This window comes from Carcharodon carcharias, chromosome 27, assembly GCF_017639515.1.
Source record: "Carcharodon carcharias isolate sCarCar2 chromosome 27, sCarCar2.pri, whole genome shotgun sequence".
Taxonomy (NCBI): Eukaryota; Metazoa; Chordata; class Chondrichthyes; order Lamniformes; family Lamnidae; genus Carcharodon; species Carcharodon carcharias.
The window spans coordinates 13,098,860-13,167,398 of NC_054493.1; the positions used below are offsets into that span (position 1 = coordinate 13,098,860).

At 50.0% G+C, this 68,539-nt stretch overlaps 2 protein-coding genes across 2 annotated transcripts; both read right to left on the reverse strand.

The window, feature by feature from the left end:
- Positions 1-11,747: 11,747 nt before the first annotated feature.
- Positions 11,748-14,020, reverse strand: LOC121270439 (zinc finger protein 239-like). The gene has a single exon (XM_041175773.1). The coding sequence runs from the start codon at positions 13,735-13,737 to the stop codon at positions 13,144-13,146; it is 594 nt and encodes a 197-aa protein (XP_041031707.1). The 5' UTR covers positions 13,738-14,020; the 3' UTR covers positions 11,748-13,143.
- Positions 14,021-21,040: 7,020 nt separating this feature from the next.
- On the reverse strand, positions 21,041-27,079 carry LOC121270400 (zinc finger protein 229-like). Its single transcript, XM_041175709.1, has 3 exons — positions 27,019-27,079; positions 26,437-26,551; positions 21,041-22,459 (listed from the first exon to the last, which is right to left on the reverse strand). The coding sequence occupies exon 3, from the start codon at positions 22,348-22,350 to the stop codon at positions 21,145-21,147; it is 1,206 nt and encodes a 401-aa protein (XP_041031643.1). The 5' UTR covers positions 22,351-22,459; positions 26,437-26,551; positions 27,019-27,079; the 3' UTR covers positions 21,041-21,144.
- Positions 27,080-68,539: the final 41,460 nt, after the last annotated feature.

Sequence of the window (68,539 nt, forward strand, 5' to 3'; positions counted from 1 at the left end):
ATGGGCAGACATGCGAGGTGGGGTTCCCTTCCTGGTGACATGCCCAGGTTAGCCAGACTACCGGTTGCCATTTGAGAGAGGAGGGCAGGCCTTGTTCAGCCGGCCGGGTGCATCCCTGGCCATCTCGGTGAGGGGACATTGGGTAATCAGGGCTTCAGGGTCCCAGTGACCAGGAGAGAAAATGATTGATTAATTGATTTTATTCTCAGTTTTCACACAAGAGCTGGAGAACTGGACCCAGCCAGAGGAGAGGGAGAGAGAAAACTGGGCATGGAGGACAGAAACTTAACTGGAACCTGCACAGGGAAGATGGGATGTGGGATGGGGTTTTACGGCTTTGAGGGAAAACATGTTACACAGAAACTTGAATTGTCTGTTCTGAATTTATATCCTGGACTGACATGATGACTTTTGTGAACTCTTTTTACAGGGTATTGTTAGGTGAGGATTGGCAAACAGGAAACTCAAACCAAACATCATTTCAAGATCTGAGTCTTTCGATTCATCAGGACTTGAATATCATCAGCCTTTTAATGTGAAAAGAGAAATGTTTGCCTGTTCTGTTTGTGGGAAAAGATTTCAAACATCAGTGAGACTGGAAAATCACCGAGACACACACATCCAAGTGAGAGTGTTCCAGTGCACTGACTGTGGAAAGAGCTTTAACCAGTTACACAGCCTGAAAAAACAGCACACCATTCACAGTGGGGAGAAACCATACACATCTTCTGTGTGAACAAGACTTCAACTGATCATCCAACCTGGAGAGACACAAGGACCCCAATGTCATGGAGAAACCGTGTAAATGTGGGGACTGTGGGAAGGGATTCAATTACCCATCTGACCTGGAAATTCATCAACGCATTCACACTGGGGAGAGGCCGTTCATGTGTTCCGAGTGTGGGAAAGGATTCACTCAGTTATCTAGCCTACGTACACACCAGAGAAATCACACTGGGGAGAGACCGTTCACTTGCTCTGAATGTGGGAAGGGATTCACTAGGTCACCCACCCTGCTGAAACACCAGCGGATTCACACTGGGGAGAGGCCATTCACCTGCTCCGAGTGTGGGAAGGGATTTACCAGTTCTTCCAACCTACTGATACACCAGCGAGTTCACACTGGGGAGAGGCCGTTCACCTGCCACAAGTGTGGGAAGGGATTTGTCGATTTATCCACCCTGCTGAAACACCAGCCAGTTCACTCTGATGAGAGACCTTTTAAATGCCCAGATTGCAAAAAGTGCTATAAAAGTTCCAGGGAACTGATGCGCCATCAACGTGTTCACACTGACGAGAGACCATTCAGATGCTGTCAATGTGGGACTGGGTTCAAGACATCATCTGATCTCACAATACATCAGCGGGTTCACACTGGGGAAAGGCCATTCATCTGCTGTGTGTGTGGGAAGGGATTCTCTCATTCATCCAACCTCCTGAGACACCAGCGAGTTCACTCTGATACGAGAACTTTTAAATGTTCTGACTGTGAGAGCAGCTTTAAAAACAGCAGTGATCTGCTGAGACACCAACGGACTCACACTGGAGAGAGGCCGTTCATCTGCTTTGTGTGTGGGAAGGATTCTCTCGGGCATTCACCCTGCTGCAACACCTGTGAGTTCACACAAGGGAGAAGCCATTCACCTGCTCCATGTGTGGGAAGGGAATCATTGATTCATCCCACCTGCTGAGACTTCAACAAGTCCACTAGTGACGACTGGGTTTGTGTTGTGTCCTTATTGCTGCTGTTAATCACATCCAGGACTGAACTTATGGGTTAATTCTGAGGTGTGGAAGAAATGTGGCCCAGCCGCTCTCTTCCATGGTTTAGAACTCCTAGACATGGAACAGAAGGCTCCTTTACAACTGGGTTTAGAGTCAGGATGAACAATGGTGAATGCTGGAAACGTGCTGTCAAATCAGAGATTGGTGTAAAACTGTGATCTGTTTCTGACTGAGAGTGAAACGGCCGGTTTAAGTTTCCAGTCTGAAAATGACTGTGGTAATTATGGTACAAGGATTTAAAATGGTTTGTGTGATATTCTTGGGTCTACCAATGTAAGGCAATAACAAGAAGAATTTGCATTTCTACATGAAACCTTTAACCTCTCTCACTTTCCATTAACTTCAATGTAATGGAAACTGACAGAACCTGTCAACATTTGAAAGATATTTACAAATGTTTCAAGGGTTTCTTACAAGTTGGAATCTTCCTCTGTTCTGTCCACTCGAGATGTTACATAACAGACTTTCTCCTGTGGATATCGAGCTGGAGTGTTGGGCTTTGATGTATTTCCTTGTTCATCTTGTTGACTCTAAATATTGAATCTTGTGGTTTCAGACACCAGATAATCAAGCTCACAACATCAGATTGTCTTTTCCTGACTTTATTAACAGCACTGCAATCATACAGAGTAATTCATTACATGGTTCCGGTCCTCAATGAAGTACTTATAAATGTCATCATTTTATATACTTCAGAGCCTGTAATATAGGAATGGTGGATTGGTGTGTAATTTTAATATAAGTTTAATTCAATATTCCTTCCTCTAATATCTCGTCCACCTCTTCCCTGTTACCTACTGCATTTGTTTGCCGATTTTTGTTATTACAGACTGTCACATATTCCCATGTTTTTAACTAGATTATATAGTCTCTATATTTAATGTTATGAGTTTTCTTGCTGTAGGTTACAATTCAGCCTTTGAGCTGTAAATGTATTTCTTGAATAAAACAGCGTTATATTGAAAAAATGTAGTTACCCGATCCAGAGAACACAGATAATACAGTGGATTCAGTGCTCTCTTCTCCCCAGCTCTGATCTAAACAGCTGCAGCTATACTGGAGATATTGAAAATTAACTTAAAACAAAAACAGAATTACCTGGAAAAACTCAGCAGGTCTGGCAGCATCGGTGGAGAAGAACAAAGTTGACGTTTCGAGTCCTCATGACCCTTCAACAGAACTAAGTAAAAATAGGAGAGGGGTGAAATATAAGCTGGTTTAAGGTGGGGGGGGTGGGGGTGGTTGTAGGGACAAGCAGTCCCTACAACCACCCCCCCCCCCCCCCCCCGCCACCCCCCACTCCTCCGACAGTTTCTCACGGGCTTCCACATGACCCATTCATATGTGCACTGCGCATGCTCTAGATCACAATGCCCGGCTGATTGATGGCAGCTCAGGACCAATAAGACGAGGGACTCGGCAGCAGCGGATGGTCCTCCAACCAGAGTGAATGACGGGCGGGGCTGAGCCCGGATCTCCCTCATTGGCCGAAACGCTGCATCATTTTGGAAGCTGATTTGTCTCAAACTCCAGGAGAAAACTGGACCTTTCTGTTTGTGGCTTTAAACAGATGAAACCCTGTGGGTGCAGAGCAAACATTTCAACATTTGTCAGTGAAATGGATTCATCCATGGCAGACAGCAGGGATTATTTCAGGAATTTACAGTTTAGTGATTGAGCAGTGCACAGTTCTGAACCTCTTGTCTGGGATCTTTCCTCTTAATTCACTGATTCCCAGTTGAAGGTGTTTCTGCAATAAATTAATTAACTTTGGATATCAATCCAACGTCAATGCCATCCTCGGAACGGGGAAAGTCTGTGGTTAAATAAATGAACCAACACTCATATCACTTGATGGGATTCTAAGATGCACAACATCATCTGCTCAGAAAGAGGAAGGTGCATTGCAGCTAATGAAAAGCAGCAATCACACTCACAGACACCATACACACACTCTCAATCCTATCAAAATATCTCCTGTTGCCTTATTGGTTCATGTCTTTTTGAAGAAAGTCCTGAGTGAGCTGTAAAAATCTCAAATGCTTGTCAAGCTTCCCCTGAAAGATATCTGTACTATATCTTTGTGGTAGTGAGTTCCACATTCTCACCACTCTCTGGGTGAAGATGTTTCTTCTGAATTCCCTGTAGGATTTCTTGGTGACTCATAGAGTCATAGAGGTCCACAGCACAGAAAAAGGCCCTTAGGCCCATCAAGTCTGTACTGGTCAAACAAATACCTAACTATTCTCATTCCATTTTCCAGCACTAGGCCCATAGTCCTGTATGCCATGGCATTGCAAGTACACGTCCAAATACTTCTTAAATGTTACAAGGGTTTCTGCCTCTGCCACCCTTTCAGGCAGTGAGTTCCAGATTCCCAACACCCTCTGGGTGAAAAAGTTCTTCCTCACATCCCCTCTAAACTTCCTGTCCCTTACCATAAACCTATGCCCCCTGATTATTGATCCCTGCACCAAGAGGAAAGGTTCCTTCCTGTCTACCCTATCGATGCCCCTCATAATTTTATACACCTCAATCATGTCCCCCCCAAATCTCTGCTCCAGGGAAAATAACCCCAGTCTATCCAATCTCTCCCCATAACTAATAACTCACCAGCCCAGGCAACATCCTAGTAAATCTCTGCACTCTCTTTCTAGTGCAGTCATATCCTTCCTATAATGCAGATTCCAGAATGACACTCAATACTCCAGCTGTGGTGTAACCAGCATTATATACAGTTCCAGCAGAACATCTCTGCTCTTATATTCTATGCCTCAGCTAATAAAGGCAAGTATTCCATATGCCTTCTTAACCACATTATCTACCTGTCCCGCTATCTTAAGGGACCCATGGACATGCACACCAAGGTCTCTGATCCTCAGTACTTTCCAGGGTCTTACCTGTATTCATCGCGCATTGTTTGTCCTGCCCAAGTGCATCACTTCATACTTACCTGGATTAAATTCCATTTGCCACTGATCAGCCCATCTGACCAGCCCATCTCTATCCTCCTGTAATCTAAGGCTATCTTCCTCACTATTTACCACCCCATCAATTTTCATGTCATTTGCGAGCTTACCCTCCTACATTCAAGTTTAAATTGTTTATATATACCACACACAGCAAGGGACCCAACACTAAACCCTGCGGGACCCCACTGGACAACAGGCATCCAGTCACAAAAACACCCCTCGACCATCTACCTCTGCTTCCTGCCTCACAACCAATTCTGGATCCAATTTGCCAAATTGCCATGGGCTCTTACCTTCGTTATCAGCCTCCCATGCGGGACCTTATCAAGAGCCTTGCTGAAGTCCAAGTAGACTACATCAAATGCATTGCTGTCATCTACACACGTGGTCACCTCTTCGAAAAATTCAATCAAATTGGTCAGACATGACCTCCCCTTATCAAAACCATGCTGACTGTCTTTGATTAATCCCTGCATCTCCAAGTGTAGATTAATTCTGTCCCTCAGAATAGTTTCCCTACCACTGAGGTTAGACTGACTGGCCTGTAGTTCCCTGGTTTATCCTTTCCTCCCTTCTTGAATAATGATACCACATTAGCTGTCCTCCCATCGTCTGGCACCTCTCCTGTGGCCAGAGAGGTATTGAAAATTATTGCCAGCGCCCCTGCTATCTCCTCCCTTGCCTCACTCAACAACCTGGGATACATTTCATCCAGGCCTGGAGATTTATCTACTTTTAAGTCTGCCAGACCACTTAGAACCTCCTCCCTTTCTATGCTAATTTCTTTAATTATATCACAGTCCTTCCGCCTGATTTCCATATCCATGCCGTCCCTCTCACTTGTGAACACTGACACAAAGTATTCATTTAGAGCCCTACCTACGTTTTCCAGCTCCATACACAAATTACCACTATGGTCCTTAATCTTTCTCTAGTTATCTTCTTGCTCTTTAATGTACTTGAAAAATAACTTTGGATTTTCCTTTATTTTAGCTGCCAATGTTCTTTTCATGCCACCTTTTTGCTCTCCCAATTTCCCTTCTAAGTTCCCCCCTACACATTCTGTACTCCTCTAGGGCTACCGCTGTTTTGAGCCCTCGCTATCTGCCATAAGCCTCCCTTTTTCTCTTTATCCAATCCTGTATATCCCTCGACATCCAGGGTTCCCTGGATTTGTTGGTCCCACCCTTTGTCATTACTTGAATATGTTGGCCCTGTACTCTCCCTATTTCCTTCTTGAATGAGTCCCACTGCTCTGATGCAGATTTACTTAAAAGTAGCTGTTCCCAGTCCACTCTGGCCAAATCATATCTGATCTTATTTAAATCGGCCTTCCTCCAATTTAGAACTCTGATTTCTGGCCCGTCCTTGTCCTTTTCCATAACAACCTTGAATCTAACGGAGTTATGATCACTATCTGAAAAATGTCCCCCCACTGATACCTCTACCACTTGCCTGGCATCATTTCCTAAAATTAAGTCCAGGACTGCCCCCTCTCTTGTAGGACCTTCTACGTACTGGCTTAAAAAGCTCTCCTGGATGCATTTTAAGAATTCCTAAACCTATCACACTATGACTAACCCAGTTAATGCTGGGGAAGTTGAAATCCCCCACTATTACTACCCTATTATTTTTATACTTCTCTGGAATTTGCCGACATATCTGCTCTTCTATTTCTCTCTAACTGTTTGGGGGCTGATAGTACACTCCCAGCAATGTGATTGCTCCTTTTTTGTTTTTCAGTTCTAACCATATGGCTTCATTTGAGGAGCCTTCTAAGATGTCATCCCTCCTTACTGCTGTAATTGATTTCTTGATCAATATTGCAATACCCCCTCCTCTTTTACCTCCTTCCCTGTCTCACCTGAAGTCCCTCTATCTTGGAATATTGAGCTGCCAATCCTGCCCCTCTCTCAATTATGTCTCTGTGACAGCAATGACATCATATCTCCAAGTGTTAATTTGTGCCCTCAACTCATCTGCCTTATTCATCAGACCCCTTGCATTAAAATAAATACCATCCAATCTTGCCAAACTCCCTTGTGCCTTAACTGGCCTATAATTTCTACTCCTTCCAGACTCACTTGCTCTCTCTTCTAATTTTGGCTCTGCATCGCCCCCTGCTGAACCTTCTCTCAGGATCACATCCCCCTGCCAAGTTAGTTTAAGCCTTCCCCAACAGCACTAGTAAACCTCCTCGCAAGGATGTTGGTCCCAATCCGGTTCAAGTGCAACCCATCGGCCTTTACCGCCCCAGAAATGGTCCCAATGTCCCAGAAATCTATAGCCCTCCCTCCTGCACCATCTCTCCAGCCACGCATTCATCTGGACTAACCTCCTACTTCAATACTCACTAGCCAGTGGCACTGGAAGTAACCCAGAGATTACTACCTTTGAGATCTTGTTTTTTAATTTGCTTCCTAGCTCCCTAAATTCTGCTTGCAGGACCTCTTTCTATCTTACATTGACTATCTTACATTGATGGTCTCTAGTCATTCTCTTCCCCACAAGTGGAAACATTCTCTCTGTATCTTCTCCATCAAACCCTTTCATAATTTTAAAGACCTCTATCAAAACCCCCTTGAGCTTTCATTTCTCAAGAGACCAAGTCTGTCAATCCTTTCCTGATATATAAACCTACACATTTCTAGTATCATGATGTGAATCTTCTTTGCTCCCTCTCTCAAGCCTCAATATCTTTTTTATAATATGGTGACTGGAACTGCATGCAGTGGTCAGGAAGATTTTTGATCCAGGAGTCAGACTACCCAAAAAAGCGGCTCAAACTCATACGTGATTTTCAGTTGGTTTATTAAAAAGCAACTGTTTAAAAATGATGCATAATGGACAGAAAAAAACATGATCGGTGACAGATGAGAATGGTTTACCAGTCCCTAGGGACAAACAGATGACACAGAATGATTGCTGGTCTCCGTAGCTGGTGGCTGTCGTCTTCTCTGAACAGTTCACTGATGTGAGCCAGAGTGTGGTTGTTGAAACCAGAATGTGGGGGTATTGAAGCCAGTGTGTGGCAGTTGAAGTCAGAGTGTGGGTGTTGATGCCAGAATGTGGGTGTTGAAGCCAGTGTGTGGGTGTCAAAGCCAGAATGTGGGGGTATTGAAACCAGAATGTGGGTGTTGAAGCCAGAGTGTGGGTGTTGAAGCCAGCGTGTGGGTGTTGAAACCAGAGCGTGGGTGTTGAAGCCAGTGTGTGGGTGTTGAAGCCAGTGTGTGGGTGTTGAAGCCAGTATATAGGTGTTGAAGCCAGATTGTGGGGGTATTGAAGCCATACTGTGGGTGTTGAAGCCAGTGTGTGGGGGTATTGAAGCCAGAGTGTGGGTGTTGAAGCCAGAGTGTGGGGGTATTGAAGCCGGAGTGTGGGTGTTGAAGCCAGAGTGTGGGTGTTGAGGCCAGTGTGTGGGTGTTGAAGCCAGAGTGTGGGAGTATTGAAGCCAGAGTGTGGGGGTATTGAAGCCAGAGTGTGGATCACCTTGAAACCTCTTACTTGTCCAAAAAGAGCCTGTTTGAACCTTTGCACAGACAAATGGTTTACGTATGGGTCATGAGATTGAATCAAATCAGAGGTAGAAATGTTCCATTTCAGGTCCTGTGCTAGAGACATGTCCTTGGCAGAGAGAACAGGTCTGTCCTGTGTTTGTCACCCAACAAGCTGCTATGGAATCTTTCTTCATAAGCAAGAGAAAGGGAGGGAGGGAGCTAGCTATTCCTATAATGTTTGATAATTTTTTTACAGATCGCCACACCTTGAGAAGAGAATATCCTTATTGATTCCTCACTGATTTCTGACTAACCCAGCCATTCCTAAACTATGAGCTTGTTTTCCCAATTTCTTGATTACTTACTGTAGATAACGTACTAAAGCTACTAGAATTATCAGAATCAGCAAACCAAACCGTTGAGCTGCCACCAAAAATAAACATTAAAACCTTTTCCGGTAAATGTGATAACTATCGACTTTGATTCATCCTCCCCACCTACAGTGGCATAATGATAGTCACTGGACTAATAATCCAGAAACCCAGGGTAATGCTCTGAGCACCGAGTATGAATCCCACCATGGCAGATGGTGAAATATATATTCAATCAAAAATCTGGCATTAAAAGTCTAATAATGATTGTTGTAAAAAAAAACATCTGGTTCACTAATGCTCTTTAGGAAAGGATTATCTGGTCCGACCTACATGTGTCTCCAGACCCACAGCAATGTGGTGACTCTGAAATGGCCGAGCAAGCCACTCAGTTCTCAACAGCAATTAGGGATGGGCAATAAATGCTGGCCGAACCAGCAATGCCCGCATCCCATGAAGAATTTTTTTAAAATTCTAAATTATTAAGAACAAAAGAAGTAGGAGTAGGAGTAGGCCATTCGGCTCCTCAAGCCTGTCCCGCCATTCAGTAAGATCACGGCTGATCTGCCCCAGGCTTCAATTCCTCTTTCATGCCAGCTCCTCATAGCTCTCAGCTCCACGATGTTTTAAAAATCTATCTACCTCACCTTTAAATACTTTCAGTGATCCAGCCTCCACAACTCTCTGACGTAGAGAATTCCAGACATTCACTATCCTCTCAGAGAAGAAATTCCTTCGCATCTCAGTTTTAAATGAGTGTCCCCTTATTTTGTAACTATGTCCCCTAGTTCAAGATTCCCCACTAGTGGAAATGTCTTCTCAACACCTATCCTGTCAAGCCCCCTCAGGATCTTGTACATTTCAATAAGATCACCCCTTAGTCTTATAAACTCTCATGAACAAAGGCCTAACCTGTTTCGCCATTCTGGATAAGTCAACCCTCATTCCAGTCAATCTCTTTTGAACCACTGCCAAGGCCAATATATCCTTTCTTAAATACAGGGACCAAAACTGTACACAGTACTCCAGGTGTGGCCTCGCCAACATCCTGTACAGTTGGAACAAGACTTCCCTATTTTTAAACTCCAACCCCCTAGCAATACAGGCCAAAATTCCATTCACCTTCTTAATTACTTGCTGCATCTACATGCTAACTTTTTGTGTTTCATGCACAAAAACACCCAGATCCCTCTGGCTGTGCTTTTTTGGAGTCTCTCTCCATTAAATAGTCTGCCTTTAGATTTTTCCTACCAAGTGCATGACCTCACACTTTCCTATATTAAACTCCATCTGCCAAGATTTTGCCCACTCACTCAACCTGTCCATATCCCCTTGCAGATTCCTTATGTCCTCATCACAATATGCCTTCCCACCTATCATCAGCAAATTTGGATACTATACACTCTGTCCCCTCCTCCAAGTCATTAATAAAGATTGTAAATAATTGAGGCCCTAGAGCTGAACCTTGTGGCACTCCATTAGTTAAGTCTTTCCAACCTGAAAAAGACCCATTAATCCCAATTTTCTGTCATCTGTGTGTTAACCAATCCTCAATCAATGCTAATACATTACCCCCAATACCGTAAGCTCTTATCTTGTGCAAGAACCTTTTACGTGGCACCTTACTGAATGCCTTCTGGAAATCCAAATACACCAAGTCTACCAGTTCCCCTTTCACAACTCTGCATGTTATATCCTTAAAGAACTTTAGCAAATTTGTCAAACATGATTTCCCTTTCACAAAACCATGTTGGCATGTCATAAATACATATGGTTCAAACAAAAGTTCATGCATGGACTTTAAAGATGCTCCAGCTTTCTGTTCACTGCCATCCACCTTGTGGATATTTTCTAAATCCATCTTCACTTTAATTTTACTCCCTCTGATAGATGCCAGTGTGTTTAATTCTATCCTGATTGTTTAAGATCAGTTTCTCCATGGACTTTGTGTCAATAACTTAATGATTTCAAATGTTGCCTCATACTGACTACATAAATCACTTCACGTTGTTCTGTTTGAACAGCTGAGCATGTCCGGGGTCAGGTCTTCGGTGCAGGTTCACCATGCATTTCCACACATTAATTACACCACAATAACATATCACAACTGCGCACTCACAGTGGTATCCCAGTATCATGCCCCATGGACCATTTGATACAAGTCACTTTTGGGCTTTCAGGTAATCTTACCAAAAGATTAGGGGGGAGGGTCTCTGTCTAAAGATCTTTACTTAACTCCCCCTGCAAGTTCCAATGCCTTACGAAATGACCAGACTACCAAATTCAAGTTTTTAAAAAAGTTCAGAGGGAAGAATACAAGTATCTCCAAGAGAAAGCTATCAATTTACGAATCTCATTTACATGTTCTGGACTTTCACCAGAATGGATATGGATACCAGATTGATCTATTCTATTGAACTACACCCAGGGTGAGTTATTCCAGTTCCCATTTGGTGTTGTGATTTACTTTATCTTTTATTCTAGCTGGGACATCCCATTAATTACCATTTTATCTCATTCGGGAGCCCTGGAGAAACTTTACTGTCCAATTCAATATTCACACAATCTGCTATTTGTAGAGCAGAGACACAGGTATTTGCAATCAGTTTGGAGGTAACACCCATATCTCTCCTGCTCAAGCACTTTGTCTTGAAAGATAACAAATGGGATGAAACCAAATCTTTAAAAGGCAAACTCTTTAGTTCAAACCGTCACCGTGTTGTCAGTGGAGAGGGTTAACTCCTCTGCTTGTTTTCAAAGGGGTTGGAGCAAACATTCTCAAATTGTGCACAATTATGTTGACTTTATGGAACTTTTTCTTTCAGGTCAAAGAAGAACCAAACACCATCTTAAACTTTGCAATTCCAATTGTTTTTTTTTTCAGCTTTGCCCAATGTTACTTTTCTTTTCATTCTCCTTCAGGCACCTTTCCAAATGACTGTAATAAAACTGAAGAAAAATAAAACAAACAAAATCAGCTTCAACCTCCTTAGACCACAAAAAGTTAAAGAGGATGGAGCTTCCCGCAGCTTGTGATGTCTGAAACATAACTTCAAGGCTAAAGCTGATATTTGGGGAATCCAATTTTTCGGTGCCTTTGACAATTCTACAAGTCAATTGTAATTCATACTTAAAGGTTTACTTTCACACCGTATTTATAACATTTCACTTGTCTCAGCACAGAAGCTGGCAGCATTTTCAATTAAATACCAGTTAAACTTTCTCTTGTAACTGACGTATGGTGATCATGTTCACTGTAGATCTGCCAGCACAGAAACCGCACTGTGCTTCTGGACACACTCAGTGTGCAAGTAGATAAAGTCTTTTAGCATCATCCCAGCGAAGGTGGTTCCTGTGACATTAAGGAGTGAGATGACCCTGTGGTTGTTGCAATCTCTTTCATCACAATTGTTTTTGCATAATATGCTGACTTTTGAATCATGCATGTCCTATGGAATTGAGGTCATGAAGGTGTGGCAGCAGACTTTACGTGCTTGAGCAGTTCAGCTGTAATTCCATCAATAGCAATCAATGGCCTTTTCCAGCTCAAGTAATGAAATTTCCTTGTCCAACTCGCCCATGACAAGAAGCTGCTGGAGAGAGTCAAACAGAGACTGGGAGGTGTCTGTCTCATGGCAGTACAGCTCACAATTGTGTTCAACCCAGCGGGACTTCTGTCAGTGAGTACTTCACTATCTGCCAATTTCAGGGAGTCAACTTGGGTGATGGTCGGACCAAGCGCCCTCTTGATCCCATCATACATAGCACGGAGATTCCAGACAGTTTGGATTTCTTAGTGTGGGCTGATCCAGTGTTTATTTACACTGCATCTCCCTGTCTTCTGCACAACCATCTTGGCTACTTTCAAGTTGTGCAGTGTTCTAGCTGTTGGGTTTATGTTGTGCATCAGGTAAGCTTTGCTTTTTGCTTCAATGACAAATGTCATCTCTACTGAGTGGGTCTCAAACCAGTCTTTGTTGTGGGTTCCACCTTTACCAAATGTTGCTGCTGCTGTGTCAGAAATGATTGAACTCAGCGACTTCCAAGCTTCATCAATATCAATGTTGATTGATGAAGCTTTTATTGATGTGCCTGTAAAATATTTTACTGTTTTGTTTCATGTTCCTTGATAATTTAATTTCAAAACGGAGGTGCCACTGTGAAGAATGTGGCAATCGGTAAGAATTGTCAGCGAGGATTAATCAGCACTTTCTAATTGGTGATGTTAATCAGTGGAACCTCTCAGACATTGAATTGTAGATTTTGCACCAAAGATCAATTTAGGATAGCGGCAAAAGTTCCTAATTTTACTGCAAACTAATTCCTGGTGAGAATTCTTCATTAAGCAGAAAGGTTGGAGATGGCAATTTTAAAATGAGACATTGTGACATCTCCAGAATATTAAACTGCAGTCAGTTATAGGGTTGTTAACATCAGCAGGAACCACCCAAATATTGTCAGATTATCAGACTGGATGTGATTAACAGCAGCAATTACAGCAGAATGCAATCACTGCAGTCACTTGTGAACCCGCTCGTGTCTCAGCAGGTGTTGTGACTGAGTGAATCCCGTCCCACACAATGAGCAGGTGAATGGTCTGTCGCCGTTGTGAACTCGCTGATGTGTCAGCAGTTGGGATGACCAACGGAATCCCTTCCCACACATGGAACAACTGAACGGCTTCTCCCCAGTGTGAGTGCTTTGGTGTTCATTGAGGTCGATTGACTGCCGGAAGCTCTTTCCACAGGAAATACAGCTGAATGGATTCTCCTTCGTGTGCATTCGGTGGTGTGACTGGAGGGCGAATACCTGAGTGAATCCCTTCCCACACACGAAGCAAGTGAATGGTCTCCCACCCGTGTGAATTCGCTGGTGTTCAGTGAGGATGGATGAAGACTTGAACTTCTCTCCACAGGTTGTGCAGCTGAATAGCTTCTTCTCAGTGTGAACTCGCTGGTGTGACCAAAGGCTGGATGACCGACTGAATCCCTTCCCACACACAGAACAGCTGAACGGCTTCTCCCCAGTGTGAATGCATCGATGGATTTCCAGCCGAGATGAAGAATTGAATCCTTTACCACAGTCCTCGCATTTCCATGGTTTCTCCATCATGCCAGGGTGTTTGTCCCCCTCCTGGTTGGACAATCAGTTGAAGCTCATCCATGCACAGAACACGTGTCTGGTTTCTCCCCACTGTGAACAGTGTAATTTTTTTTTCAGGCTGTGTAACTGGTTAAAGCTCTTTCCACAGTTTGTGAACTGGAACACTCTCACTCGGGTGTGTGTGTCTCGGTGCTTTTCCAGTCACACTGGTGTTTGAAATCTTTTCCCACAGACAGAACAGACAAATATTTCTTCTTCCACATTCAAAGGTGAACTGAGTGACTCTGTCAGATCATGTTGTGATGTTCAGTTTGAGCTGCCTGTCTGTAAATCCACCCGTTCTAATACCCTGGAAAAGGAGTTTACAAAACTCATCACTGTAAGTGCAGGTTAGAAATTCTGAACAGACAATTCTAGTTTCTATGGAACCTGTTTTCCTCACTTTTTCCTGCAAAGCTGTAAATCCTCATCCCACACACTCTTCCTCCTCCTCGTACTGGAATCCAAACCTCAAGAGTGAACAGCCATCCCTTAATTTATGTATTTAAGTCAACTATCCTAGGCCACATGGTGCTGGGCACTGTTTGTCCCCTAAATTGGACCCCTCTCATTGCACAGAACCCTGTCCCCCACTGTTTCTGTGTTCCAACAGCTCTGTCAGCACCCCACCCAACACCCTGCCACCGACTCAAAGGGACTCCCATGGCAAGGTGTCCTTTAATTTTTGTTGGTCAGCCTGGCAAATTCATCACACCATCTCCAACATTCCTTTCCCCAACTCCCAGTTTTCTCCTTCCCTCCATTCTGGCTAGGTTGAGTTCTCAAGCCTCTCTGTGGAGAGTGAGAATATAATCAATGAATTAATCATTTTCTCTCCTGGCCACTGGGACCCAGTAGCCCCGCCCACTCGCTGTTGCTTCACCAAGATGCCGGCACAGAAAGTAAGGATTCCAGTGCAGGTTGTTATTGGGGGTTTGGGGCCTCCAGCGGGTGTTTCTGAATCCTTCCCGCCCACCTCCCAGGGTTTCCTTCCTTCCCACAGATCAGATTCCTCATTGATTTGAGCCCAAAGTGTAACCTCTTATTTATTGTCCCCCCTCCCCCATCCTCTGATGTGAACCATCCTCCACTCGCTGACCCAGGATGGCGGCCGTTAACCTGGGCTTGTTCCCGGGAGGCAGAAGCCCCGCACTGGTGTTTATGAAGCCTCCCATCCCACTGTCTCCCTCCCTCATGACCCGCCCGGCAGTAATTTACCGGCTGAGAATTTCCACACAACCGCCTCAACTGTCCGCCATCACCCGCACTGCGCATGCTCTAGCTCATTGGACCTGGGGATTAATTGACGGCAGCTCTGGACCAATAGGAAGAGGGGGCGGGGTTCGAGGACCAAGAAGGAGCGGATGGCCCTCCAACCAATCGGAGCGAATGAGGGGAGGGGCTGAACTCGGATCTCCCTCATTGGCTGAAACTCTGCATCATTTTCAAAACTGATTGGTCTCAAACTCCAGGAGAAAACTGGACCTTTGTGGCTTTAACCAGATGAAACCCTGTGGGTGTAGAGCAACCATTTCAACATTTGTTAGTGAAATGGATTCATTCAGGACAGATAACAGGGTTGATTTGAAGGAACAACACAGTGGAATGAGAAAGGAAATTCAGTGTTGGGATTGGGGAGCTGGGACTTGTAACTGAAGTTTTGAGAACTGAAGTAATCTGGAGTAAGAAAGGAGAAAATGACAACAAACTGAATATGTAAATACATGGAGCACCATTACCGGATGTCTGGGCGAGTGCAGACCCAACAGCGCTCAAGAAGTTCAATACCACCCACTACAAGCAACCCACTTGATTGACAACCTATCCTCAAACATTCACTTCCTCCACCGCCGATGGACAGTAGCAGCAGTGTGTACCATCTACAAGATGCATGGCAGAAACTCACCAAGTCTCCTTAGACAGCACCTTCCAAACCCACGACCAGCACCATCCAGAAGGACATGGGCAGCAAACACATGGGAACACCTTGACCTGAAAGTTCCCCTCCAAGCCACTCACCATCCTGACTTGGAAATATATCACCATTCCTTCATTGTTGCTGGGGCAAAATCCTGGAACTCCCTCCCTAACAGCACTATGGACTGCAGAGGTTCAAGAAGGCAGCTCACCATCACCTTCTCAAGGGCAATTAAAGTTGGGAAATAAATGCTGCCCTGGCCAGTGAGGCCCGTAGCCAATGAATGAATTTAAGTATAATGTCCCTCATCCCGATTTTAATCGCTCCACCATTGGTGTCCATGCCTTCAGCTGCTTGGACACTCAACTCTGGAACTTACCTCCCTAAACCTCTCCATCTTTTCACTTCACTTTCCTCATTTAAGACACTCCTTAACTTCTTTAACTAAGCTTTTGGTCATCTTACCTAATATGTCCTTATGCTACTGTGAAACTCCTTGGGACATTTTATTATGTTAAAAGCTCAATATAAATATCAACCATTGCAGTTATTGTTGTATCTCAGTCAGACCCGATCACTGACTGAGTGAGTGAATCTGTATAAATGTAACTCAGATAGACACAGCTTATCAGAACAGACCTAGGGAGAAGGAAGCTCTGAACTAACCTCTGGACTTTCTGTTCTCCACAATTGGGAACAGCAAATATGAATTATGCAAATTTTCCTCACTCTAAATTAGCAAGCTTGGATAATGTTCCTGCCTGGTTTCACTTGGCATGCATATTAGCAGTTCATTCAGTCAACAACAGAAGTTAATGGGTTTTCGATGCAGATAAACATTGTTGCTCACCATCTCTAAGACGTCTCATAGTAAAGTGTGCTCATAAAGACAGATACAAATGATGCTGTAATTGAACCAGAGGAAATGACAGAGCTGGTAGAGAATCATTCCTTTAAATAACCGGTCTTCAGAATAGAGTATCAGGAAAAGCAACCGAGGGAGTCGTGGAAACCGAGGTGCAGTGCAGATCTGCTGGCTTCCTTCCTGTCTTCTACATGGACCCGATTTATGCACCAGAAAGCTTCTCACCTGGAACAAAGAGAGATCAAATATAATTAACGCATCATTCTCAAAACTGTTCCCAGTAAAGTTCTTGGATTTTGTTTAAAAGCTAACTGCGCTCAATTTCAAATGAGCACCATATGATTTGCATTACCTGGTGACTGGCATTCTTTTGTCTAACAGTCATCTTTGCAATTCGATGTTGCTATATATTTCAGAGAGTTTCAATACAAATGAGGACATCAATATCAGATAAAATCTTGATATTAAATAGAGAATATCGGAACAAATACTAAGCAAAGTTTGTTGAATTTCGCCCTCCGAAGGTGAGAAGGATGTTCCTAATGATTAAGCAGAAAGCAATGCTGCCTGAGACATTTGCTGGACGGACACTTCTACATTTTAAAATTCAAAACAAGCTGAGGCACCAGGGTGAAACCAACAGTTGTCTTCCTGCAACTCCCTGCCTTTCAGTCTAACCATTGGGATCCTCCAAACAATCTGGTAGCAGAGCACTACCCTGTTTGCTGCACAAATATTTATTCTGTGTAAGATTTTGTTCCAAAAACAAAAATATTTTAAACCAAATAAAGTAAACAAAGCATTGAACACGTGATCTTGGCAGGGCTCTGTTAAACTCAGACAATCATTTTCCTCTGTAATATAGTATCCTCGATTAACGGGTTGTAGAGCAAAAGTAATAAGATTGTATAAATCAACTCGGAAATAATGAGATGTTTGCCATATGAACGTGATATAATTATGCAATTGATCTCATATCGAATTTACAAAAGGGTTATTTTTTCTGATCAAAGTATATTCGGAACCCAAGTCTAAATATTCATGTCATTGGGTCAGGGAAACCCTGCGAATTAAGGCAAACTAGGCATAGATTCTGCAGAAACTCCTTTTTCAAAAGGGAATTAGGAAATTAAATGAATGGGAGAAAAAACACAGGTTTTTTGAAAGAGAGAAGGAAATTGCAGTTAATTTGTTTGCTCTTTTAAAAAGGAGACAGAGATCGGATGATGGAAGGGCCTCTTATGCTATTGTATGGATACATGGTGCTATGCCATTTTATGATTACATCTCTCTACAGCATTCCTGATAATAGCAGCTGACTTCCATTTCTCCAAAACGGAGACCTAGAGTGCTGCTGCGTAACAGCACAGTTTAACATTCCAGATATGCTCATTGCAGCCAAGGCCTTCACTTGTTTCTGTAGTGCAGTGGTTATCATATTTGCCCAGCATGTGTAAAATCTCAGGTTCAAAACTAGCAAGAAGCAATATCAAAGTTTGCTTATCTAAGTGTGAGTAAAAGTTGCATCATTCCTGGGACGTGCCTTGCTCTCTCTTTGTCTGTTTCTGTGTCTGAGAAGCTGTTTTCCCCTGGCTGGAGCATCTAGAACTGGGCTCACATTCTCCAGATGATGTGTCAGCCAATTAGGACTGAGGTGAGTCACTCAAAGGCTGGTGAATCTTTGAAATTTTCTGCCCCAGATGCCTGTGGATGCTCAGACACCAAGTATTCAAAAGTGAATTGGATAGATTCTTGTCCTGTACTTTTAAGTGACAGGGCGACCAGGGAAAGGTGGGGGAAGAGGCACAGACATGGCCAGATATTCCTTTTCTCTGTAACTATTCTCTGATTTTATACAGACATCATTGGAGTCTATGTGTAGACTGTAGTAGTGGCTGGCTGGTTACAGTGATGGGTTTAAAATTCATTGGGATTTCCCCACGTAGGTTAGAATCATACTGATTGTTCCTGGCTTTAACTGAGAGTCTGTAAATTAATTATTGGTTAAACGGATTAAAAACCTTCCAGATCTGATTCCAAATCCCGTGCTCATGCTAAATGACAAGAAAACTCATTGAATTTGCTCAGTGTCCTGAAGTCAGAAGAGGGAGGAAGGTGGATTTTGCTGTAATGGGTTGTAAGATGATCGAATGACTGTGAAGGCAGTCGGAGTGGGGATGAAAATGAACCAATTATAGAAAGTTACAGGACAGAAAGAGACCATTCAGCCCAGTGTGCTGCTTTGAAAGAGCTGCTGTGATTAGTTGTTCTTAAGTGATATTTGTTCCAGTTTGAACAGCACAAATTAAAATCCGTCCCATTTCCACCCACATTTAGCTCTGCACCATCATCTCTTTATGTCTCATGCCTTGCAACTGAACATATCCTTCCATTTTGCCCTTTCACTCCCTCCCTCTGCCTTGTTTTTCACCTGTTACATCTCTGAGTTTTCCAGCTCTGATGAAAGATCATCCAGCTGCAAGATTCACTCTGTTTCTCACTCCATGGATGCAGCCAGACCTGGATTCATTTCATATGGAATTTTGGTTAATGGTGACAGCCCACACAGCACCAAGAAAGTGCGTTGCCCTGGTCAATCGAACGCAGGCCATGGCAGTAAAAGGGCTGAATCCAAACACCAGGGAAGCTGGTAGGCAGCTTTCCAAATTAGATGATAATCATTTCTTTACCCATTGCTGCCCTTCAGGTCACTGACACTACAGACAGGTTTCTCACACAAAATGGTTTGTTTTGTTAACCTTTGGTCACCGGCCATTGAGCCCGGGCCATGAAGGTGAAGGCATTGACTCTGAACCACCTAGGGTCCACCATCACCGGCTCAGTGTCGCCTTGCCCATCATTCCTTGTGTCAGTTAATCCATCCTGCCTTGCTCTCCATCACAGACCTTCCCTTTTGCTCTCTGTACAGAGTGAATCCTAGCTTTACAATCAGACAATGCTGGCAATGCTCAGCAAATGATCAGGCAGCATCTGTGGAGAGAGAAACAGAGTTAATGTCTCTGATCAATGACCTTCCATCAGAACTAGTAAATGTAAGAGATGTAACAGGTTTTAAACAAATACAGGGACAGGGATAGGAGAGACAAGGAAAGAACAAAAAGGACAGTTGGTGTATGAGAAGGTTTGGACCCAGTTGGAGTATCTTGCATCCCAGAGATGGGCAGTGACCCGCTGATTGAAGATGCTGTCGCTGTTTTCTGTTGGCAGTGGGTGATTGGAAAGTGTGGGGAAAAATCCTGCTAGTACCAGAGCAGAGAAAATAATTGTTGGGCTTGATTCCATCTGAAATGTAGATTTGACCAACTGTTAGTAATGGAGGTCACGCTGCAAGAGCCTTTAATAATCTTACACAAATCAGCATCAATCAGCCGGAATGTGCGGGTTTGAGGGAAGCTTTCTGAACCATCAGGGCTGGAAATGGGAGCAAGTGGAAGATTCTGTCTAGTTTTAGACTGTAGAGGGGAAGAGCTAATGTCACATAGCTGTAAGATGTTACATTCAGTTAACATTTAACAACAAAGGTGAATTCTTGTTCACACTTAAGTATGTTCTGATAATGTTCCTATTTCTTATGATTGATAATCATCAATCTCTGTTGATAAACTTGGAGCAGACTAACACATCATTGTTCTGCTATACTCAGCGTTTTAATTGGATTTATCAGATGTTTGTATCACTCTGAGCTTGGGTTCTGGATTGTAATGTCTTCATTCTTCTCTGGTGATCTTCTCCAGAAAGGCTGGGATAGATAGAATCATTTGGTCTGGAAGATACAGTTACTGTGAGGATGGTAATAGAACAATTTTCTGTCAAAGCTCACTGACACCTAATCACTTACCAAGTGATTATGCAAAAATTTAATTCAAACAATCACAGTCACTGCCAGTGATTCTCTGGCTACAATGAGACAGATAAGAAAGGAATCAGGAGTGTGCAATCCCACCCAGCTGGACAACAGTGGAGAGGTATTGGAGGAGGGTGGTTTGGTCAATGGTGCCAAAGACTGCAAACTGGCTGAGAAGGACAATGGGAGATAGTTTAATCTCAGTCACATTCACGTAGGATACAATTTGTGACTTTTCTAAGAGCTGTTTCAATACTGTGGCAGGAGCAAAAGTTTAATTGGAGCGATTCGCACATGGAGTCCCAGGGTTTATCGGCATAGATTTGGGAGATGACAAGGATTTTGGAGAGGAAAGGGTGGTTAAGGATGGGTTGGGGGTTAGCACGGGCATTGGCATCAAGAATGGGTTAGTGGAAGGGAGGGCAGCAGCAGAGGCAGCTGATCGAATTGTCTCAATCTTAGTGACAAAGAAGCTCCGTGAGCTCCTCACACTTGTTGGGGATTAGGACGGAGGAGACAGCGGAGAGGGAGAGCCCTTCAAAAGGAACTAACTTGTGTTGGAGATATTAAAAAGACTTGACACTGTTTTTAACACAAAGGTCATTTATTTGAACTTTATTGACAATATTAGTCCCCATAACTGGGTTGCAGTTTATTATCACCAAAGAAGAGCCCAAAAAACATAGTTCAGTCCTGGATATGATTAACAGCAAAATCCAGCCATTGTCGTTACTTGTGAACTTGCTGGTGTCTCAGCAGTGTAGATAAATAAGCAAACCCCTTCCCACATTCAGAGCATGTAAATGGTCTCTCCCCAGTGTGAACTCGCTGGTGTGTCAGCAGGTTGGATGATTGCTTAAATCCCTTCCCACATTCAGAACAAGTGAACGGTCTCTCCCCAGTATGAACTCGCTCGTGTCTCAGAAGGTTGGATGGGTGAGTGAATCCCTTCCCACACTCAAGGCAGATGAATGGTCGCCCCCCAGTCTGAACCCGGTGGTGTGTTAACAGGATAGATAACGGAGTTAATCCCTTCCCACACTCAGGGGAGGTGAACAGCCATTCCCCAGTATGAACTCGCTGATGTACAATGAGTTGAGATGATTGCCTGAACCCAGTCCTGCAGTGAGAGCACCTGAATGGTTTCTCATCAGTGTGAGCACGTTGATGGGATATCAGGTCCTGGGAGCTTTTAAAACACTTCCCACAGTCTGGGCATTTAAAAGGTCTCTCGTCAGTGTGAACTCGCTGGTGTGTCAGCAGATGGGATTGCTGAGTGAATCCCTTCCCACACATGGAGCAGGTGAATGGCCTCTCATCACTGTGACCATGCTGGTGTCTCAGAAGGTTGGATGACTGAGTGAATCCCTTCCCACAAACAAAGCAGGTGAATGGCCTCTCCCCAGTGTGACTGTGCTTGTGTGCAGTGAGTTGAGACAACCACCTGAACCCAGTCCCACAGTGAGAGCACCTGAATGGTCTCTCGTCAGTGTGAACACGTCGATGGCGCCTCAGTTCCATGGAACCTTTATAGCACTTCCCGCAGTCCGGACATTTAAAAGGCCTCTCCTCAGTGTGAACTCGCTGGTGTGTCCGCAGGTTGGATGACTGAATGAATCCCTTCCCACACTTAGAGCAGGTGAATGGCCTTTCCCCAGAGTGAACTCGCTGGTGTATCAGCAGATAGGATGAACGAGTGAATCCCTTCCCACACTCGGAGCAGGTGAACGGTTTCTCCCCAGTGTGAGTGCGCCAATGACTTTCCAGGTCAGACGGGGATTTGAATCCCTTCCCACAATCCCCACATTTCCACGGTTTCATCCCGTTGTGATGGCATTTATGTTTTGACAGGTCAGATGATCGGTTGAAGCCTCGTCCACACACAGAACACGTGTACGGTTTCCCTCCACTGTGAATGGTGCTTTTTCCTTCCATGTTCAAAATTCAATGATATTTAGGTTGTGATAAATTGGGCAACTCTGTCAGATCCTGGTGTGATGTTTGGTTTGAGCTGCCCGACTGCAAATCCTCTCCTCCTAGTACCCTGCGAAATGTATTTAAAACAGAAAAAGGGAGTGAGAGAACACCCACAAAAACACAAAGGCAGGTTGTGAAATTGAGCTGAGTGAATGTGGTAATTTATGGGGCTGGCACCAGGAAAAAGTGACCATGAAAACTGCTGGATTATCAAAATATCCAACTGGTTCACGAATGTCCTTCAGAAACATAGAAACTAAGAGCACGAGTAGGCCATTCGGCCCTTCAAGCCTGCTCTGCCATTCAATATGATCATTTTCTGTTCCTCTATCTCAATGCCTCTATACCCCTTGATGTCCCTAATATCCAAAAAATGATCAATTTCTTTCTTGAATAAACTCAGTGACCCAGCCTCCACAGGCTTCTGTTACCTCATCAAAATCCTTAAGCAACTTAGTTAAACGTGACTTTATCTTAACAAATCCATGCTGGCTTTCTTTAATTAACCCACATTTGCTCAAGTGACTATTAAATTTGTCCTGAATGACCATTTCTGGAAGCTTCCCCAGCACCGAGATTAAACTGACTGGTCTGTAGTTGTTGGGCTTCTCTTTACACCTTTTCTGAACAAAGGTGTAACATTTGCAATTCTCCAGTCCCTGTGTCAGCAACTCTGAATCTCAGGAAGGCTGGAAAATTATGGCCAGCACTTCCACAATTTCCACTCTAATTTCCCTCAATATCCTTGGATGCATCTCATCCAGTTCCGGGGCTTTGTCAGCTTGATTAGACAGCCGATCCAATATCTCCTCCTTATCAATTTTAAACCCCACAAGAGTCTGAACTATCTCCGCTTTCACAATTACCCGTGCAGCATATTTTCCCTTGATAAAGGCAGGTGCAAAATATTCATTTAATACCTCATCCATGCATGCTGCCTCCATGTGTAAGTCATCTTTTTGGTCCCTAATTGCCCCTCTCCTCCTTGTAACACCCTTTTTCTGTTTATATGCCCATAGAAGACTTCTTGATTTATTTCCACGTTTGCTTTCAGTCTCTTTTCATGCGCTCTCTCTGCTTCTCATATTTGGTTTTCCAAAGCCCTCTGAATCTTCTCTATTCAGCTTGGTTCTTGGTTTTATTATCCAGCTGACATGTGTCATAAGCACACTTTTTTTCCTTTACCTCAATCTCTATCTCTTTTCTCATCGAGGGGGGTGTGGATTTGTTTACTCTACATTTCCCCTTCGTGGGAATATGTCTTTACTGTGTCAGAACTCTCTCTTCTTTAAAGGCAGTGCATTGCTCAATTACAGTTTCACCTGCCAACCTTTGATTCATAAGACTATAAGACGTAGGAGCAGAAGTCAGCCATTCACCCCATCGAATATGCTCCGCCATTCAATGAGATCATGGCTGATCTGAGAATCCTCAACTCCACTTTCCTGCCTTTTCTCCATAACCATTGATACCTATACTGATTAAAAATCTGTCTATCTCAGCCTTGAATATACTTAACAACCCAACCTCTACAGCCCTCTGCGATAAAGAGTTCCACAGATTCACTATCCTCTGAGAAAAGAAATTCCTCCTCATCTCTGTCTTAAATGGACAACCCTCTGAGATTATGCGCCCTGATCCTAGACTCTCTCACAAGGGGAAACAACCTCTCAGTATCTAACCTGTCAAGAGCCCTAAGAATTTTATATGTTTCAACAAGGTCATCTCTCATTCTTCGAAACTCCAATGAGTACAGGCACTACCTACTCAATCTCTCCTCATAAGAAAATCCCTCCATACCCGGGATCAACCGAGTGAATACTCTCTGGACTGCCTCCAATGCCAGCATATCTTTCCTTAGATAAAGGGACAAAGATTGGGAAACTTTTAAAGATCAACAAAGGGTTACCAAAAAAATAATAAAAAGAGCAAAGGTAAATTATCAAAGAAAACTAGCGCAAAATGTAAAAACTGATAGCAAAAGCTTCTGCAAGTACATAAAAAGATAGAGAGTAGCTAAAGTGAATGTTGGTCCCTTGGAGGGTGAGACTGGGAAGTTAATAGTGGGGAATGCAGAAATGGCAGAGACGCTTAATCAATATTTTGCCTCAGTTTTCACAGTAGAGGACACTAGTACCACCCCAATACTAATAGGCAGTGCAGAGGGTATAGAGAAGGAGGAACTTAGAACAATCACCATCACTAGAGAAGAAGAACTGAGCAAACTATTGGGATTAAAAGATAACAAGTCCCCAGGAGCTGATGGCCTACATCCCAGGGTCTTAAAGGAAGTGACAATGGAGATAGTGGATGCATTGGCTATAATATTCCAAAATTCCCTGGATGCTGTAAAGGTTTCAGTGGTTGGAAAAATGCTAATATAATGCCCTTATTCAAGAAAAGGGGGGAGGGGGGTGGGGGGAGGCAGAAAGTAGGAAGCTATAGACCAGTTAGTTTAACCTCTGTCTTTGGGAAATTGTTGGAATCCATTATTAAGGAAGTAGTAATGGGGTATTTGGAAAGTCAAAATGCAATCCATCAGAGTCAGCATGGTTTTATGAAGAGTAAATCATGTTTGACTAATTTTCTAGATTTCTTTGAAGATGTGACAAGCAAAGTGGATAATGGGGATCCTGTAGATGTAGTATATCTGGACTTCCAGAAGGCCTTTGATAATGTGCTGCACGAAAGATTAATACACAAGATAAGATCACACGGAGTTAGGGGTAATATATAACCTTGGATAGAGGATTGGGTAACCAACAGAAAGCAGAGAGTTGGGATAAATGAGTCTTTTTCTGGATGGCAAGCTGTAACAACACAGCCACAGGGTTCGGTCCTTGGGCCCCAACTATTTACATTCTATATTAATGACTTGGATTCAGGGGTAGAAGGTACAATAGCTAAATTTGCAAATGACACCAAAATAGGTGTGAAAGTAAGTTGCAATGAAGAAATAAGAAATTTACAAATGGATATGGACAGGTTAGGTGAATGGGCCAGAATTTGGCAGATGGAGTTTAACGTGGATAAGTGTGAGGTTATCGATTTTGGTCAGGAGAATAAAAAGGCGACTTATTATTTAAATGGGGAGAAACTTCAAAATGCTTCAGTGCAAGGGGATCTGGATGTCCTCGTGCATGAGTCACTGAAACCTAGTGTGCAGGTACAGCAGATAATAAGGAAGCCAAATGGATTTTTGGCATTTATTGCTAAGGGAATAGAGTATAAAAATAGGGAAGTGTTGTTGCAACTGTACAAGGCATTGGTGAGACCGCACCTGGAATACTGTGCACAGTTTTGGTTCCCTTACTTGAGGAAGGATGTAGTTGCATTGAAGGAGGTTCAGAAGAATTTAACTAGATTGATTCCAGAGATGCAGGGCTTGTCTTATGAGGAGAGATTGAGCAGTTTAGGCCTATACTCGCTAGAGTTTAGAAGGATGAGAGGAGATCTAGTTGAGGTGTATAAGATGCAAAAGGGGAGAGACAAAGTAGACGTGGAGCAGATGCTTCACCTTGTGGGGCATTCTAGAATGAGAAACCATAGTTTTAGGATAAGGGGAGGTAGATTTAAATCACAGATGAGGAGGAATTACATTTTTCAAAAGGTCGTGAATCTGTGGAATTCATTACCTCAGTGCAGTAGATGCCAGGACGCTGAATAAATTTAAGGAGGTGATAGACAGATGTTTAATTAGCAATGTGTTGAAAGGTTATGGGGAGAGGGCGGGAAATTGGAGTTGAGGCCAAAAAGAGATCAGCCATGATCGTATTGAATGGCAGGGCAGGCTCGCGGAGCTGAATTGCCTACTCCTGCTCCTAGTTCTTATAAAAACTGTTTACAATATTCCAGGTGTGATCTAACTAGTGCCTTGTATAGTTTTAGCAATACTTCCCTGTTTTTATACTCGAGACCCTTTGAAATTCCAACTTACCTTGGTCAGATCTATTCTTACCCCATTGAAGTTGGCTTTCCCCCAGTTAATTATTCTTACTCTTACTTGAAATCTTTGCACACAGGCAGAATAGATAAACTGTTTACCTTCCAATTAAAAGTCTGATGATATTCAGGTCCTGATGAATCACATGACTCTGTCAGATCTTGATGTGATGTTTGGTTTGAGTTTCCCGTCCATCAATCCTCTGCCTCGAATACCCTGGAAAAGAAATTTCCAAAATCCATGACTGTCAGTCCAGGACAGGCATTCAGAGGAGACAAACATTTCTCTTGGCTTGTGTTTGCTGCGTGTAAATTGTCCGCTTCTAAACCCCGGCAAAGGAGTTTCCAAAACCCATCCCTATCAGTGCAGGAGAGAAATTCACAACATTCCTCCTGCGGGAAAAGACCGAGGACAGCGCGTGCGCATTACTGCACATTGCCCCTAGAAAGATGGCGGCAGCGCATGCCCATTACTCATTATGCCTGCACAACTGCACATTGCCCCCTATACAAATGGCGGCCGTTTACTCGGGCCTCTCTGCAAAAGCAGAGCAGGCCCCACCTGCTGCCGCCTCGTTCAATTCGACCACAAGATCAGTAACTCCTTATTCACGATTTCAGGCTTGCACTGGGTGTTCATTAAGCTCCCCACCAACTGCGCCACTTCCATTCCTCCCCACTCACCGGCTCCCTACCCTCGCCTGTACTCCGCCATTTCTCAGTCTTTCTATCAGCTACGGACAGTGCTGCGCATGCTCCAGCTTGAGCTCACATTGCGAATGTTCTTACACTGCCTGGTACCACGCCTGCGCAAGGATCTCCTCTTGAGAGGATAAATGGGCAATAAATGCGGGCCGCGCCAGCACTGCCCACATCCCGTGAATGAATTAAAAAATAGGAGACATTCTTCCCCGCGGCGAATGCTGGCTAAACCGGCCGCCATTGAACCATGATTTTGTTCAAGAGAAACTTATGTTTTGTGAACTGATGCTGAATGGATCCACAGGACCAAGATATAAAATTATTAAGCCAATTAATACGGCAACCAAAGTGCACTGGCCTTCCGCCATAGTTCTGTCCCGGGTATAATTAACAACAGAACAAACCCCTATTGTTAGATGTGAACTCACTGGAGTCTCAGTCGGCAGTGTGAACAAGTGACTTTTCTTCCCATGCAAAGAACATTCAAACTCCGTGTTGTCAGTAGGAATGTAGCAATTTTGGACCAAAGCATTTAAATCTGGAGTGTTAACAGGAGGGCAAAGCAAGGAAATCCCTTGGCACAAATGCAATATCCGCATGGTCTCTCAGGTCTAACTGTGTTGTTGTGTCAGCGAATATGATAGCCGAGTGAATCATTTCCACTTCTTCTGAAGAAGTCATATGGACTCAAAACGTTAACCCTGTTTCTCTCTCCACAGATGCTGCCAGATATGCTGAGTTTCTCCAGCATTTCTTATTTTTATTTCAGATTTCCAGCATCTGCAGAATTTTAGTAGTGTCCAAGAATTCCCACATATTACAGGACATGAATTCCACATGACCGAGCTGCTCTGGCATGTCGTAACTTCACTTTCCTTATGTTAACTTTATTTTACATTGGTTTACTTATACTTATTCACGTTACTGGCCCTGACCTCTTATTCCTAGTGTTTCTTACTCAAATCCAAGTAGCTACTTCTTCAAAAGTAATAGGTTTCTCTAATTTACGGCTGTTTAAAGACATTGCCTAACAGCAATTTCATACCAACCAATGAACTTACTGTTTTCCTGTGATGTCACTGTTCAATTTTTTTTTCAAGCTCTGCTCCGAAAGTGAGGTTTACACCCAAGCATATTTCTGCTCAGCTGCTCCTGTTCCCAACTTAGAATAATTCCTTTGTAAACCACATCTCTTTCCCCATGCACAGAATTCCCATGTGGCCCTAATTCACTGCTCACTTGGTCTCCGTCTCACTCTGACACAGTCACCTGTCTCCTAGCACACTCCTTACTGACTTTGTGGTTTGAAAAGCCTGTCTCTTTTATAGACCCTGTGATGAATCACTAGCTAGTTTAGCTTCCTGCAACAGTAATCAACACCCTTTGAACCAAATACTTTCAGGTGATTGACAGATAGCTGCTACTGCAAGCATTTCCCTACTTAACAAGCTAACCTAACTTACTTATGTCAAGTCTTGATTCTTAATCTATAGTTAAACCTGAAAAGGACTTACCAGAACTTACTACGTGAGCTAAATTCACCACTCACTCTCCATTTCACTCCGGCACAGTTGCCTGTCTCTTTGCATGCACCTTACTGCCTAAATGCGTACATGACAAAACAGTTTGTGGTGCATGGCCTCAGGGTGAGATAAAGATATATTCATGAATTATTACACCACAGAATGAGGCCATTCAGAGCATTGGGTGAAACAAAGAAACAGAAGATGCGCCTGGAGGACCTGTCAATGGCAGAATGATGAACAAGTGCCATCTGAAAACAAAAAAGAAACAGTAAACGAGAAAAAAAAAAACAAATACAAAGGAAAACAAAATGGGGGCCACATTTGCAATGAAAATTGTTGAACTCAGTCTGAGTGTGAAGGTTGTAAAGAGTCAAAAGATGATGTGCTGTTCATCGAGTGTATCTTGAGCTGCTTTCGAACAATGTGGGAGGCCAGGGTCCAGGAGAACAGCGTTAAGATCCAGGTCACAGGTCATTTCAATTCTCCAATTTGGCATTGTAGTTGGTTCACTTCCCTGTGAAGTGAACATAAATGCTTAACATCAAACATTTCTATCCAAACAAACATCTACTCAATCACGACATCTCTTAACAAATTTCCACCCAACAAACACTCAACAATGACTCTGCACTTTGATACTCGCTGCCCAGCAGTTGGTTTCAGGCCTGTCTAACTTTCCTGAGCCTTAACCCCCTATTAAGTGGAATTCTGAAGAGGGTGAAATGACTCACACTCTGCTGAGTGTAATTCCTAGAATATAAATAAACTGTGGTTAAATGATAAGGAAGCTGTGGGTTTCCAGCTCTGTCAGTCCTCCTATTGTCTCAGACAGGATTACAATTGGAGACATGCAGCCAGCTGTCTGAACCCACCAGCCTAGGCTCGCCTGAATTGGTGAATAGGAATAAAGTGAACATCTATTTACATGGTCAGACCCTTAAAAAATGTACCTTAATTTTCTTGCCTGCGGGTTGTGCCAATAGATTCCCTGCAGCATGTGCTCAGGTTCACAAAACCAAACCCCAGGAAACCAACCCCACATGCACCACATACATACGAATAAAGCACAATCTGTAACAGGAACTATAGGAGACAACACCAGAGGTCTAGCTCTGGATTTGAAGCCAGGACTGCTCACATACTCTTTGAGAGAATCACTCAAAGTGAGAATCACATTCCTAAACCAACGAACTGGCAGAAGTAGGAAATCTCAACCAAAGCATAATTTAATTGCCATCCAACGTAGCTCAGGCATCTCCAGCAAAAGCTGAAATTGCTGAAAAAACTCAACACGTCAGACGGTATCTGTGCACAGGCAAACAAAGCTCATATTCAATTCCATGCCTTGCATCTTTGTTCCAGAACATCCAGGGAGGAAGCCATCATTGCTTTCAGCTCATCACCATTCATTGTCACACATTGGGTTGTCAATGGGTACTTAAAGTGCCAAGGGAATATCTGCCCAACATTGCCAGCTCTGCTGTTACAGTGCAGGGTCATTCTGTGTGTGAAGTAAACATAATAACAATTATATGACACAAATATTGTGCAGCGCTAAGGTGAATGACCTAGAATGCCAAACAGTGCAGTCTCATTGCACTTCAGAACCTTCTTTTCAGGTTGGAAAGACGTAGCTTGTGGAAAGACACAAGGATTAGTCCTAGGCCCTCAATTATTTACTATCTATATAAATGACTTGGAGGCAGGGCAGAGTGCAATGTATCCAAATTTGCTGAGGATGTAAAAGTAGGTGGGAGGGTATGTTGTGATGAGGGCATAAGGAATCTGCAAGGGGATATGGACAGGTTGAGTGAGTGGGCAAAAACTTGGCAGATGGAGTTTAATGTAGGAAAGTGTGAGGTCATGCACTTAGATAGGAAGAGTCAAAAGGCAGGCTATTATTTAAATGAAGAGAGAATCCAAAAAAGTGCAGCACACAGGGATCTAGGTGTTCTTGTGCATGAAACACAAAAAGTTACCATGCAGATGCAGCAAGTAATTAAGAAGGCAAATGGAATTTTGGCCTGTATTACTAGGGGGTTGGAGTTTAAAAATAGAGAAGTCTTGTTACAGGCTGTTGCTGAGGCCACACCTAGACTACTGTGTACAGTTTTGGCCCCCATATTTAAGAAAGGATATACTGGCATTGGAGGCAGTTCAAAAGAGATTCACGAGACTGATTCCTGGGATGAAGGGGTTGACATATCAAGAACGGCTAAACAGGTTAGGCCTTTATTCATTAGAGTTGAGAAGAATGAAGGGTGATCTTATTGAAACGTACAAGATTCTGAGGGGGTTTGACAGGGTAGATGTTGATAAGATGTTTCCACTAGTGGGAGAATCTCGAAAAAGGGAACATAGTTACAGAATAAGGGGACACTCATTTAAAACTGAAATGTGAAGGAATTTCTTCTCTCAGAGGGAAGTAAATGTCTGGAATTTTCCACCCCTGAGAGTTGTGGAGGTTCGATCACTGAAAGTATTTAGATTTTTGAAATATTGGGGAGTTGAGGGCTATGAGGAGCTGGCACGAAAAAGGATTTGAGGCCTGGGGCAGATCATCCATTATCTTATTGAATGGTGAGGCAGGCTTGATGGGCCGAATGGCCTACTCCTGCTCCTATTTCTTATGTTCTTATATTCCTTGTGGAAGTACAATTTGGCTGAAAAGCATCGCCATGTGGCAGAGAAATTGATCTAACATTTGAATCACAAAATGTCATACCTGATTAGGAGGCAATTCTCTTCCAGAGAGTCAGCATGGACACACTGGGCCAAATTACCTGCTTCTGTAGCCATCTATGATTTTATATGAACAATAGGGATGTGTGACTATGGGATCAGTGTGGCCGAGTACTTAAGGCCGTAGACTTTAAAATCATTGGGGTTTCACCACTAGATTTTCATCCTGAAGGGAGCACTTCTCAATATTCCTCCTGGTTTTTACCAAGTGCCGACAGAATTAATTATCAGTTAAATGGAATAAAAAATCATCCAAACACTCCAGCGTTTTACTGAGTGAATCACAGAATCACAGTGCAAAAGAGACCCTTCGGTCCATTGCGTCTGCACTGACATGTGAGAAACACCTGACCTATCTACCTAATCCCATTTACCAGCCCATAGCCTTGAATGTTATGACGTGCCAAGTGTTTATCCAGGTACTTTTTAAAGGATGTGAGGCAACCCGCCTCCACCACCCTCCCAGGCAGCACATTCCAGACCATCACCATCCTCTGGGTAAAAAATTTTTTCCTCATATCCCCCCTAAACCTCCTGCCCCTCACCTTGAACTTGTGTCCCCTTGTGACTGACCCTTCAACTAAGCAGAACAGCTGTTCCCTATCCACCCTGTCCATGCCCCTCATAATCTTGTACGCAGCGATCAGGTCACCCCTCAGTCTTCTCTGCTCCAACGAAAACAACCCAAGTCTAACCATCCTCTCTTCATAACTTAAATGTTTCATCCCAGGCAACATTCTGGTGAATCTCCTCTGCAACCCCTCCAGTGCAATCACATCCCTCCTATAATGTGGTGACCAGAACTGCACACAGTACTCCAGCTGTTGCCTCACCAAGGTTCTATACAATTCCAACATGACCTCTCTACTTTTGTAATCTATGCCTCGATTGATAAAGGCAAGTGTCCCATATTTTTCACCACCCCACCAACATGCCCCTCCACCTTCAGAGATCTATGCACACACAAACTAAGGTCCCTTTGTTCTTCAGAACTTGCTAGTGTTATGCCGTTCATTGAATACTTCTTTGTCAAATTACTCCTTCCAAAGTGTATCACCTCACACTTTTCAGGGTTAAATTCCATCTGCCACTTATCGGCCCATTTGACCATCCCGTCTATATCTTCCTGTAGCCCAAGACACTCAACTTCACTGTTAACCACTCGGCCAATCTTTGTGTCATTCATAAACTTACTAATCATACCCCCCACATAGTCATCTATGTCGTTTATATAAATGACAAATAATAGGGGACCCAGTAGAGATCCCTGTGGTAAGCCAATGGACACTGGCTTCCAGTCACTGAAACATCTTTCTGTCATCACCCTCTGTCTCCTACAACTAAACCAGAGTGGTCTACTGTCACTCTGGATAATCAGCCCTGGTGGGGGATAGTACACAATTCAGGCCTTGTATTGGGACATACAATCCTGGTATAATTGCAGCCTCTACTTTCCTCCTGATGTCACAGATGATTCTAATTCCCCTCATATTGATGACCTGGTTGATGAGGAGAATTCTAAGACAGTTTATAAGGAGAAAGAATAGAATGGAAACGTTTGCACTGACCAAGAAATAAGCTTTGAAGCTACAAAAGGAAGTTGGGCCCGGAGGTGATGAATGGAGATGGATGGGGAAGACACAAATCATTTTAGTAACTTCCTTCAATATTTCTCAATAGTAAGTGCGTTCTGAATAGTAAGGAAGAGAAGCGCGAGGGGAGTCAGGAGTTGAAAAGAAGTGCGAGAGGAGCCGTGAGTTGAAGAGAAGCGCGAGAGCAGCCGGCAGTTGAAGAGAAGCGCGAGAGGAGTCAGGAGTTGAAAAGAAGCGCGAGAGGAGCCATGAGTTGAAGAGAAGCGTGAGAGCAGCTGGCAGTTGAAGAGAAGGGCGAGAGGAGCCAGCAGTTGAAGAGAAGCGTGAGAGGAGCCAGCGGTTGACGAGGGGCACGAAAGGAAACGGCAGTTGAAGAAGAGCTGGGAGTTGAAGAGGGGCGCGAGAGGAGGCAGGAGTTCAAAAGGGGTGCGGGAGGAGTCGGTAGTTGAAGAGAAGCGCGAGAAATGCCGGCAGTTGAAGAGAAATGTGAGAGGAGGCGAGAGTTGAGAAGGTGCGCAAGAGGAGCCAAGAGTTGAAGCGCGAGAGGAGCCGTGAGTTGAAGAGAAGCGCGAGAGGAGCCAGGAGCTGAAGAGAAGCGCGAGAGGAGCCGGGAGTTGAAGAGAAGCGCGAAAGGAGCTGGCAGTTGAAGAGAAGTGCGAGAGCAGCCGGCAGTTGAAGAGAAGTGCGAGCGGAGCCGGCAGTTGAAGAGAAGCGCGAGCGGAGCCGGCAGTTGAAGAGAAGTGCAAAAGGAGTCGGGAGTTGAGAAAGAGCATCAGAGAAGCCGGCAGTTGAAGAGAAGCACGAGAGGAGCTGGCAGTTGAAGAGAAGTGTGAGAGCACCCAGCAGTTGAATAGAAGCGCGAGAGGAGCTGGCAGTTGAAGAGAAGTGTGAGAGCACCCAGCAGTTGAATAGAAGCGCGAGAGGAGCCGGGAGCTGAAGAGAAGCACGAGAGGAGCCGGGAGTTGAAGAGAAGCGCGAAAGGAGCTGGCAGTTGAAGAGAAGCGCGAGAGCAGCCGGCAGTTGAAGAGAAGCGCGAGCGGAGCCGGCAGTTGAAGAGAAGCGCGAGCGGAGCCGGCAGTTGAAGAGAAGTGCAAAAGGAGTCGGGAGTTGAGAAAGAGCATCAGAGAAGCCGGGAGTTGAAGAGAAGCAAATGAGGAGCCGGCAGTTGAAGAGAAGCACGAGAGGAGCTGGCAGTTGAAGAGAAGTGTGAGAGCACCCAGCAGTTGAATAGAAGCGCGAGAGGAGCTGGCAGTTGAAGAGAAGTGTGAGAGCACCCAGCAGTTGAATAGAAGCGCGAGAGGAGCCGGGAGCTGAAGAGAAGCGTGAGAGGAGCCGGGAGTTGAAGAGAAGCGCGAAAGGAGCTGGCAGTTGAAGAGAAGCGCGAGAGCAGCCGGCAGTTGAAGAGAAGCGCGAGCGGAGCCGGCAGTTGAAGAGAAGCGCAAAAGGAGTCGGGAGTTGAGAAAGAGCATCAGAGAAGCCGGGAGTTGAAGAGAAGCAAATGAGGAGCCGGCAGTTGAAGAGAAGCGCGTGAGGAACTGGCAGTTGAAGAGAAGTGTGAGAGCACCCAGCAGTTGAATAGAAGCGCGAGAGGAGCTGGCAGTTGAAGAGAAGTGCGAGAGCAGCCGGCAGTAGAATAGAAGTGCGAGAGCAGCCGGCAGTTGAATAGAAGCACAAGAGGCGCTAGCAGTTGAATAGAAGCGCGAGAGGAGTCGGAAGTTAAGAATGAGCCTGCGAGGAGCCGAGAGTTGAGGCGTGAGAGAATCCAGCAGTTGAAGAGAAGAGTGAGAGGAGTTGGGAGTTGAAGAGAAGGGTGTGAGGAGCCTGCAGTTGAAGAGAAGAGCGTGAGGAACCTGCAGTTGAAGAGAAGAGTGTGAGGAGCTGGCAGTTGAAGAGAAGCACGAGAGGAGCCGGCAGTTGAAGAGAAGCGCGAAAGGAGCCGGCATTTGAAGAGCGGCGTGAGAGTAGCCAGCTATCGAAGAGGTGTGCGAGGGCAGTCGGGATTTGAAGAGAAGCGCAAGAGGATTCGGGTGTTGAAGAGAAGCACTAGAAGAGCTGGGAGTTGAAGAGAAGCGCAAGAGCAGCCGACAGTTGAAGAGAAGCACGAAAGGAGCTGGCAGTTGAATAGAAGCACGAAAGGAGCCGGCATTTGAAGAGAAGCACGAGAGGAGTCGGAAGTTAAGAATGAGCCTGCGAGGAGCCAAGAGTTGAGGCGCGAGAGAATCCAGCAGTTGAAGAGAAGAGCGTGAGGAGCCGCAGTTGAAGAGGAGCCGTCATTTGAAGAAAAGGGTGAGAGGAGCCGGCAGTTGAAGAGGGGCGTGAGAGGAGCCGGCAGTTGAAGAGGGGCGTGAGAGGAGCCGGCAGTTGAAGAGACGCGCGAGGGGAGTCGAGAGTTGAAGAGAAATGTGAGAGCGGAGCCGGCATTTGAAGAGCAGCGTGAGAGTAGCCAGCTATCAAAGAGGCGTGCGAGGGCAGTCGGGATTTGAAGAGAAGCACAAGAGGAGTCGGGTGTTGAAAAGAAGCGCTAGAGGAGCCGGCAGTTGAAGAGAAGCGCGAGAGAAGCCAGCAGTTGGAGAGAAGCGCGAGAGAAGCCGGCAGTTCTAGAGAAGCGCGAGAAAAGCCGGCAGTTCAAGAGAAGCGTGAGAGAAGCCGGCAGTTCAAGAGAAGCGCGAGAGAAGCCGGCAGTTCAAGAGAAGTGTGAGAGAAGCCGGCGGTTCAAGAGAAGCGTGAGAGAAGCCGGCAGTTCAAGAGAAGCGCGAGAGAAGCCGGCGGTTCAAGGGAAGCGTGAGAGAAGCCGGCAGTTCAAGAGAAGCGCGAGAGGAGCCGGCAGTTGAAGAGAAGCACGAGAGGAGCCAGCAGTTGAAGAGAAGTGCGAGAGGAGCCGGCAGTTGAAGAGAAGCGCGAGAGGAGCCGGCAGTTGAAGAGGGGTGCAAGAGGAGCCGGCGGTTCAAGAGAAGCGTGAGAGAAGCCGGCAGTTCAAGAGAAGTGCGAGAGAAGCCGGCAGTTCAAGGGAAGCGTGAGAGAAGCTGGCAGTTGAAGAGAAGTGCGAGAGAAGCCGGCGGTTCAAGAGAAGCGTGAGAGAAGCCAGCAGTTCAAGAGAAGCGCGAGAGAAGCCGGCAGTTCAAGGGAAGCGTGAGAGAAGCCGGCAGTTGAAGAGAAGTGTGAGAGGAGCCGGCAGTTGAAGAGGGGTGCAAGAGGAGCCGGCGGTAGAAGAGATGCGCAAGGGGAGTCAAGAGTTGAACAGAAGTGCGAGAGGAATAGGGATATGAAGAGAAGCGCTAGAGGAGCTGGGAGTTGAAGAGAAGCCGGAGAGTAGCTGGCAGTTGAAGAGAAGCGCGAGAGGAGCTGGCAGTTGAAGAGAAGCGCGAGTGGAGCCGGCAGTTGAAGAGAAGCGCGAAAGGTGTCCGGAGTTGAGAAAGAGCATCAGAGAAGCCGAGAGTTGAAGAGAAGCGAATGAGGAGCCGGCAGTTGAAGAGAAACGCTAGAGCAGCCAGCAGTTGAAGAGAAGCGCGTGACGTGCTGGCAGTTGAAGAGAAGTGCGAGAGCAGCCGGCAGTTGAATAGAAGTGCGAGAGCAGCCGGCAGTTGAATAGAAGTGCGAGAGGAGCCAGCAGTTGAAGAAAAGCGTGAGAGGACCCGGCAGTTGAAGAGAAGCGCGAGAGGAGCCGGCAGTTGAAGAGAAGCGCGAGCGGAGCCGGCAGTTGAAGAGAAGCGTGAAAGGAGTCGGGAGTTGAGAAGGAGCATCAGAGAAGCTGGGAGTTGAAGAGAAGCGAATGAGGAGCCGGCAGTTGAAGAGAAACGCTAGAGCAGCCAGCAGTTGAAGAGAAGCGCGTGAGGAGCTGGCAGTTGAAGAGAAGTGTGAGAGCACCCGGCAGTTGAATAGAAGCGTGAGAGGAGCTGTCAGTTGAAGAGAAGTGCGAGAGCAGCCGGCAGTTGAATAGAAGCACGAGAGGAACTGGCAGTTGAAGACAAGCACGAGAGCAGCCGACAGTTGAAGAGTGGTGTGAGAGTAGCCAGCTCTCGAAGAGGCGCGTGAGGTCAGTCAGGATTTGAAGAGAAGCGCAAGAGGAGTCGGTTGTTGAAGAGAAGCGCTACAGGTGCTGGGAGTTGAAGAGAAGCGTGAGAGAAGCCGGCAGTTCAAGAGAAGTGTGAGAGAAGCCGGCAGTTCAAGAGAAACGCGAGAGGAGCAGGCAGATCGAGAGAAGCGCGAGCGGAGCCGGCAGTTGAAGAGCAGCACCAGAGGAGTCGGGAGTTGAGAAAGAGCATCAGAGGAGCTGGGAGTTGAAGAGAAGTGCATTAGGAGCAGGCAGTTCAAGAGAAGTGCGAGAGCAGCCGGCAGTTGAACAGAAGCGCGAGAGGAGCTGGCAGTTGAAGAGAAGCGCGAGAGCAACCGGCAGTTGAAGAGGGGCATGAGAGTGAGAGGCTATTGAAGAGGTGCACGAGGGGAGTCGGGAGTTGAAGAGAAGCGCGAGTGGAGTTGGGTGTTGAAGAGAAGCACGAGAGCAGCCGGCAGTTGAAGAAATGTGTGAGAGGAGCCGGCAGTTGAAGAGAAGCAGGAGAGCAGCTGGCAGTTCAAGAGAAGCACGAGAGCAGCCGGCAGTTGAAGAAATGTGTGAGAGGAGCCGGCAGTTGAAGAGAAGCAGGAGAGCAGCTGGCAGTTCAAGAGAAGTGCGAGAGCAGCCGGCAGTTGAAGAGAAGCGTGAGAGGAGGTGGCCATTGAAGAGAAGCACAACGGCAGCCAGCAGTTGAAGAGTAGCGCGAGAGGGGCCGACAGTTGAAGAGAAGCCTGAGAGGAGTCGGAAGTTAAGAACGAGCCTGAGAGGAGCCGGGAGTTGAAGCGCAAGAGAAGCCGGCAGTTGAAGAGAAGCGTGTGAGGAGCCGACAGTTGAAGAGAAGCATGAGAGGAGCCGGCAGTTGAAGAGATGCACGAGAGGAGCCGGCGGTTGAAGAGAAGCGCGAGAGGAGCCAGCAGTTGAATAGAAGCGCGAGAGGAGCTGGCAGTTGAAGAGAAGCGCGAGAGCAGCCGGCAGTTGAAGAGAAGTGCGAGAGCAGCCGGCATTTGAAGAGTGGTGTGAGAGTAGCCAGCTATCGAAGAGGCACGCGAGGGCAGTCAGGATTTGAAGAGAAGCGCAAGAGGAGTCGGGTGTTGAAGAGAAGCGCTACAGGTGCTGGGAGTTGAAGAGAAGCGCGAGTGCAGCCGGCAGTTGAAGAAATGCGTGAGAGGAGCCAGCAGTTGAAGAGAAGCAGGAGAGCAGCTGGCAGTTCAAGAGAATTGCGAGAGCAGCCGGCAGTTGAAGAGAAGCGTGAGAGGAGGTGGCCATTGAAGAGAAGCACAACGGCAGCCAGCAGTTGAAGAGTAGCGCGAGAGGGGCCGACAGTTGAAGAGAAGCCTGAGAGGAGTCGGAAGTTAAGAACGAGCCTGAGAGGAGCCGGGAGTTGAAGCGCAAGAGAAGCCGGCCGTTGAAGAGAAGCGTGTGAGGAGCCGACAGTTGAAGAGAAGCATGAGAGGAGCCGGCAGTTGAAGAGATGCACGAGAGGAGCCGGCAGTTGAAGAGAAGCGCGAGAGGAGCCAGCAGTTGAATAGAAGCGCGAGAGGAGCTGGCAGTTGAAGAGAAGCGCGAGAGCAGCCGACAGTTGAAGAGAAGTGCGAGAGCAGCCGGCATTTGAAGAGTGGTGTGAGAGTAGCCAGCTATCGAAGAGGCGCGCGAGGGCAGTCAGGATTTGAAGAGAAGCGCAAGAGGAGTCGGGTGTTGAAGAGAAGCGCTACAGGTGCTGGGAGTTGAAGAGAAGCGCGAGTGCAGCCGGCAGTTGAAGAAATGCGTGAGAGGAGCCAGCAGTTGAAGAGAAGCAGGAGAGCAGCTGGCAGTTCAAGAGAATTGCGAGAGCAGCCGGCAGTTGAAGAGAAGCGTGAGAGGAGGTGGCCATTGAAGAGAAGCGCAAGAGCAGCCAGCAGTTGAAGAGGGGCGCGAGAGGGGCCGACAGTTGAAGAGAAGCACGAGAGGAGTCGGAAGTTAAGAATGAGCCTGAGAGGAGCCGAGAGTTGAGGCACGAGAGAATCCAGCAGTTGAAGAGAAGGGTGTGAGGAGCCGGCAGTTGAAGAGAAGCACGAGAGGAGTCGGGAGTTGAAGAGAAGGGCGAGAGGAGCCGGCTGTTGAAGAGGAGCCGGCATTTGAAGAAAAGGGTGAGAGGAGCTGGCAGTTGAAGAGGCGCCCGAGGGGAGTCGAGAGTTGAAGAGAAGTGCAAGAGGAGTCGGGTGTTGAAAAGAAGCGCTAGAGGAGCTGGCAGTTGAAGAGAAGCGCAAGAGGAGCTGGCAGTTGAAGAGAAGCGTGAGAGAAGCCGGCAGTTCAAGAGAAGCGTGAGAGAAGCCAGCAGTTCAAGAGAAGCGTGAGAGAAGCCGGCAGTTCAAGAGAAGCGTGAGAGAAGCCGGCAGTTCAAGAGAAGCGTGAGAGAAGCCGGCAGTTCAAGAGAAGCGTGAGAGAAGCCGGCAGTTCAAGAGAAGCGTGAGAGAAGCCGGCAGTTCAAGAGAAGCGTGAGAGAAGCTGACAGTTCAAGAGAAGCGTGAGAGAAGGCGGCAGTTCAAGAGAAGCGTGAGAGAAGCCTGCAGTTCAAGAGAAGCGCGAGAGAAGCCAGCAGTTCAAGAGAAGCACGAGAGGAGCAGGCAGATCAAGAAAAGCGCGAGCGGAGCCGGCAGTTGAAGAGCAGCACCAGAGGAGTCGGGAGTTGAGAAAGAGCATCAGAGGAGCTGGGAGTTGACGAGAAGCGCATTAGGAGCAGGCAGTTCAAGAGAAGTGCGAGAGTAGCCGGCAGTTGAACAGAAGTGCAGGAGGAGCTGGCAGTTGAAGAGAAGCGTGAGAGCAGCAGGCAGTTGAAGAGAAGTGTGAGAGCAACTGGCAGTTGAAGAGGGGCATGAGTGTGGCCGGCTATTGAAGTGGTGCACGAGGGGAGTCGGGAGTTGAAGAGAAGCGCGAGAGGAGTCGGGTGTTGAAGAGAAGCGCGAGAGGAGTCGGGTGTTGAAGAGAAGCACGAGAGCAGCCGGCAGTTGAAGAAATGCGTGAGAGGAGCCGGCAGTTGATGAGAAGCAGGAGAGCAGCTGGCAGTTCAAGAGAAGTGCAAGAGCAGCCGGCAGTTGAAGAGAAGCGTGAGAGGAGGTGGCCATTGAAGAGAAGCGCAACAGCAGCCAGCAGTTGAAGAGTAGCGCGAGAGGGGCCGACAGTTGAAGAGAAGCCTGAGAGGAGTCAGAAGTTAAGAACGAGCCTGAGAGGATCTGGGAGTTGAAGCGCAAGAGAAGCCGGCCGTTGAAGAGAAGCGCGAGAGGAGCTGGCAGTTGAAGAGAAGCGCGAGAGGAGCTGGCAGTTGAAGAGAAGTGCGAGAGCAGCCAGCAGTTGAAGAGAAGCGTGAGAGGAGCTGGCAGTTGAAGAGAAGCACGAGAGGAGCCGACAGTTGAAGAGAAGCGCGAGAGCAGCCGGCATTTAAAGAGCGATGCGAAAGTAGCCAGCTATCGAAGAGGCGTGCGAGGGCAGTCGGGATTTGAAGAGAAGCGCAAGAGGAGTTGGGTGTTGAAGAGAAGCGCTAGAGGAGCTGGGAGTTGAAGAGAAGCGCGATAGCAGCCAGCAGTTGAAGAAAAGCGTGAAAGGAGCCATCATTTGAAGAGAAGCACGAGAGGAGTCGGAAGTTAAGAATGAGCCTGAGTGGAGCCGAGAGTTGAGGCGCGAGAGAATCCAGCAGTTGAAGAGAAGCGTGTGAGGAGCTGGCAGTTGAAGAGAAGTGCGAGAGGAGCCAGCAGTTGAAGAGAAGCACGAGAGGAGCCGGCAGTTGAAGAGAAGCTTGAGCGGAGCCGGCAGTTGAAGAGAAGCACGAAAGGAGTCGGGAGTTGAGAAAGAGCATCAGAGAACCTGGGAGTTGAAGAGAAGCCGGCATTTGAAGAGAAGGGTGAGAGGAGCCGGCAGTTGAAGAGGGGCGCGAAGGGAGTCAAGAGTTGAACAGAAGTGCGAGAGGAGTCGGGTGTTGAAGAGAAGCACTAGAGGAGCTGGCAGTTGAAGAGAAGCGAGAGAGAAACTGGCAGTTGAAGAGAAGTGTGAGAGAAGCCGGCAGTTCAAGAGAAGCGTGAGAGGAGCTGGCCGTTGAAGAGAAGCCCGAGAGGAGTTGGGAGTTAAGAACGAGCTTGAGAGGAGCTGGGAGTTGAAGCGCGAGGGAAGCCGGCAGTTGAAGAGAAGTGTGTGAGGAGCCAGTAATTGAAGAGAAGTGCGAGAGGGGTCGGGAGTTGAAGAGAAGCACATGAGGAGCCAACAGTTGAAGAGAAGCATGAGAGGAGCCGGCAGTTGAAGAGGGGCGGGAGAGGAACCGGCAATTGAAGAGAAGCGCGAGAGGAGTCGGGAGTTGAAGAGGGGTCGAGAGTTGAAGAGCAGCGCGACACGAGGTGGGAGTTGAAGAAAAGTGTGAGAGGAGCTGGCAGCTGAAGTGAAGCGCGAGGGGAGCTGGCAGTTGAAGAGAAGCACGAGAGCAGCCAGCAGTTGAAGAGAAGCATGAGAGGAGCTGGCCATTGAAGAGAAGCGCGAGAGCAGCCAGCATTTGAAGAGGGGTGCGAGGGGAGTTGAAGAGAAGCGTGAGAGCTGCTGGGAGATGAACCGGGGTGAGTGAGAAGTTGACTGTTGAAGAGATGCGCGAGAGGAGTCGGGAGTTGAAGAGAAGTGCTAGAGGAGCTGGCAGTTGAAGAGAAGCGTGAGAGAAGCCAGCAGTTCAAGAGAAGCGTGAGAGAAGCTGACAGTTCAAGAGAAGCGTGAGAGAAGGCGGCAGTTCAAGAGAAGCGTGAGAGAAGCCTGCAGTTCAAGAGAAGCGCGAGAGAAGCCGGCAGTTCAAGAGAGATGCGAGAGGAGCAGGCAGATCAAGAGAAACGCGAGCGGAGCCGGCAGTTGAAGAGCAGCACCAGAGGAGTGAGGAGTTGAGAAAGAGCATCAGAGGAGCTGGGAGTTGAAGAGAAGCGCATTAGGAGCAGGCAGTTCAAGAGAAGTGCGAGAGCAGCCGGCAGTTGAACAGAAGTGCGAGAGGAGCTGGCAGTTGAAGAGAAGCGCGAGAGCAGCAGGCAGTTGAAGAGAAGCATGAGAGGAGCTGGCCGTTGAAGAGAAGCGCGAGAGCAGCCAGCATTTGAAGAGGGGTGCAAGGGGAGTTGAAGAGAAGCGTGAGAGCTGCTGGGAGATGAACCGGGGTGAGTGAGAAGTTGACTGTTGAAGAGAAGCGCGAGAGGAGTCGGGAGTTGAAGAGAAGTGCTAGAGGAGCTGGCAGTTGAAGAGAAGCGTGAGAGAAGCCAGCAGTTCAAGAGAAGCGTGAGAGAAGCTGACAGTTCAAGAGAAGCGTGAGAGAAGGCGGCAGTTCAAGAGAAGCGTGAGAGAAGCCTGCAGTTGAAGAGAAGCGCGAGAGAAGCCGGCAGTTCAAGAGAGATGCGAGAGGAGCAGGCAGATCAAGAGAAACGCGAGCGGAGCCGGCAGTTGAAGAGCAGCACCAGAGGAGTCGGGAGTTGAGAAAGAGCATCAGAGGAGCTGGGAGATGAAGAGAAGCGCATTAGGAGCAGGCAGTTCAAGAGAAGTGCGAGAGCAGCCGGCAGTTGAACAGAAGTGCGAGAGGAGCTGGCAGTTGAAGAGAAGCGCGAGAGCAGCAGGCAGTTGAAGAGAAGCGTGAGAGCAACCGGCAGTTGAAGAGGGGCATGAGAGTGGCCGGCTATTGAAGTAGTGCACGAGGGGAGTCGGGAGTTGAAGAGAAGCGCGAGAGGAGTCGGGTGTTGAAGAGAAGGGCGAGAGGAGTCGGTTGTTGAAGAGAAGCAGGAGAGCAGCCGGCAGTTGAAGAAATGCGTGAGAGGAGCCGGCAGTTGATGAGAAGCAGGAGAGCAGCTGGCAGTTCAAGAGAAGTGCGAGAGCAGCCGGCAGTTGAAGAGAAGCGTGAGAGGAGGTGGCCATTGAAGAGAAGCGCAACAGCAGCCAGCAGTTGAAGAGTAGCCCGAGAGGGGCCGACAGTTGAAGAGAAGCCTGAGAGGAGTCAGAAGTTAAGAACAAGCCTGAGAGGAGCTGGGAGTTGAAGCGCAAGAGAAGCCGGCCGTTGAAGAGAAGCGTGTGAGGAGCCGGCAGTTGAAGAGAAGCGCGAGAGGAGCCGGCAGTTGAAGAGAAGCACGAGAGGAGCAGGCGGTTGAAGAGAAGCGCGAGAGGAGCCGGCAGTTGAAGAGAAGCGCGAGAGAAGCTGGCAGTTGAAGAGAAGTGCGAGAGCAGCCAGCAGTTGAAAAGAAGCGTGAGAGGAGCTGGCAGTTGAAGAGAAGCACGAGAGGAGCCGGCAGTTGAAGAGAAGCGCGAGAGCAGCCGGCATTTAAAGAGCGGTGCGAGAGTAGCCAGCTATCGAAGAGGCGTGCGAGGGCAGTCGGGATTTGAAGAGAAGTGCAAGAGCAGTCGGGTGTTGAAGAGAAGCGCTAGAGGAGCTGGGAGTTGAAGAGAAACGTGATAGCAGCCAGCAGTTGAAGAAAAGCGCGAAAGGAGCCTTCATTTGAAGAGAAGCACGAGAGGAGTCGGAAGTTAGGAATGAGCCTGAGTGGAGCCGAGAGTTGAGGCGCGAGAGAATCCAGCAGTTGAAGAGCTGCTGGGAGATGAACCGGGGTGCGTGAGAAGTTGACAGTTGAAGAGAAGCGCGAGAGGAGTCGGGAGTTGAAGAGAAGTGCTAGAGGAGCTGGCAGTTGAAGAGAAGCGCGAGAGGAGCTGGCAGTTGAAGAGAAGCGTGAGCGAAGCCGGCAGTTCAAGAGAAGCGTGAGAGAAGCCGGCAGTTCAAGAGAAGCGCGAAAGGAGCCGGCAGCTGAAGAGAAGCGCGAAAGGTGTCCGGAGTTGAGAAAGAGCATCAGAGAAGCCGGGAGTTGAAGAGAAGCCAATGAGGAGCCGGCTGTTGAAGAGAAACACTAGAGCAGCCAGCAGTTGAAGAGAAGCGCGTGACGTGCTGGAAGTTGAAGAGAAGTGCGAGAGCAGCCGGCAGTTGAATAGAAGCGCGAGAGGAGCCAGCAGTTGAAGAAAAGCATGAGAGGACCCAGCAGTTGAAGAGAAGCCGTCATTTGAAGAAAAGGGTGAGAGGAGCCGGCAGTTGAAGAGGGGCGCGAGAGGGGCCGACAGTTGAAGAGAAGCCTGAGAGGAGTCGGCAGTTGAAGAGAAGTGCGAGAGGAGCCGGCAGTTGAAGAGAAGCGCGAGAGGAGCCGGCAGTTGAAGAGAAACGCGAGAGGAGCCGTCAGTTGAAGAGAAGCGCGAGAGGAGCCGGCAGTTGAAGAGGGGTGCAAGAGGAGCTGGCGGTAGAAGAGATGCACAAGGGGAGTCAAGAGTTGAACAGAAGTGCGAGAGGAGTAGGGATATGAAGAGAAGCGCTAGAGGAGCTGGGAGTTGAAGAGAAGCACGAGGAGCTGGCAGTTGCGGAGAAGCACAAGAGGAGCTGGCAGTTGAAGAGAAGCGGGAGAGCAGCCGGCAGTTGAAGAGAAGCGCGAGAGGAGCTGGCAGTTGAAGAGAAGCGCGAGAGGAGCCGGCAGCTGAAGAGAAGCGCGAGAGGAGCTGGCAGTTGAAGAGAAGCGCGAGCGGAGCCGGCAGTTGAAGAGATGCGCGAAAGGTGTCCGGAGTTGAGAAAGAGCATCAGAGAAGCCGGGAGTTGAAGAGAAGCCAATGAGGAGCCGGCAGTTGAAGAGAAACGCTAGAGCAGCCAGCAGTTGAAGAGAAGCGCGTGACGTGCTGGAAGTTGAAGAGAAGTGTGAGAGCAGCCGGCAGTTGAATAGAAGTGCGAGAGGAGCCAGCAGTTGAAGAAAAGCATGAGAGGACCCGGCAGTTGAAGAGAAGCGCGAGAGGAGCCGGCAGTTGAAGAGAAGCGCGGGCGGAGCCAGCAGTTGAAGAGAAGCGCGAGCGGAGCCGGCAGTTGAAGAGGGGTGCAAGAGGAGCCGGCGCTAGAAGAGATGCGCAAGGGGAGTCAAGAGTTGAACAGAAGTGCGAGAGGAATAGGGATATGAAGAGAAGCGCTAGAGCAGCCGGCAGTTGAAGAGAAGCGCGAGAGGAGCTGGCAGTTGAAGAGAAGCGCGAGTGGAGCCGGCAGTTGAAGAGAAGTGCGAAAGGAGTCCGGGGTTGAGAAAGAGCATCAGAGAAGCGAATGAGGAGCCGGCAGTTGAAGAGAAACGCTAGAGCAGCCAGCAGTTGAAGAGAAGCGCGTGACGTGCTGATAGTTGAAGAGAAGTGCGAGAGCAGCCGGCAGTTGAATAGAAGTGCGAGAGGAGCCAGCAGTTGAAGAAAAGCATGAGAGGACCCGGCAGTTGAAGAGAAGCGCGAGAGGAGCCAGCAGTTGAAGAGAAGCGCGAGCGGAGCCAGCAGTTGAAGAGAAGCGCGAGCGGAGCCGGCAGTTGAAGAGAAGTGCGAGAGGAGCCGGCAGTTGAAGAGGGGTGCAAGAGGAGCTGGCGGTAGAAGAGATGCACAAGGGGAGTCAAGAGTTGAACAGAAGTGCGAGAGGAGTAGGGATATGAAGAGAAGCGCTAGAGGAGCTGGGAGTTGAAGAGAAGCACGAGGAGCTGGCAGTTGCAGAGAAGCACAAGAGGAGCTGGCAGTTGAAGAGAAGCGGGAGAGCAGCCGGCAGTTGAAGAAAAGCGCGAGAGGAGCTGGCAGTTGAAGAGAAGCGCGAGAGGAGCCGGCAGTTGAAGAGAAGCGCGAGAGGAGCTGGCAGTTGAAGAGAAGTGCGAGCGGAGCCGGCAGTTGAAGAGATGCGCGAAAGGTGTCCGGAGTTAAGAAAGAGCATCAGAGAAGCCGGGAGTTGAAGAGAAGCCAATGAGGAGCCGGCAGTTGAAGAGAAACGCTAGAGCAGCCAGCAGTTGAAGAGAAGCGCGTGACGTGCTGGAAGTTGAAGAGAAGTGTGAGAGCAGCCGGCAGTTGAATAGAAGTGCGAGAGGAGCCAGCAGTTGAAGAAAAGCATGAGAGGGCCCGGCAGTTGAAGAGAAGCGCGAGAGGAGCCGGCAGTTGAAGAGAAGCGCGGGCGGAGCCTTCAGTTGAAGAGAAGCGCGAGCGGAGCCGGCAGTTGAAGAGGGGTGCAAGAGGAGCTGGCGGTAGAAGAGATGCGCAAGGGGAGTCAAGAGTTGAACAGAAGTGCGAGAGGAGTAGGGATATGAAGAGAAGCGCTAGAGGAGCTGGGAGTTGAAGAGAAGCATGAGCAGCTGGCAGTTGCAGAGAAGCACAAGAGGAGCTGGCAGTTGAAGAGAAGAGGGAGAGCAGCCGACAGTTGAAGAGAAGCGCGAGAGGAGCTGGCAGTTGAAGAGAAGCGCGAGAGGAGCCGGCAGTTGAAGAGAAGCGCGAGAGGAGCTGGCAGTTGAAGAGAAGTGCGAGAGGAGTCGGGAGTTGAAGAGAAGGGCGTGAGGAGCTGGCAGTTGAATAGAAGCGCGAGAGGAGCCAGCAGTTGAAGAGAAGCACGAGAGGAGCCGGCAGTTGAAGAGAAGCATGAGCGGAGCCGGCAGTTGAAGAGAAGCACGAAAGGAGTCGGGAGTTGAGAAAGAGCATCAGAGAACCTGGGAGTTGAAGAGAAGCCGGCATTTGAAGAGAAGGGTGAGAGGAGCCGGCAGTTGAAGAGGGGCGCGAAGGGAGTCAAGAGTTGAACAGAAGTGCGAGAGGAGTCGGGTGTTGAAGAGAAGCACTAGAGGAGCTGGCAGTTGAAGAGAAGCGAGAGAGAAACTGGCAGTTGAAGAGAAGTGTGAGAGAAGCCGGCAGTTCAAGAGAAGCGTGAGAGGAGCTGGCCGTTGAAGAGAAGCCCGAGAGGAGTTGGGAGTTAAGACCGAGCTTGAGAGGAGCTGGGAGTTGAAGCGCGAGGGAAGCCGGCAGTTGAAGAGAAGTGTGTGAGGAGCCAGTAATTGAAGAGAAGTGCGAGAGGAGTCGGGAGTTGAAGAGAAGCACATGAGGAGCCAACAGTTGAAGAGAAGCATGAGAGGAGCCGGCAGTTGAAGAGGGGCGGGAGAGGAACCGGCAATTGAAGAGAAGCGCGAGAGGAGTCGGGAGTTGAAGAGGGGTCGAGAGTTGAAGAGCAGCGCGACACGAGGTGGGAGTTGAAGAAAAGTGTGAGAGGAGCTGGCAGTTGAAGTGAAGCGCGAGGGGAGCTGGCAGTTGAAGAGAAGCACGAGAGCAGCCAGCAGTTGAAGAGAAGCATGAGAGGAGCTGGCCGTTGAAGAGAAGCGCGAGAGCAGCCAGCATTTGAAGAGGGATGCGAGAGGGGCCTGCAGTTGAACAGGGGTGCGAGGGGAGTTGAAGAGAAGCGTGAGAGCTGCTGGGAGATGAACCGGGGTGCGTGAGAAGTTGACTGTTGAAGAGTAGCGCGAGAGGAGTCGGGAGTTGAAGAGAAGTGCTAGAGGAGCTGGCAGTTGAAGAGAAGCGTGAGAGAAGCCGGCAGTTCAAGAGAAGCGTGAGAGAAGCTGACAGTTCAAGAGAAGCGTGAGAGAAGGCGGCAGTTCAAGAGAAGCGTGAGAGAAGCCTGCAGTTCAAGAGAAGCGCGAGAGAAGCCGGCAGTTCAAGAGAGACGTGAGAGGAGCAGGCAGATCAAGAGAAACGCGAGCGGAGCCGGCAGTTGAAGAGCAGCACCAGAGGAGTCGGGAGTTGAGAAAGAGCATCAGAGGAGCTGGGAGTTGAAGAGAAGCGCATTAGGAGCAGGCAGTTCAAGAGAAGTGCGAGAGCAGCCGGCAGTTGAACAGAAGTGCGAGAGGAGCTGGCAGTTGAAGAGAAGCGCGAGAGCAGCAGGCAGTTGAAGAGAAGCGTGAGAGCAACCGGCAGTTGAAGAGGGGCATGAGAGTGGCCGGCTATTCAAGTGGTGCACGAGGGGAGTCGGGAGTTGAAGAGAAGTGCGAGAGGAGTCGGGTGTTGAAGAGAAGGGCGAGAGGAGTCGGGTGTTGAAGAGAAGCAGGAGAGCAGCCGGCAGTTGAAGAAATGCGTGAGAGGAGCCGGCAGTTGATGAGAAGCAGGAGAGCAGCTGGCAGTTCAAGAGAAGTGCGAGAGCAGCCAGCAGTTGAAGAGAAGCGTGAGAGGAGGTGGCCATTGAAGAGAAGCGCAACAGCAGCCAGCAGTTGAAGAGTAGCCCGAGAGGGGCCGACAGTTGAAGAGAAGCCTGAGAGGAGTCAGAAGTTAAGAACAAGCCTGAGAGGAGCTGGGAGTTGAAGCGCAAGAGAAGCCGGCCGTTGAAGAGAAGCGTGTGAGGAGCCGGCAGTTGAAGAGAAGCGCGAGAGGAGCCGGCAGTTGAAGAGAAGCGCGAGAGGAGCTGGCAGTTGAAGAGAAGTGTGAGAGCAGCCAGCAGTTGAAGAGAAGCGTGAGAGGAGCCGGCATTTAAAGAGCGGTGCGAGAGTAGCCAGCTATCAAAGAGGCGTGCGAGGGCAGTCGGGATTTGAAGAGAAGTGCAAGAGGAGTCGGGTGTTGAAGAGAAGCGCTAGAGGAGCTGGGAGTTGAAGAGAAACGTGATAGCAGCCAGCAGTTGAAGAAAAGCGCGAAAGGAGCCATCATTTGAAGAGAAGCGCGAGAGGAGTCGGAAGTTAAGAATGAGCCTGAGTGGAGCCGAGAGTTGAGGCGCGAGAGAATCCAGCAGTTGAAGAGCTGCTGGGAGATGAACCGGGGTGCGTGAGAAGTTGACAGTTGAAGAGAAGCGCGAGAGGAGTCGGGAGTTGAAGAGAAGTGCTAGAGGAGCTGGCAGTTGAAGAGAAGCGCAAGAGGAGCTGGCAGTTGAAGAGAAGCGTGAGCGAAGCCGGCAGTTCAAGAGAAGCGTGAGAGAAGCCGGCAGTTCAAGAGAAGCGCGAAAGGAGCCGGCAGCTGAAGAGAAGCGCGAAAGGTGTCCGGAGTTGAGAAAGAGCATCAGAGAAGCCGGGAGTTGAAGAGAAGCCAATGAGGAGCCGGCAGTTGAAGAGAAACACTAGAGCAGCCAGCAGTTGAAGAGAAGCGCGTGACGTGCTGGAAGTTGAAGAGAAGTGCGAGAGCAGCCGGCAGTTGAATAGAAGCGCGAGAGGAGCCAGCAGTTGAAGAAAAGCATGAGAGGACCCGGCAGTTGAAGAGAAGCCGTCATTTGAAGAAAAGGGTGAGAGGAGCCGGCAGTTGAAGAGGGGCGCGAGAGGGGCCGACAGTTGAAGAGAAGCCTGAGAGGAGTCAGAAATTAAGAACGAGCGTGAGAGGAGCCGGGAGTTGAAGCGCAAGAGAAGCCGGCCGTTGAAGAGAAGCGTGCGAGGAGCCGGCAGTTGAAGAGAAGCGCGAGAGGAGCCGGCAGTTGAAGAGAAGCGCGAGAGGAGCCGGCAGTTGAAGAGAAGCGCGAGAGGAGCCGGCAGTTGAAGAGAAACGCGAGAGGAGCCGTCAGTTGAAGAGAAGCGCGAGAGGAGCCGGCAGTTGAAGAGGGGTGCAAGAGGAGCTGGCGGTAGAAGAGATGCACAAGGGGAGTCAAGAGTTGAACAGAAGTGCGAGAGGAGTAGGGATATGAAGAGAAGCGCTAGAGGAGCTGGGAGTTGAAGAGAAGCACGAGGAGCTGGCAGTTGCGGAGAAGCACAAGAGGAGCTGGCAGTTGAAGAGAAGCGGGAGAGCAGCCGGCAGTTGAAGAGAAGCGTGAGAGGAGCTGGCAGTTGCGGAGAAGCACAAGAGGAGCTGGCAGTTGAAGAGAAGCGGGAGAGCAGCCGGCAGTTGAAGAGAAGCGCGAGAGGAGATGGCAGTTGAAGAGAAGCGCGAGAGGAGCCGGCAGTTGAAGAGAAGCGCGAGAGGAGCTGGCAGTTGAAGAGAAGCGCGAAAGGTGTCCGGAGTTGAGAAAGAGCATCAGAGAAGCCGGGAGTTGAAGAGAAGCCAATGAGGAGCCGGCAGTTGAAGAGAAACGCTAGGGCAGCCAGCAGTTGAAGAGAAGCGCGTGACGTGCTGGAAGTTGAAGAGAAGTGTGAGAGCAGCCGGCAGTTGAATAGAAGTGCGAGAGGAGCCAGTAGTTGAAGAAAAGCATGAGAGGACCCGGCAGTTGAAGAGAAGCGCGAGAGGAGCTGGCAGTTGAAGAGAAGCGCGAGAGGAGCCGGCAGTTGAAGAGAAGTGCGAGAGGAGCTGGCAGTTGAAGAGAAGCGCGAGTGGAGCCGGCAGTTGAAGAGAAGCGCGAAAGGAGTCCGGAGTTGAGAAAGAGCATCAGAGAAGCCGGGAGTTGAAGAGAAGCCAATGAGGAGCCGGCAGTTGAAGAGAAACGCTAGAGCAGCCAGCAGTTGAAGAGAAGCGTGTGACGTGCTGGAAGTTGAAGAGAAGTGTGAGAGCAGCCGGCAGTTGAATAGAAGTGCGAGAGGAGCCAGCAGTTGAAGAAAAGCATGAGAGGACCCGGCAGTTGAAGAGAAGCGCGAGAGGAGCTGGCAGTTGAAGAGAAGCGCGAGAGGAGCCGGCAGTTGAAGAGAAGTGCGAGAGGAGCTGGCAGTTGAAGAGAAGCGTGAGTGGAGCCGGCAGTTGAAGAGAAGCGCGAAAGGAGTCCGGAGTTGAGAAAGAGCATCAGAGAAGCCGGGAGTTGAAGAGAAGCCAATGAGGAGCCGGCAGTTGAAGAGAAACGCTAGAGCAGCCAGCAGTTGAAGAGAAGCGTGTGACGTGCTGGAAGTTGAAGAAAAGTGTGAGAGCAGCCGGCAGTTGAATAGAAGTGCGAGAGGAGCCAGCAGTTGAAGAAAAGCATGAGAGGACCCGGCAGTTGAAGAGAAGCGCGAGAGGAGCCGGCAGTTGAAGAGAAGCGCGAGCGGAGCCAGCAGTTGAAGAGAAGGGCGAGCGGAGCCGGCAGTTGAAGAGTGGCGCGAGAGGAGCCGGCAGCTGAAGAGAAGCGCGAGAGGAGCCGGCAGTTGAAGAGAAGTGTGAGAGCACCCGGCAGTTGAAGAGGGGCGTGAGAGTAGCTGGCTATTTAAGAGGCATGTGAGGGGATTCGGGAGTTGAAGAGAAGCGCGAGAGGAGTTGAGTGTTGAAAAGAAGTGCTAGAGGAGCTGGGAATTGAAGAGAAGCGCGAGAGGAGCCGGCAGCTGAAGAGAAGCACGAGAGGAGCCGGCAGTTGAAGAGAAGCGGGAGAGCAGCCGGCAGTTGAAGAGAAGCGTGAGAGGAGATGGCAGTTGAAGAGAAGCGCGAGAGGAGCCGGCAGTTGAAGAGAAGCGCGAGAGGAGCTGGCAGTTGAAGAGAAGTGCGAAAGGTGTCCGGAGTTGAGAAAGAGCATCAGAGAAGCCGGGAGTTGAAGAGAAGCCAATGAGGAGCCGGCAGTTGAAGAGAAACGCTAGAGCAGCCAGCAGTTGAAGAGAAGCGCGTGACGTGCTGGAAGTTGAAGAGAAGTGTGAGAGCAGCCGGCAGTTGAATAGAAGTGCGAGAGGAGCCAGTAGTTGAAGAAAAGCATGAGAGGACCCGGCAGTTGAAGAGAAGCGCGAGAGGAGCCGGCAGTTGAAGAGAAGCGCGGGCGGAGCCAGCAGTTGAAGAGAAGCGCGAGCGGAGCCGGCAGTTGAAGAGGGGTGCAAGAGGAGCCGGCGGTAGAAGAGATGCGCAAGGGGAGTCAAGAGTTGAACAGAAGTGCGAGAGGAGTAGGGATATGAAGAGAAGCGCTAGAGGAGCTGGGAGTTGAAGAGAAGCACGAGGAGCTGGCAGTTGCAGAGAAGCACAAGAGGAGCTGGCAGTTGAAGAGAAGCGGGAGAGCAGCCGGCATTTGAAGAGAAGCGCGAGAGGAGCTGGCAGTTGAAGAGAAGCGCGAGAGGAGCCGGCAGTTGAAGAGAAGCGCGAGAGGAGCTGGCAGTTGAAGAGAAGCGCGAGTGGAGCCGGCAGTTGAAGAGAAGCGCGAAAGGAGTCCGGAGTTGAGAAAGAGCATCAGAGAAGCCGGGAGTTGAAGAGAAGCGAATGAGGAGCCGGCAGTTGAAGAGAAACGCTAGAGCAGCCAGCAGTTGAAGAGAAGCGCGTGACGTGCTGGAAGTTGAGGAGAAGTGCGAGAGCAGCCGGCAGTTGAATAGAAGTGCGAGAGGAGCCAGCAGTTGAAGAAAAGCATGAGAGGACCCGGCAGTTGAAGAGAAGCGCGAGAGGAGCCGGCAGTTGAAGAGAAGCGCGAGCGGAGCCAGCAGTTGAAGAGAAGCGCGAGAGGAGCCGGCAGTTGAAGAGAAGCGCGAGAGGAGCCAGCAGTTGAAGAGGGGTGCAAGAGGAGCTGGCGGTAGAAGAGATGCACAAGGGGAGTCAAGAGTTGAACAGAAGTGCGAGAGGAGTAGGGATATGAAGAGAAGCGCTAGAGGAGCTGGGAGTTGAAGAGAAGCACGAGGAGCTGGCAGTTGCGGAGAAGCACAAGAGGAGCTGGCAGTTGAAGAGAAGCGGGAGAGCAGCCGGCAGTTGAAGAGAAGCGCGAGAGGAGCTGGCAGTTGAAGAGAAGCGCGAGAGGAGCCGGCAGTTGAAGAGAAGCGCGAGAGGAGCTGGCAGTTGAAGAGAAGCGCGAGCGGAGCCGGCAGTTGAAGAGATGCGCAAAAGGTGTCCGGAGTTGAGAAAGAGCATCAGAGAAGCCGGGAGTTGAAGAGAAGCCAATGTGGAGCCGGCAGTTGAAGAGAAATGCCAGAGCAGCCAGCAGTTGAAGAGATGCGCGTGACGTGCTGGAAGTTGAAGAGAAGTGTGAGAGCAGCCGGCAGTTGAATAGAAGTGCGAGAGGAGCCAGCAGTTGAAGAAAAGCATGAGAGTACCCGGCAGTTGAAGAGAAGCGCGGGCGGAGCCAGCAGTTGAAGAGAAGCGCGAGCGGAGCCGGCAGTTGAAGAGGGGTGCAAGAGGAGCCGGCGCTAGAAGAGATGCGCAAGGTGAGTCAAGAGTTGAACAGAAGTGCGAGAGGAGTAGGGATATGAAGAGAAGCGCTAGAGGAGCTGGGAGTTGAAGAGAAGCATGAGGAGCTGGCAGTTGCAGAGAAGCACAAGAGGAGCTGGCAGTTGAAGAGAAGAGGGAGAGCAGCCGACAGTTGAAGAGAAGCGCGAGAGGAGCTGGCAGTTGAAGAGAAGCGCGAGAGGAGCCGGCAGTTGAAGAGAAGTGCGAGAGGAGCTGGCAGTTGAAGAGAAGCGCGAGTGGAGCCGGCAGTTGAAGAGAAGCGCGAAAGGTGTCCGGAGTTGAGAAAGAGCATCAGAGAAGCCGGGAGTTGAAGAGAAGCCAATGAGGAGCCGGCAGTTGAAGAGAAACGCTAGAGCAGCCAGCAGTTGAAGAGAAGCGCGTGACGTGCTGGAATTTGAAGAGAAGTGTGAGAGCAGCCGGCAGTTGAATAGAAGTGCGAGAGGAGCCAGCAGTTGAAGAAAAGCATGAGAGGACCCGGCAGTTGAAGAGAAGCGCGAGAGGAGCCGGCAGTTGAAGAGAAGCGCGAGCGGAGCCAGCAGTTGAAGAGAAGGGCGAGCGGAGCCGGCAGTTGAAGAGTGGCGCGAGAGGAGCCGGCAGCTGAAGAGAAGCGCGAGAGGAGCCGGCAGTTGAAGAGAAGTGTGAGAGCACCCGGCAGTTGAAGAGGGGCGTGAGAGTAGCTGGCTATTTAAGAGGCATGTGAGGGGATTCGGGAGTTGAAGAGAAGCGCGAGAGGAGTTGAGTGTTGAAAAGAAGTGCTAGAGGAGCTGGGAATTGAAGAGAAGCGCGAGAGGAGCCGGCAGCTGAAGAGAAGCACGAGAGGAGCCGGCAGTTGAAGAGAAGCGGGAGAGCAGCCGGCAGTTGAAGAGAAGCGCGAGAGGAGATGGCAGTTGAAGAGAAGCGCGAGAGGAGCCGGCAGTTGAAGAGAAGCGCGAGAGGAGCTGGCAGTTGAAGAGAAGCGCGAAAGGTGTCCGGAGTTGAGAAAGAGCATCAGAGAAGCCGGGAGTTGAAGAGAAGCCAATGAGGAGCCGGCAGTTGAAGAGAAACGCTAGAGCAGCCAGCAGTTGAAGAGAAGCGCGTGACATGCTGGAAGTTGAAGAGAAGTGTGAGAGCAGCCGGCAGTTGAATAGAAGTGCGAGAGGAGCCAGTAGTTGAAGAAAAGCATGAGAGGACCCGGCAGTTGAAGAGAAGCGCGAGAGGAGCCGGCAGTTGAAGAGAAGCGCGGGCGGAGCCAGCAGTTGAAGAGAAGCGCGAGCGGAGCCGGCAGTTGAAGAGGGGTGCAAGAGGAGCCGGCGGTAGAAGAGATGCGCAAGGGGAGTCAAGAGTTGAACAGAAGTGCGAGAGGAGTAGGGATATGAAGAGAAGCGCTAGAGGAGCTGGGAGTTGAAGAGAAGCACGAGGAGCTGGCAGTTGCAGAGAAGCACAAGAGGAGCTGGCAGTTGAAGAGAAGCGGGAGATCAGCCGGCAGTTGAAGAAAAGCGCGAGAGGAGCTGGCAGTTGAAGAGAAGCGCGAGAGGAGCCGGCTGTTGAAGAGAAGCGCGAGAGGAGCTGGCAGTTGAAGAGAAGCGCAAAAGGTGTCCGGAGTTGAGAAAGAGCATCAGAGAAGCCGGGAGTTGAAGAGAAGCCAATGTGGAGCCGGCAGTTGAAGAGAAATGCCAGAGCAGCCAGCAGTTGAAGAGAAGCGCGTGACGTGCTGGAAGTTGAAGAGAAGTGTGAGAGCAGCCGGCAGTTGAATAGAAGTGCGAGAGGAGCCAGCAGTTGAAGAAAAGCATGAGAGTACCCGGCAGTTGAAGAGAAGCGCGGGCGGAGCCAGCAGTTGAAGAGAAGCGCGAGCGGAGCCGGCAGTTGAAGAGGGGTGCAAGAGGAGCCGACGCTAGAAGAGATGCGCAAGGGGAGTCAAGAGTTGAACAGAAGTGCGAGAGGAGTAGGGATATGAAGAGAAGCGCTAGAGGAGCTGGGAGTTGAAGAGAAGCATGAGGAGCTGGCAGTTGCAGAGAAGCACAAGAGGAGCTGGCAGTTGAAGAGAAGAGGGAGAGCAGCCGACAGTTGAAGAGAAGCGCGAGAGGAGCTGGCAGTTGAAGAGAAGCGCGAGAGGAGCCGGCAGTTGAAGAGAAGTGCGAGAGGAGCTGGCAGTTGAAGAGAAGCGCGAGTGGAGCCGGCAGTTGAAGAGAAGCGCGAAAGGTGTCCGGAGTTGAGAAAGAGCATCAGAGAAGCCGGGAGTTGAAGAGAAGCGAATGAGGAGCCGGCAGTTGAAGAGAAACGCTAGAGCAGCCAGCAGTTGAAGAGAAGCGCGTGACGTGCTGGAAGTTGAAGAGAAGTGTGAGAGCAGCCGGCAGTTGAATAGAAGTGCGAGAGGAGCCAGCAGTTGAAGAAAAGCATGAGAGGACCCGGCAGTTGAAGAGAAGCGCGAGAGGAGCCGGCAGTTGAAGAGAAGCGCGAGCGGAGCCAGCAGTTGAAGAGAAGGGCGAGCGGAGCCGGCAGTTGAAGAGTGGCGCGAGAGGAGCCGGCAGCTGAAGAGAAGCGCGAGAGGAGCCGGCAGTTGAAGAGAAGTGTGAGAGCACCCAGCAGTTGAAGAGGGGCGTGAGAGTAGCTGGCTATTTAAGAGGCATGTGAGGGGATTCGGGAGTTGAAGAGAAGCGCGAGAGGAGTTGAGTGTTGAAAAGAAGTGCTAGAGGAGCTGGGAATTGAAGAGAAGCGCGAGAGGAGCCGGCAGCTGAAGAGGAGCACGAGAGGAGCCGGCAGTTGAAGAGGAGCCGTCATTTGAAGAAAAGGGTGAGAGGAGCCGGCAGTTGAAGAGGGGTGCGGGAGGGGCCGACAGTTGAAGAGAAACCAGAGAGGAGTCGGAAATTAAGAACGAGCCTGAGAGGAGCTGGGAGTAGAAGCGCAAGAGAAGCCAGCCATTGAAGAGAAGCGTGCGAGGAGCCGGCAGTTGAAGAGAAGCGCGAGAGGAGCCGGCAGTTGAAGAGAAGCGCGAGAGGAGCCGGCAGTTGAAGAGAAGCGCGAGAGGAGCCGGCAGTTGAACAGAAGCGCGAGAGGAGCCGGCAGTTGAAGAGAAGCGCGAGAGGAGCCGGCAGTTGAAGAGAAGCGCGAGAGGAGCCGGCAGTTGAAGAGAAGCGCGAGAGGAGCCGGCAGTTGAAGAGGGGTGCAAGAGGAGCCGGCGGTAGAAGAGATGCGCAAGGGGAGTCAAGAGTTGAACAGAAGTGCGAGAGGAATAGGGATATGAAGAGAAGCGCTAGAGGAGCTGGGAGTTGAAGAGAAGCACGAGGAGCTGGCAGTTGCAGAGAAGCACAAGAGGAGCTGGGAGTTGAAGAGAAGCACGAGGAGATGGCAGTTGCAGAGAAGCACGAGAGGAGCTGGCAGTTCAAGAGAAGCGGGAGAGTAGCTGGCAGTTGAAGAGAAGCGCAAGAGGAGCTGGCAGTTGAAGAGAAGCGCGAAAGGTGTCCGGAGTTGAGAAAGAGCATCAGAGAAGCCGGGAGTTGAAGAGAAGCGAATGAGGAGCCGGCAGTTGAAGAGAAACGCGTGACGTGCTGGCAGTTGAAGAGAAGTGCGAGAGCAGCCGGCAGTTGAATAGAAGTGCGAGAGGAGCCAGCAGTTGAAGAAAAGCGTGAGAGGACCCGGTAGTTGAAGAGAAGCGCGAGAGGAGCCAGCAGTTGAAGAGAAGCGCGAGCGGAGCCGGCAGTTGAAGAGAAGCGTGAAAGGAGTCGGGAGTTGAGAAGGAGCATCAGAGAAGCTGGGAGTTGAAGAGAAGCGAATGAGGAGCCGGCAGTTGAAGAGAAACGCTAGAGCAGCCAGCAGTTGAAGAGAAGCTCGTGAGGAGCTGGCAGTTGAAGAGAAGTGTGAGAGCACCCGGCAGTTGAATAGAAGCGTGAGAGGAGATGGCAGTTGAAGAGAAGTGCGAGAGCAGCCGGTAGTTGAATAGAAGCACGAGAGGAGCTGGCAGTTGAAGACAAGCACGAGAGCAGCTGACAGTTGAAGAGAAGTGCGAGAGCAGCCGGCATTTGAAGAGTGGTGTGAGAGTAGCCAGCTCTCGAAGAGGCGCGCAAGGTCAGTCAGGATTTGAAGAGAAGCGCAAGAGGAGTCGGGTGTTGAAGAGAAGCGCTACAGGTGCTGGGAGTTAAAGAGAAGCGTGAGAGAAGCCGGCAGTACAAGAGAAACGCGAGAGGAGCAGGCAGATCAAGAGAAGCGCGAGCGGAGCCGGCTGTTGAAGAGCAGCACCAGAGGAGTCGGGAGTTGAGAAAGAGCATCAGAGGAGCTGGGAGTTGAAGAGAAGCGCATTAGGAGCAGGCAGTTCAAGAGAAGTGCGAGAGCAGCCGGCAGTTGAACAGAAGCGCGAGAGGAGCTGCCAGTTGAAGAGAAGCGCGAGAGCAGCCGGCAGTTGAAGAGAAGTGGGAGAGCAACCGGCAGTTGAAGAGGGGCATGAGAGTGGCTGGCTATTGAAGAGGTGCACGAGGGGAGTCGGGAGTTGAAGAGAAGCGCGAGTGGAGTCGGGTGTTGAAGAGAAGCAGGAGAGCAGCTGGCAGTTCAAGAGAAGTGCGAGAGCAGCCGGCAGTTGAAGAGAAGCGTGAGAGGAGGTGGCCATTGAAGAGAAGCGCAACAGCAGCCAGCAGTTGAAGAGTAGCGCGAGAGGAGCCGACAGTTGAAGAGAAGCCTGAGAGGAGCTGGCAGTTGAAGAGAAGCGCGAGAGGAGCCGGCAGTTGAAGAGAAGCGCGAGAGGAGCCGGCAGTTGAAGAGAAGCGCGAGAGGAGCCGGCAGTTGAAGAGAAGCGCAAGAGGAGCCGGCAGTTGAAGAGAAGCGCGAGAGGAGCCGGCAGTTGAAGAGGGGTGCAAGAGGAGCCGGCGGTAGAAGAGATGCGCAAGGGGAGTCAAGAGTTGAACAGAAGTGCGAGAGGAATAGGGATATGAAGAGAAGCGCTAGAGGAGCTGGGAGTTGAAGAGAAGCACGAGGAGCTGGCAGTTGCAGAGAAGCACAAGAGGAGCTGGGAGTTGAAGAGAAGCACGAGGAGATGGCAGTTGCAGAGAAGCACGAGAGGAGCTGGCAGTTCAAGAGAAGCGGGAGAGTAGCTGGCAGTTGAAGAGAAGCGCAAGAGGAGCTGGCAGTTGAAGAGAAGCGCGAGAGGAGCCGGCAGTTGAAGAGAAGCGCGAAAGGTGTCCGGAGTTGAGAAAGAGCATCAGAGAAGCCGGGAGTTGAAGAGAAGCGAATGAGGAGCCGGCAGTTGAAGAGAAACGCTAGAGTAGCCAGCAGTTGAAGAGAAGCGCGTGACGTGCTGGCAGTTGAAGAGAAGTGCGAGAGCAGCCGGCAGTTGAATAGAAGTGCGAGAGGAGCCAGCAGTTGAAGAAAAGCGTGAGAGGACCCGGTAGTTGAAGAGAAGCGCGAGAGGAGCCGGCAGTTGAAGAGAAGCGCGAGCGGAGCCGCCAGTTGAAGAGAAGCGTGAAAGGAGTCGGGAGTTGAGAAGGAGCATCAGAGAAGCTGGGAGTTGAAGAGAAGCGAATGAGGAGCCGGCAGTTGAAGAGAAACGCTAGAGCAGCCAGCAGTTGAAGAGAAGCGCGTGAGGAGCTGGCAGTTGAAGAGAAGTGTGAGAGCACCCGGCAGTTGAATAGAAGCGTGAGAGGAGATGGCAGTTGAAGAGAAGTGCGAGAGCAGCCGGCAGTTGAATAGAAGCACGAGAGGAGCTGGCAGTTGAAGACAAGCACGAGAGCAGCCGACAGTTGAAGAGAAGTGCGAGAGCAGCCGGCATTTGAAGAGTGGTGTGAGAGTAGCCAGCTCTCGAAGAGGCGCGCGAGGTCAGTCAGGATTTGAAGAGAAGCGCAAGAGGAGTCGGGTGTTGAAGAGAAGCGCTACAGGTGCTGGGAGTTAAAGAGAAGCGTGAGAGAAGCTGGCAGTTCAAGAGAAACGCGAGAGGAGCAGGCAGATCAAGAGAAGCGCGAGCGGAGCCGGCTGTTGAAGAGCAGCACCAGAGGAGTCGGGAGTTGAGAAAGAGCATCAGAGGAGCTGGGAGTTGAAGAGAAGCGCATTAGGAGCAGGCAGTTCAAGAGAAGTGCGAGAGCAGCCGGCAGTTGAACAGAAGCGCGAGAGGAGCTGCCAGTTGAAGAGAAGCGCGAGAGCAGCCGGCAGTTGAAGAGAAGTGGGAGAGCAACCGGCAGTTGAAGAGGGGCATGAGAGTGGCTGGCTATTGAAGAGGTGCACGAGGGGAGTCGGAGTTGAAGAGAAGCGCGAGTGGAGTCGGGTGTTGAAGAAAAGCAGGAGAGCAGCTGGCAGTTCAAGAGAAGTGCGAGAGCAGCCGGCAGTTGAAGAGAAGCGTGAGAGGAGGTGGCCATTGAAGAGAAGCGCAACAGCAGCCAGCAGTTGAAGAGTAGCGCGAGAGGGGCCGACAGTTGAAGAGAAGCCTGAGAGGAGTGGGAAGTTAAGAACGAGCCTGAGAGGAGCCGGGAGTTGAAGCACAAGAGCAGCCGGCAGTTGAAGAGAAGCGTGTGAGGAGCCGGCAGTTGAAGAAAAGCATGAGAGGAGCCGGCAGTTGAAGAGATGCATGGGAGGTGCCGGCGGTTGAAGAGAAGTGCGAGAGGAGCCAGCAGTTGAATAGAAGCGCGAGAGGAGCTGGCAGTTGAAGAGAAGCACGAGAGGAGCCGGCAGTTGAAGAGAAGCGCGAGAGCAGCCGACAGTTGAAGAGAAGTGCGAGAGCAGCCGGCATTTGAAGAGTGGTGTGAGAGTAGCCAGCTATCGAAGAGGCGCGCGAGGGCAGTCAGGATTTGAAGAGAAGCGCAAGAGGAGTCGGTTGTTGAAGAGAAGCGCTACAGGTGCTGGGAGTTGAAGAGAAGTGCGAGTGCAGCCGGCAGTTGAAGAAATGTGTGAGAGGAGCCAGCAGTTGAAGAGAAGCAGGAGAGCAGCTGGCAGTTCAAGAGAATTGCGAGAGCAGCCAGCAGTTGAAGAGGGGCGTGAGAGGGGCCGACAGTTGAAGAGAAGCACGAGAGGAGTCGGAAGTTAAGAATGAGCCTGAGAGGAGCCGAGAGTTGAGGCACGAGAGAATCCAGCAGTTGAAGAGAAGGGTGTGAGGAGCCGGCAGTTGAAGAGAAGCACGAGAGGAGTCGGGAGTTGAAGAGCAGGGCGAGAGGAGCCGGCTGTTGAAGAGGAGCCGGCAGTTGAAGAGAAGCGTGAGAGAAGCCAGCAGTTCAATAGAAGCGTGAGAGAAGCCGACAGTTCAAGAGAAGCGTGAGAGAAGGCGGCAGTTCAAGTGAAGCGTGAGAGAAGCCGGCAGTTCAAGAGAGACGCTAGAGGAGCAGGCAGTTCAAGAGAAACGCGAGCGGAGCCGGCAGTTGAAGAGCAGCACCAGAGGAGTCAGGAGTTGAGAAAGAGCATCAGAGGAGCTGGGAGTTGAAGAGAAGCGCATTAGGAGCAGGCAGTTCAAGAGAAGTGCGAGAGCAGCCGGCAGTTGAACAGAAGTGCGAGAGGAGCCGGCAGTTGAAGAGAAGCGTGAGTGCAACCGGCAGTTGAAGAGGGGCATGAGAGCGGCCGGCTATTGAAGTGGTGCACGAGGGGAGTCGGGAGTTGAAGAGAAGCGCGAGAGGAGTCGGGTGTTGAAGAGAAGCGCGAGAGGAGTCAGGTGTTGAAGAGAAGCACGAGAGCAGCCGGCAGTTGAAGAAATGCGTGAGAGGAGCCGGCAGTTGATGAGAAGCAGGAGAGCAGCTGGCAGTTCAAGAGAAGTGCGAGAGCAGCCGGCAGTTGAAGAGAAGCGTGAGAAGAGGTGGCCATTGAAGAGAAGCGCAACAGCAGCCAGCAGTTGAAGAGTAGCCTGAGAGGGGCCGACAGTTGAAGAGAAGCCTGAGAGGAGTCAGAAGTTAAGAACAAGCCTGAGAGGAGCTGGGAGTTGAAGCGCAAGAGAAGCCGGCCGTTGAAGAGAAGCGTGTGAGGAGCCGGCAGTTGAAGAGAAGCGCGAGAGGAGCCGGCAGTTGAAGAGAAGCACGAGAGGAGCCGGCGGTTGAAGAGAAGCGCGAGAGGAGCTGGCAGTTGAAGAGAAGCACGAGAGGAGCCGGCAGTTGAAGAGAAGCGCGAGAGCAGCCGGCATTTAAAGAGCGGTGCGAGAGTAGCCAGCTATCGAAGAGGCGTGCGAGGGCAGTCGGGATTTGAAGAGAAGTGCAAGAGCAGTCGGGTGTTGAAGAGAAGCGCTAGAGGAGCTGGGAGTTGAAGAGAAGCGTGATAGCAGCCAGCAGTTGAAGAAAAGCGCGACAGGAGCCATCATTTGAAGAGAAGCACGAGAGGAGTCAGAAGTTAAGAATGAGCCTGAGTGGAGCCGAGAGTTGAGGCGCGAGAGAATCCAGCAGTTGAAGAGCTGCTGGGAGATGAACCGGGGTGCGTGAGAAGTTGACTGTTGAAGAGAAGCGCGAGAGGAGTCGGGAGTTGAAGAGAAGTGCTAGAGGAGCTGGCAGTTGAAGAGAAGCGCGAGAGGAGCTGGCAGTTGAAGAGAAGCGTGAGAGAAGCCGGCAGTTCAAGAGAAGCGTGAGAGAAGCCGGCAGTTCAAGAGAAGCGCGAAAGGAGCCGGCAGTTGAAGAGAAGCGCGAAAGGTGTCCGGAGTTGAGAAAGAGCATCAGAGAAGCCGGGAGTTGAAGAGAAGCCAATGAGGAGCCGGCTGTTGAAGAGAAACGCTAGAGCAGCCAGCAGTTGAAGAGAAGCGCGTGACGTGCTGGAAGTTGAAGAGAAGTGCGAGAGCAGCCGGCAGTTGAATAGAAGCGCGAGAGGAGCCAGCAGTTGAAGAAAAGCATGAGAGGACCCGGCAGTTGAAGAGAAGCCGTCATTTGAAGAAAAGGGTGAGAGGAGCTGGCAGTTGAAGAGGGGCGCGAGAGGGGCCGACAGTTGAAGAGAAGCCTGAGAGGAGCTGGCAGTTGAAGAGAAGCGCGAGCGGAGCCGGCAGTTGAAGAGAAGCGCGAAAGGTGTCCGGAGTTGAGAAAGAGCATCAGAGAAGCCGGGAGTTGAAGAGAAGCCAATGAGGAGCCGGCAGTTGAAGAGAAACGCTAGAGCATCCAGCAGTTGAAGAGAAGCGTGTGACGTGCTGGAAGTTGAAGAGAAGTGCGAGAGCAGCCAGCAGTTGAATAGAAGTGCGAGAGGAGCCAGCAGTTGAAGAAAAGCATGAGAAGACCCGGCAGTTGAAGAGAAGCGCGAGAGGAGCCGGCAGTTGAAGAGAAGCGCGTGCGGAGCCAGCAGTTGAAGAGAAGTGCGAGCGGAGCCGGCAGTTGAAGAGAAGCGCGAGAGGAGCCGGCAGTTGAAGAGTAGTGCGAGAGGAGCCGGCAGTTGAAGAGAAGTGTGAGAGCACCCGGCAGTTGAATAGAAGCGTGAGAGGAGCTGGCAGTTGAAGAGAAGCAGGAGAGCAGCTGGCAGTTCAAGAGAAGTGCAAGAGCAGCCGGCAGTTGAAGAGAAGTGTGAGAGGAGCTGGCAGTTGAAGAGAAGTGCTAGAGGAGCTGGCAGTTGAAGAGAAGCACGAGAGCAGCCAGCAGTTGAAGAGAAGTGCGAGAGCAGCCAACAGTTGAAGAGGGCCGTGAGAGGAGCCGGCAGTTGAAGAGGGGTGCGAGGGGAGTTGAAGAGAAGCTTGAGAGCTGCTGTGAGATGAACCAGGGCGCGGGAGGAGTTGAGTGTTGAAGAGAAGCATGAGAGGAGTCGGGAGTTGAAGAGAAGTGCTAGAGGAGCTGGCAGTTGAAGAGAAGCACGAGAGCAGCCAGCAGTTGTAGAGCGCCGCAAGAGGAGCCGGCAGTTGAAGGGAAGCATGAGAGGAGCTGGCCGTTGAAGAGGGCCGCAAAAGGGGCCTGCAGTTGAAGGAGGGTGCGAGGGGAGTTGAAGAGAAGCATGAGAGCTGCTGGGAGATGAACCAGGGTGCGGGAGGAGTCGAGTGTTGAAGAGAAGCGTGAGAGGAGTTGGGAGTTGAAGAGAAGTGCTAGAGGAGCTGGCAGTTGAAGAGGGGCGCGAGAGCAGCCAGCAATTGAAGAGAAGCGCGAGAGGAGCCGGCAGTTGAAGAGGAGCCGGCATTTGAAGAGAAGGGTGAGAGGAGCTGGCAGTTGAAGAGGGGTGTGAGAGGAGCTGGCGGTTGAAGAGGCACCCAAGGGGAGTCGAGAGTTGAAGAGAAGTGCAAGAGGAGTCGGGTGTTGAAAAGAAGCGCTAGAGGAGCTGTCAGTTGAAGAGAAGCGCGAGAGCAGCCAGCAGTTGAAGAGGGTCGTGAGAGTAGCCGGCTATTGAAGAGGCACGTGAGAGAAGCCGGCAGTTGAAGAGAAGTGCGAGAGGAGCCAGCAGTTGAAGAGAAGCACGAGAGGAGTCGGGAGTTGAAGAGAAGTGCAAGAGGAGCTGGCAGTTGAAGAGAAGCGTGAGCGGAGCTGGCAGTTGAAGAGAAGTGTGTGAGGAGCCGGCAGTTGAAGAGAAGCACGGGAGGAGTCGGGAGTTGAAGAGAAGTGCTAGAGGAGCTGGCAGTTGAAGAGGGGCGCGAGAGCAGCCGGCAATTGAAGAGAAGCGCGAGAGGAGCTGGGATTTGAAGAGAAGCACGAGAGCAGCTGGCAGTTAAAGAGAAGCATGAGAGGATCTGGCCATTGAAGAGAAACGCGAGAGCAGCCAGCGGTTGAAGAAAAGCGCGAGAGGAGCTGGCCATTGAAGAGAAGCCCGAGAGGAGTCGGGAGTTGAGAACGAGCCTGAGAGGAGCCAGGAGTTGAAGTGCGAGAGGAGCTGGCAGTTGAAGAGAAGCGTGAGAGCAGCCGACAGTTGAAGAGGGGCGTGAGAGTAGCTGGCTATGTAAGAGGCACGTGAGGGGATTCAGGAGTTGAAGAGAAGTGCGAGAGGAGTCGAGTGTTGAAGAGAAGCGCTAGAGGAGCTGGGAGTTGAAGAGAAGCGCGAGAGAAGCCAGCAGTTGAAGACGTGCGCGAAAGGGGCCAGCAGTTGAAGAGAAAACCGACAGGAATCAGAAGTTAAGAACGAGCCTGAGAGGAGCTGGGAGTTGAAGCGCGAGAGAAGCCGGCCGTTGAAGAGAAGCGCAAGAGGTGCTGGCAGCTGAAGAGAAGCGCAAGAGCAGCCGGCAGTTCAAGAGAAGTGCGAGAGCAGCTGGCATTTGAAGAGGGGCGTGAGAGTAGCCAGCTATTGAAGAGGCGCGCGAGGGGAGTTGGGAGTTGAAGAGAAGCACAAGAGGAGTCGGGTGTTGAACAGAAGCGCAAGAGGAGATGGCAGTTGAAGGGAAGCGCGAGAGCAGCCAGCAGTTGAAGAGGAGCACGAGAGGAGCCGGCAGTTGAAGAGGAGCCGTCATTTGAAGAAAAGGGTGAGAGGAGCCGGCAGTTGAAGAGGGGTGCGGGAGGGGCCGACAGTTGAAGAGAAACCAGAGAGGAGTCGGAAATTAAGAACGAGCCTGAGAGGAGCTGGGAGTAGAAGCGCAAGAGAAGCCAGCCATTGAAGAGAAGCGTGCGAGGAGCCGGCAGTTGAAGAGAAGCGCGAGAGGAGCCGGCAGTTGAAGAGAAGCGCGAGAGGAGCCGGCAGTTGAAGAGAAGCGCGAGAGGAGCCGGCAGTTGAACAGAAGCGCGAGAGGAGCCGGCAGTTGAAGAGAAGCGCGAGAGGAGCCGGCAGTTGAAGAGAAGCGCGAGAGGAGCCGGCAGTTGAAGAGAAGCGCGAGAGGAGCCGGCAGTTGAAGAGGGGTGCAAGAGGAGCCGGCGGTAGAAGAGATGCGCAAGGGGAGTCAAGAGTTGAACAGAAGTGCGAGAGGAATAGGGATATGAAGAGAAGCGCTAGAGGAGCTGGGAGTTGAAGAGAAGCACGAGGAGCTGGCAGTTGCAGAGAAGCACAAGAGGAGCTGGGAGTTGAAGAGAAGCACGAGGAGATGGCAGTTGCAGAGAAGCACGAGAGGAGCTGGCAGTTCAAGAGAAGCGGGAGAGTAGCTGGCAGTTGAAGAGAAGCGCAAGAGGAGCTGGCAGTTGAAGAGAAGCGCGAGAGGAGCCGGCAGTTGAAGAGAAGCGCGAAAGGTGTCCGGAGTTGAGAAAGAGCATCAGAGAAGCCGGGAGTTGAAGAGAAGCGAATGAGGAGCCGGCAGTTGAAGAGAAACGCGTGACGTGCTGGCAGTTGAAGAGAAGTGCGAGAGCAGCCGGCAGTTGAATAGAAGTGCGAGAGGAGCCAGCAGTTGAAGAAAAGCGTGAGAGGACCCGGTAGTTGAAGAGAAGCGCGAGAGGAGCCAGCAGTTGAAGAGAAGCGCGAGCGGAGCCGGCAGTTGAAGAGAAGCGTGAAAGGAGTCGGGAGTTGAGAAGGAGCATCAGAGAAGCTGGGAGTTGAAGAGAAGCGAATGAGGAGCCGGCAGTTGAAGAGAAACGCTAGAGCAGCCAGCAGTTGAAGAGAAGCTCGTGAGGAGCTGGCAGTTGAAGAGAAGTGTGAGAGCACCCGGCAGTTGAATAGAAGCGTGAGAGGAGATGGCAGTTGAAGAGAAGTGCGAGAGCAGCCGGTAGTTGAATAGAAGCACGAGAGGAGCTGGCAGTTGAAGACAAGCACGAGAGCAGCTGACAGTTGAAGAGAAGTGCGAGAGCAGCCGGCATTTGAAGAGTGGTGTGAGAGTAGCCAGCTCTCGAAGAGGCGCGCAAGGTCAGTCAGGATTTGAAGAGAAGCGCAAGAGGAGTCGGGTGTTGAAGAGAAGCGCTACAGGTGCTGGGAGTTAAAGAGAAGCGTGAGAGAAGCCGGCAGTACAAGAGAAACGCGAGAGGAGCAGGCAGATCAAGAGAAGCGCGAGCGGAGCCGGCTGTTGAAGAGCAGCACCAGAGGAGTCGGGAGTTGAGAAAGAGCATCAGAGGAGCTGGGAGTTGAAGAGAAGCGCATTAGGAGCAGGCAGTTCAAGAGAAGTGCGAGAGCAGCCGGCAGTTGAACAGAAGCGCGAGAGGAGCTGCCAGTTGAAGAGAAGCGCGAGAGCAGCCGGCAGTTGAAGAGAAGTGGGAGAGCAACCGGCAGTTGAAGAGGGGCATGAGAGTGGCTGGCTATTGAAGAGGTGCACGAGGGGAGTCGGGAGTTGAAGAGAAGCGCGAGTGGAGTCGGGTGTTGAAGAGAAGCAGGAGAGCAGCTGGCAGTTCAAGAGAAGTGCGAGAGCAGCCGGCAGTTGAAGAGAAGCGTGAGAGGAGGTGGCCATTGAAGAGAAGCGCAACAGCAGCCAGCAGTTGAAGAGTAGCGCGAGAGGAGCCGACAGTTGAAGAGAAGCGCGAGAGGAGCCGGCAGTTGAAGAGAAGCGCGAGAGGAGCCGGCAGTTGAAGAGAAGCGCAAGAGGAGCCGGCAGTTGAAGAGAAGCGCGAGAGGAGCCGGCAGTTGAAGAGGGGTGCAAGAGGAGCCGGCGGTAGAAGAGATGCGCAAGGGGAGTCAAGAGTTGAACAGAAGTGCGAGAGGAATAGGGATATGAAGAGAAGCGCTAGAGGAGCTGGGAGTTGAAGAGAAGCACGAGGAGCTGGCAGTTGCAGAGAAGCACAAGAGGAGCTGGGAGTTGAAGAGAAGCACGAGGAGATGGCAGTTGCAGAGAAGCACGAGAGGAGCTGGCAATTCAAGAGAAGCGGGAGAGTAGCTGGCAGTTGAAGAGAAGCGCAAGAGGAGCTGGCAGTTGAAGAGAAGCGCGAGAGGAGCCGGCAGTTGAAGAGAAGCGCGAAAGGTGTCCGGAGTTGAGAAAGAGCATCAGAGAAGCCGGGAGTTGAAGAGAAGCGAATGAGGAGCCGGCAGTTGAAGAGAAACGCTAGAGTAGCCAGCAGTTGAAGAGAAGCGCGTGACGTGCTGGCAGTTGAAGAGAAGTGCGAGAGCAGCCGGCAGTTGAATAGAAGTGCGAGAGGAGCCAGCAGTTGAAGAAAAGCGTGAGAGGACCCGGTAGTTGAAGAGAAGCGCGAGAGGAGCCGGCAGTTGAAGAGAAGCGCGAGCGGAGCCGCCAGTTGAAGAGAAGCGTGAAAGGAGTCGGGAGTTGAGAAGGAGCATCAGAGAAGCTGGGAGTTGAAGAGAAGCGAATGAGGAGCCGGCAGTTGAAGAGAAACGCTAGAGCAGCCAGCAGTTGAAGAGAAGCGCGTGAGGAGCTGGCAGTTGAAGAGAAGTGTGAGAGCACCCGGCAGTTGAATAGAAGCATGAGAGGAGATGGCAGTTGAAGAGAAGTGCGAGAGCAGCCGGCAGTTGAATAGAAGCACGAGAGGAGCTGGCAGTTGAAGACAAGCACGAGAGCAGCCGACAGTTGAAGAGAAGTGCGAGAGCAGCCGGCATTTGAAGAGTGGTGTGAGAGTAGCCAGCTCTCGAAGAGGCGCGCGAGGTCAGTCAGGATTTGAAGAGAAGCGCAAGAGGAGTCGGGTGTTGAAGAGAAGCGCTACAGGTGCTGGGAGTTAAAGAGAAGCGTGAGAGAAGCTGGCAGTTCAAGAGAAACGCGAGAGGAGCAGGCAGATCAAGAGAAGCGCGAGCGGAGCCGGCAGTTGAAGAGCAGCACCAGAGGAGTCGGGAGTTGAGAAAGAGCATCAGAGGAGCTGGGAGTTGAAGAGAAGCGCATTAGGAGCAGGCAGTTCAAGAGAAGTGCGAGAGCAGCCGGCAGTTGAACAGAAGCGCGAGAGGAGCTGCCAGTTGAAGAGAAGCGCGAGAGCAGCCGGCAGTTGAAGAGAAGTGGGAGAGCAACCGGCAGTTGAAGAGGGGCATGAGAGTGGCTGGCTATTGAAGAGGTGCACGAGGGGAGTCGGAGTTGAAGAGAAGCGCGAGTGGAGTCGGGTGTTGAAGAAAAGCAGGAGAGCAGCTGGCAGTTCAAGAGAAGTGCGAGAGCAGCCGGCAGTTGAAGAGAAGCGTGAGAGGAGGTGGCCATTGAAGAGAAGCGCAACAGCAGCCAGCAGTTGAAGAGTAGCGCGAGAGGGGCCGACAGTTGAAGAGAAGCCTGAGAGGAGTGGGAAGTTAAGAACGAGCCTGAGAGGAGCCGGGAGTTGAAGCACAAGAGCAGCCGGCAGTTGAAGAGAAGCGTGTGAGGAGCCGGCAGTTGAAGAAAAGCATGAGAGGAGCCGGCAGTTGAAGAGATGCATGGGAGGTGCCGGCGGTTGAAGAGAAGTGCGAGAGGAGCCAGCAGTTGAATAGAAGCGCGAGAGGAGCTGGCAGTTGAAGAGAAGCACGAGAGGAGCCGGCAGTTGAAGAGAAGCGCGAGAGCAGCCGACAGTTGAAGAGAAGTGCGAGAGCAGCCGGCATTTGAAGAGTGGTGTGAGAGTAGCCAGCTATCGAAGAGGCGCGCGAGGGCAGTCAGGATTTGAAGAGAAGCGCAAGAGGAGTCGGTTGTTGAAGAGAAGCGCTACAGGTGCTGGGAGTTGAAGAGAAGTGCGAGTGCAGCCGGCAGTTGAAGAAATGTGTGAGAGGAGCCAGCAGTTGAAGAGAAGCAGGAGAGCAGCTGGCAGTTCAAGAGAATTGCGAGAGCAGCCAGCAGTTGAAGAGGGGCGTGAGAGGGGCCGACAGTTGAAGAGAAGCACGAGAGGAGTCGGAAGTTAAGAATGAGCCTGAGAGGAGCCGAGAGTTGAGGCACGAGAGAATCCAGCAGTTGAAGAGAAGGGTGTGAGGAGCCGGCAGTTGAAGAGAAGCACGAGAGGAGTCGGGAGTTGAAGAGAAGGGCGAGAGGAGCCGGCTGTTGAAGAGGAGCCGGCAGTTGAAGAGAAGCGTGAGAGAAGCCAGCAGTTCAATAGAAGCGTGAGAGAAGCCGACAGTTCAAGAGAAGCGTGAGAGAAGGCGGCAGTTCAAGTGAAGCGTGAGAGAAGCCGGCAGTTCAAGAGAGACGCTAGAGGAGCAGGCAGTTCAAGAGAAACGCGAGCGGAGCCGGCAGTTGAAGAGCAGCACCAGAGGAGTCAGGAGTTGAGAAAGAGCATCAGAGGAGCTGGGAGTTGAAGAGAAGCGCA

Bases quoted from the DNA above. Each gene is read 5' to 3' on its own strand.
- LOC121270400 (XM_041175709.1), bottom strand. From the start codon at position 22,350: ATGGAAGGAAAAAGCACCATTCACAGTGGAGGGAAACCGTACACGTGT.
- LOC121270439 (XM_041175773.1), bottom strand. From the start codon at position 13,737: ATGATGGAGAAACCATGGAAATGCGAGGACTGTGGTAAAGGATTCAAT.